The 72,089-nt window shown below is 37.9% G+C and overlaps 1 protein-coding gene across 1 annotated transcript; it reads left to right on the top strand.

The window, feature by feature from the left end:
• Window positions 1-37,095: 37,095 nt before the first annotated feature.
• On the top strand, window positions 37,096-63,469 carry LYPLAL1 (lysophospholipase like 1). The gene is made up of 5 exons (XM_031595906.2): window positions 37,096-37,307; window positions 40,744-40,843; window positions 50,521-50,690; window positions 60,717-60,832; window positions 61,454-63,469. The coding sequence occupies exons 1-5, from the start codon at window positions 37,190-37,192 to the stop codon at window positions 61,691-61,693; spliced, it is 744 nt and encodes a 247-aa protein (XP_031451766.2). The 5' UTR covers window positions 37,096-37,189; the 3' UTR covers window positions 61,694-63,469.
• The last annotated feature ends 8,620 nt before the right edge of the window (window positions 63,470-72,089 follow it).

Here is a 72,089-nt window from a genome sequence, read left to right as displayed (position 1 = left end):
AAAGTCATGTTAGTTTTATAGGGACTGCTCACTATACAGCAGGTATAGAATCAGACAGATTGCTTTTGACAGAAACAGTAAACCACTGTGGCCTTGTGAGAAAGGTGGAGTACATTTAAGCTGATGTATGAGCTCACTTAGAAAACCATTTGTGTTCTCTGTCCTTTAGATTTGTTAATGATAAAATACTAGCTCCTAACATATTATATGCATACGTTGACTAATAATAAAATATTGCTCTTTTAAATTCCAAATTAATACCATTTGCAAATATAAGACATTTGAATTACATGCAGTTTAAAATCCAACAAGAGAGAAAAACGGGGAATTAGAGATTGGCTTGCACTTATGAGGCTACAACCACACTGGGATCACAGAGACATAGTGGGACAGCTCTCATGACTGGAATGATGTACTGGACAGATGCAAGCTCTTTAGGAGGCACAGGTGGGATGGAGAGAAGAGGATGTCACCCTTTACACAGCAGAGCAATAGGGAAAGCATGGATATCTATCTAGAGAGGGATGGTATGTCAGATAAGGGTTTATGGGTCAAGATTAGCGGGCCAAACAAGGTGGGAAATGTGGTGGGTATCTTCTAAAGTCTGCCTGGACAGAAAGAAGTAGGCAAGGCTTTCTTCTAAAAAATGAAAGAAGCCAAGAAACCTCATGTTGACAGGCCCTGGTCCGTGTGGGGACTTCAATCACCCTGAAATCTGTTGGAAGAACAACACAGCAGGGCACAAGCAATCCAGGTTTCTGGGGTTCACTGGTGGCAACTTTCTCATACAGAGGATTAAGAAGCAGATGAGAGGAAGCACCCTTCTGGATCTCAGAATAGTCATGGATGTGAAGGCTGGGAACATTCTTGGCTGCAGTGACCTCGAGATGAAGGAATAAAGGATCAGAGAGGACAGAAAAAGAGCAAAGCCTAGGACAACCACTGTGTATTCAGGAGAGCAGACTGGCCTGTTCAGTGGCCTGACAGGAATAGCCCCATTGGATACAGTCCTGGAGTGAAGAGTTGTTCAGGAGAGCTAGCTGATATTGATGGATCACCTCCAGATTTCAGACTGGCCCATTCTGACGTAATAAATCAAGCAAAGGTGACAGGATACCTACTGAATGAATGACCTGCTCCTGACAAAACTCAAAGGTAAAAAGGAGGTGTACAGCAGGTGGAAAAAGAGGAGTAGGTGACTTTGGAGTAATAGAAAGAGGACTGGAGAATTGGAAAATATCAGGTTAGGAACAATTAAGCAAACTGAACATTAATAAGACTTGATGAAATACACCTATGAGTGCTGAGAGTTCTGTTCAGTGTCACTGCAAAGCTACTCTCAACAATCACTGTGACTGGAGAAGTTTACTGAGGACTGGGAGAAAGGAAATGCCATTTCTATGTTCAAGAAGAGCAAGAAGGAAGATCTGGGGAAGTACAGGCTGGTCAGCTTTACCTCTATCCCAAAGAAAGTGATGGAACTAATTCTTCCAGAAGCCACTTATAAACATATGAAGGACAAGAAGTCGATTTGCATACATGAATGTGAAATACTTACATGAATGTGAAAACATTCCATCACCAGTGGGTGAGGACAGTTGCACTGCTGTTCAGAGGGGGCTAAACAATCAGGAGAAATGAGCAAAAAATCCTAAGAGTGAAGGGAAACTCTTACACCTGGGGAGGAACAACCAGGAATAACCCCAGAGATGCATTCTGACGGCAGCCATTCTTTGAGTTAGTGATTCTTTTTTATTTTACTTTAGTTGAAACAACAACCATCACTTTACCAGCTTTCATTATGATTTCACTTTAGAACAATCATTTGAAGTAGATTTAGGACTATCCTATTAGTTTATCTGAGCTGGTTCTTGAACTAATGATTAATTAGAGGGCTCTGTGCTTGGGGGAGTGTCACGTTTTGAAAGCAACATAAATCTACATCCCAAACACTGAGATCATGAAACAGCCACTGACAATTTCTCAACAGTATTGCTGTTAACCCTACTGAGCTTGAAAAATGTCATTTTAAAAAATTATGTATTTGCTTCTATAAAAGTCCTTTGATTCTGGCTGGCTGTAATTTTTCTGATTCTCCAACCACTCTTAGAGTTTATAAGCTGTGATTCCATATAAGTCAATGCATTTGCACTTCTGCAAAACTGGTTTGAGAAAAAAGTCTGACGCAGAACTCTCCTAAATTGTGCTTGCCTGCACACCGTTAAACAGCTGACACACCTTGCTGTAAAAGTTTTCTGTTGGATATATGGAGCATTGGCACATTGAGTTACAACCAAGTTCTGAAGACAAATATGCGTATTCAGACTTGCGGTCACTGAAGATATTTCAGATTTGTACTACTGAACCTTAGATCAGAACCATTAACTTTTACACAGTAACTTTTACATGTTTGCTCAAGGCTTTCAAGGAGCTTTGAAAAATGTCCAGTTGCAATAGAGCTACCAGGAACTACATGTGTGCTCTTTCAATCTTTAGCTAAATGCAGAAAACAGGGAGAACACAATGCAGATTGCTTGTTTTGCAGGAGTTGTTTGAGTATCTATGGTAAACATGTCACTAGCACCGTGATACAATTCAGAGGGGATGTACGAGGAGTGCAGCATTCATATAGAAATGGTACGGGGTTAAGAAGGAATGTATTCACTGAACTAACTTTGGGAAACTGAAACTGATAGTTCAGAATGTAAATTTTTATGCAAACATAAATAATGCAAACAGGTTGGTCTAAAAACTCAGAGCTTGTAGCATTCTTTTTATTTGCAAAAAGGCATGCAGAACTAGCAAATTGACCTTAAACTATATTATTGTTCATTGTCATAAATTTAAAGCTGATTTTCACAACAACAAAAAACATTGGCATATATTTAGACCATGCATGACCTTGCTGAATCTACATCATACTCTCAACAACAACAAAATAAAACCAGATGACAGATTCTTGTCTTCAGACTCTATAGATGCATCTCACAGTATGCGAAGAACAATTGCAGTGGGTATAAGGGAACCAGTTTTATCCTGTGTAAGCTATGTAGGTGAGATTTGGCTCCATTCACAATACAAGCAACAACGAACTCTCTCAAGTAAGCCCTAAGTCCTTCAACACAGATACAAGTTTCATTTAGAGTTGATGGAAGAATAGTTTGTCCAATTACAAAATAAAATGTCCTCACACAAGCAAGCTCCCCAGAGGGGTATACGTATAGTTCAGCTAATTTTCTGAGAGTTTCTGGAATTGCTACAACATTAAACCCTCAGAGGCACTTTTGCAATAACATTTTTCGTCTCATCTTCCCACCATGTACAGTGGGAAGAACCGTGGAAAAATCCCATCCTATCTCTTGTGCCTCTCATTCTTCTGCACTTCTTTTTGGATAAAAGAAAACAACAAAGCCTTTTACTGGATTTTGTGATAGAAGCATCCAAGGTTGGATATGGGAAAATGAAATGCTGTGAAAAAGCTGATTAGAGCTATTTGCTGTTTTTTTCTGGTCTTTCCATGGGCACTGTGTACAGATACAGAATGCAATGTGGCAGCTCCCAGCTCCAGTGCCAAGTTCTGTCATGTCTCCATCTACTAGAGATACTGTGAATTTCATGCTAGAGTAACTGTGAACTTTTCAGAAGGTGACTGGATCCAAGGTAGGATCATGTCATTCCAGCTCTGCTGCAGAAGCCAGGGTCACCTGAACTACCAACTGCAGCCTGAAAGAGGATCTGCAGCACACTTCCCTTCTCTCTCACCTACAGAGGTACACAACACTGGGTTGGAATGCTATTGAGAAAGGTGAAAAATGACATGGCAAAATAACAAAACCACCACCCTGAATTTGATCTCTCTTAATTCTGTATGTAGTAAACAACCATAATACAAGTATATTTACGACACTTGTACTTATCCCTCTCTAAGTGCACTGCTGCAATACAATGCGCTGTATCTGTTTGCTACCTATGCTGCTTGTAAAGTAACAGGCATGTTTTTTTTTTTGTTTTTAATCAGAGTAGTGTTTCTATTAGTTGAAGTCCACACGTCATTATTGTTCCCCTGCCATCATACCACAAAACTAATGTTTAGCCCAACCCTGAACAAGATACTGGCTGCTGTTCTCCTGTCATTAGAATGTATTTCCTTAATTTCCCACTTTCATATGGTGTATATGATTAGAAAACTAAGACAGAAGCAGCATTTTCATATTTCACTTCAACACATTGTATTCTGGGAGCTGACATTTTGGCACAACACAGCACAGGCTGTAGCTCAGCACAAGTATGATTTCCTTCACAAGAATCTCATGTACAAGTTGTTAATTGAAAATCTTTGCTCTGTGGTTGGCTGTACTGGATGAAGTGTAAATGTGTATCCCTGACACTTTGCCTGAGGGAAGGAGAGGAAGGAAGAAGGTTTTTTAAGGTTTTGCTAGTATGATATCTAAGGCTTGAATAAAAACCTTACTCCAGTAATTCAGTAGGAAGCAGGACAGGTTTAGGAGAAATAAGGATACCACATGTTAAAAGAGTAATCTATTTTTTATAAAATCAAAGATGAAAAAGAATTTTCTGAGAGACTCTGAAATGCTTGCTTTTAATTTTTTTCTTTTGTTTTCCCCTTCTGTTTAGTTACAAAAGTGGGAAAACCTGTAGTGGCTGTGGAAGGTGAATTCACATTAACAAAACATGATCAGAATGGGTGTGTGAGAACCTGAGGGTCTCCCAGAGCTCAGTTTTGTAGAGGACTATGTTTTCTCCCAAGCTTTCTGCTGCTCTCATGCAGCCATCACCGCTCCCCCTTCCAAATAATTATTTCTGATTCATAGCACAGGCTATGAGAGAGGAACTGGCCTTGCATTTCCACTGCGGTTGTACTGGGGTGTATTTGACTCATGGATGTCAAGTAATCTAGGTCAGCATCAGCTGCACATGAGAGCTCTTGGGTGGTTTTACAGATTAAAACCATGCTACTAGCTCCTGGCATTTTTTCCTTCATGAACTGATAACTGAAAAATGTGCACAACTCTGGATGATAGAAATTACTGAAGAATGATGAATACTTAAAATATCATAAAAAGAAAAACTCCACTTTCTGCTGTGGTTGATTCTTGCAAAGATAGTGTTAACCCACAGGGATCTGATCCCATCTTTTAAAGTACTGCCATCTTTGTGCTGCCTATATGATGAGAGAGCTCATATACATGTGTACTTGTGTATTTATTCACCTATAATATCAGGTATTCCTCGCACTTTGAATTCAAATTTATACTCAGCCTCACAAAGCAGATGATATCTTATGAGGAGTAGAAGTTGTGGAGTCACAGACATCTACTAGACTATGAGACCAGCCTGTCTTGGAGATCAAAGGATGAATATAGTCGAAACATCTTCAGTGCCTGGTGAACAGATCTCCTTTTTTCTTTTTTTCTATAATGAAGCTCTAATGAGGTCAGATTCACACTGCTGCAACTGACAGATCCATTTGCCCTACAGGTCTTAAAGAAAGATGGTAAGGAGAAAGGCACATACTCAAAATGAAGAACATGTATAACCTCAGCTTTTTTGCTCCAAAAGTAATGCCTCCTTTTTATTTCCCCAGAAATTACAACAGATACAAAGAACACACTAACACTACTTTTTAGAGCAAATTCTCAGCTACAAAACCATACTTTTCAGTACAGTCATCCCATTAGCTATGCATCTTCACCAGTGATGAATAAGAGCATGCATGCTGCACACATCAAAATCTGCACCAGCAGAGGTGACCCACTGTCACTGTTGCCACTGCTGAAATGTACCACCCACCACTTCACTGCACTCACTTCCACTGTTTTGTCTCTATAAACATTCAGCAAGCATTGATAAATGCCAGTGGGTGCCATTTTTTCCACATAAAGAAATTCAGTGACACAACTTTACTTCATACGCTCTCCCATGTCAGACGCCATTTTATCAGACTGACCCTCTGCTGCCATCTGTCCCATGGCAACAACATGTAATGGGATATTGGTGGGAAGGCTCAACTTCTACTGCCATCCCACCAACATCCACCTCTGATGTTGAGGGCTAATGTAATAAAATAGGTGATATTATCTTCAGAGCAGCCCTTGCGTCTATTCCCTACGTGTCTTTTTGTATCTTGGTGGATTGAAACTTCCCCCTCTGGCCTTCATGGCCCAGTTAATTCCATCCTGAAGGAGACCAGTGTGGGTGCCTACCTCTCTGCACTGTCTCCTGACGAAGTCTAACTGAGCACCACTGAAGCCAGATGAGGCAGACCCAACTCTTAGAGATGGTGATTCACTGATGTGATTCATTGCAGCCCCTCAGATATTTCTGGGAGAACAGAACAATCTGGCACATACGTGGTTCTCAGTTAACTCATGATGCACCCTGTGGAACCAGTACAACCACAGGGACTCTGGACAGATGCAACCCTACTGATTCTACAGCATCCAGCGTTCAGAGGGCCTGCACTCACCACCAGAGAGAGAGATTACACTCACACAACCACACTGATTTCACTTACATGACACTGAAGATACTATCCAGCCCTTAATGTTTAATCTCAAAGAACGTATGTTAAGTAAAATTAAATGTAACCCTTCTATGATATGTTGCAGCTGCCATATTAACTGAAGCTCTGCTCAAACACCATTCTCCTTGTTGTCACTATAAGGTATTTAAAATCTTAGCAGAAAGGGATACAGACTAAATCTCTGAAATCCTCTCATGCCATCCCTAAAGCTCCGTAGCTTTTCACATATACTCCATGAATAGTTTTTAAAATATATTTTGGTGGCAGCACATGATAAATCCTTCTAAAGGAACATTGAATATTGTAGCGGAAATGCTAACTCACAGCTTGAAGCAGTGATTGAGCACCTGGTGGGAATGCAGGGCCAACCCAGGGGAGCTCAGGTGCATACAATACACCTGAGTGACTGCACCTGGTAGACTCATGATCCACCCCTTCCCAGATCTTATTTAAGGACTGGCAGTGGAGGCAAGAGTATCTGGCTGTAAATCCCTGCCTACCTCAGGTCTTCTTCTTACTCAGTGTAATTAAAGCTTAGGATAACTGTATTAGATCCCTACCAGAAACTACAGTGATCTAGGGTTATTCTATCGTCTTACTCTGCAAATTAATATGAACAATACTTAGCAATCATGTTTGGTTTTAACTCCTGGTGTCTTTGATTTGTTGATTAGCTCCAGTTCACAGGCAAGATGAAGTTGATATGGATTTTGGCTTTGTGATGGCAGCTTAGCCTTTGTAAACAGGCTGGTAAATCAGACTCCCAGAACCATCTCTAGCAGAACAACTATTTGAGTTATTTCTCTGTGTCTCTGAAAAATATAGTGCAGGATTTAGGTGACAAGATAAATATAAGAAAACTTTCTCCAGATTATACATTATTTGAGCATCGTCAGAACAGGATCCTGGACAGTTGATACTCTTCTTGATGAATAGTCCTATGGAAAAATTCTTAGAAGGTAATTCATAACAGGATTGCAATACAACAGGTATCCCTCTTTACTAACACATACAATCACCTCTTTCCTATCTCTTAGTTGCTTTCCTCACTGGGGAAAATCTTTGTCTTTAGTGTTTCTGTGGCCCTTTTTTACGTGATGAAAGGAAAATCTTTGAAGAGGCAGAAGTGGATTTTTGAATCTCTAATAGATGTAGGATGCTTACTTCTGATCTGCTGTCTTGGCTATATGCACCATTGCCCTCTACTGGTCAGGAGCAGATGGGTCCTATGACGGGTCCTTCCTGAGGCAAAGCAGCTCACCTTCCAGAAGATACTTCAGCTCTGTGAAAATAACAGCCACACCAAGATGCCTTCTTTACTCTCAGAAGGGAGCCAGGGATTTGCAGTAGCAGTAAGTTAAGGCAGCTGCCTCTCTACAAGTCTGTACTTTCCACTTGATAACCTCTTCATGGTGCCATTGTTTGTTTATTATCCCAAGTGTGCTTGAACTATATATTTTTTAAGAGCAGTTTTATGTTGCCATATTTCTAGGCAATTTTTCACTGTAAAAACAGTGAAATGCTTAATCTGCTGGAAAAAACAGCATGATGAGCTGTAGGCAATCCAGGAGATTCCTGGAAGGCATCAGGGGTAACTTCTTAAGCCAAATAATAGACAGCCCCACCAGAAGGGATGCAATACTGGACTTGTTGCTTATCAATACAAATGAGTTGATTAGTGACATCATTGGAGGTTGTCTGTGCTGTAGTGCCCATGCTGTGATGAAGCTCACACTCCCAAGGGATACAGGACAGTTAAAGAGTAAAATTAGAGTGCTAGCTTTTAGAAAAGTCAAGTTCCAGCTTTTCAGGGAGCTGATAACAGAACCCCCTGGGAAATAAGGACAAGGGAGTAGAGTGGAGATGGCTTAAGGAAGCTTTCCTCGGGGCACAAGAGGTCTCTATCGCCAGGTGCAGGAAGTCAAGGAACGAAAGACTGGCATGGCTGAACCAGAACCTGCTGGCCAAACTGGAGAGCAAGAAGAAAGTCCACAGTAGTGGACACAGGGGCAGGTAACCTGGGAGGAATGTATGAATGCTACTAAGCTGAGTAGGGATAGAGTCAGAAAAGCCAAGGCCCAGCTGAAACCAGGCTTGACAAGGGTGCAGAGAAGAACAGGAAAGGATTTTACAGGTACGTCAACCAGAAGAGTAAAGTTCAAGGTGTTTCTCCCCTACCTAGTGAGCAATACAGACAGGCTGGTAACAAAGGACAAGGAAAAGACTGAGGTACTCAACTCCTTTGCCTCTGTTCTTCATGCACCCTGTTGAGAGGATGTTCAGAAACTGAAGGCTGTGGGAGCATGTCCCTCCCACTGTATGTGAAGGCCAGGCTCACAATACCTGAGGAACCTGAACATTCATGAGTCCATAGGTCCCGACAAAATGTGTCCCAGAGTCCTGAGGGAAACAGCTACTGTAGTCACCAAGCCACACTCAATGATATTTGGAAGTCATGGCAGCAGGTGAAGTCCCCAGTGACTGGAAAAAAGGCAATGTCTCTTCAATTTTTAAGAAGGGTAAAAGGGATGACCCGGGGAACTATCAATCTATCAGCCTCACCTGTGTGCCAAGAGAGATTGTGGAACAGATCCTCCTGGAAGCTATGCTAAGGATGGGCTCTGAGTAACTTGATGTAGATGTTTATTGCAGGGGAGGTGGATTAGATAACATTCAAAGGTCCCTCCCAACTCAAACCATTCTTTGATTCTGTGCTTATACAATTACCTTCTGGCTGATGAATGGTAATACGCTCTTGCATTTGCTGTTTTGCTGCTTTCAGTGCTTCAGCAAATATCATCTTACCACTACAGCAATGGATTTTGAGAAATAGTCCTTTTGACTTTTCTGTTAGTATTTGACACTCCACCTAACATGCAACAAAATGAAAACAAGAAGAATAAGTTTGTCTCCTTTCCTACTTGCTCTGAGATCTTTCAATAAGCCTTCTGAAAGCCATTCAGGTGTATTTGTGTGTTTTGTGGATGCAGAAGTTGTTTCCAGATTGCTCATAGTTTGGTTCTATCACCTCCCTTTATTCTCTTATGTTTGCAGTGCGTTAAGGAAGAAATTGTGCTGATACAAAAAAAAAGGTTTTTTTTCCATGTTTTTCTTGCAGTGGATATTTTCCTAGATGAGTTAATTTCTACCTAGAGAATCTCTTGAGTCATCTAAATCAGAGGATACGAGCCTTTTCCTTGCTGAGGGCCAGGCAGACTTTTCACACACCTTTCACAGACCGCACAGATCAATGTTATTTTATAATTTGGGAGAAAAAAAATATTTATTCAGGACATATGAAATAAAGTTGCTGGCTAATCCTGCCAATGGCTTTTCACATCTTCTCTACGTGCCCTTTTTTGCATGGTGGACCTCCTTGATATACCACTGATACACCTCCTCGAAGAATAACTTCTCAACACTTTATTATGGGAAATACCACAAGTAAGCATTCCAGGTCTGGAACAAGGAATGTCTCTGAAATTACTTGTAAAGAGTAGCTCATCTCTGGCTAGGTCTTTGTTTAGCCTAAAAAGATACCTGCTGAAGCAAGAAGGGTTGCATGTATTTTCTTCTACCAGCACCTTCTGCTCCCTGCTGCATTCACTAAGGAGATGCTGGGCAGCAGCTCCCATGGACATCTGTCACTGGATGCAGTGCCACTCTTGCACAAAAGCAACCGTATTTGTGGAATCCATGTCAGCTGAGGGGATGTGAAGTCTTGGGCTTGTAGTCTGCAGGTCTTGCAGCAGGGGCCAACAGCCAGTGCAGATCTGGAGCATTCTGTACACACATCCCTGTATCATCTCGGAGTTCTCACCAGGAAGAGTATTCAGGATTGGGTGCATTTTCTAAAAGGTATCTTATGGGCAGCTAACTCTACCTCTATGCTTTTCAAACTCCTTCCCTGTACTCATGTTCTCTTCCATACACTGCAGGTTTTCTTTGTATTAGAGAAATCTTCCCACAGCTCGTGATATGCCTTTGATCTCTTGGCAGTATTTGTTGACAAGGATGGATTGGATACAGAGAACGATCGCAGTAAGCATGTGAAAACATACCTAAAACTTAACTTGATCCTACATTAATTGAGAGTAGATCTCAAGGCTTTTCTCTTGTGGATTTTAGGACTTCATATTCACTTGCATGCTGTCACTTAATGAGACTATAGCACAAACTTGCGAAAAGCTGTGCTTATCAAGTTGTGTCACTAGCCAGGGTTACTATATGGTTGGAGTTTCCCAGAATATATCCTCTTTTTCTGCCTGGAAATGTTCTCTGAGTAGTAAAAGATAATTTTCACCATTTGTCTGGATAAGTCAGCACAGAGAAAAGGTAGCTCTCTGGCTGCCAGATGTCCAGTCGCCCCAGGCAAGCATATGTGCAGATCAGTGGGTAGATGCATTACTTGGTGTAGTAAGCCAGATGGACCCCAAACCCATCACTGCTGTGCATTGTATCTGTGCCACTCCTTAGTTTTGGAAATCTGGAGGGGAAAAAAAAGGAGCCCCATTAGTTAAAATTCCTTGGTTCCACATCAAATAGCAGTACATAAGTAATAGCCCATAATTTCTTTTCTTAAAATACTTGCGCCTGATTTTCTGCCTTGCCAGCACCTCACCTCCACTTGAAACCATCAGGTTCTGCACTCCCTACTGCAACAATCTTTTCATCTAATCTGATGATAAGTGTTAGATTTAGGATATCTCACCGGTGGGAAAACTCCAGCCCATGTCTTGGGGAATAAGAGGGTTCTGGTAGTGCGTTGCTGCTGGGGTGGCTCCTATAACATCACCTAATCAAGAGCGTTAACTTTTGGCTATCTGAACAGCATCAAGTTGCCGGGAACTGGGCCAGTGGCTGAACCACTGAAGGTGAGGGGTGGACCAGCTACATGTGCTCTTGACCTCTCAGCTTAATAAGAAGCAGTTCAGATGTGATTCATGGTCTGTGTATCTATGGAGATGGAGCTGGTCTGTGGAATTCATGGCTCTAACTACGTATAGTGGTTCTCGTATATGTTTTACATATTGTCATAAAGTGACTTCACTTGTATCCCTAGTTTTGATCACAAACTCCCTAGTAAGAAATTAAAGATGCATGACTGTGATGGCTCATGGGATACATAAAAGGAGACAAACACAAAATGGGCAACAGTACTGCTGAAAAAGAGTACTAAGGTGTGATGTCAGAAGCAGACTGTTGTGCTTTACTGTGGCTCTAATTTCACCCACCAGAGTGAAAGGAGGGCAACTGGTTATCCTGTAACCAACCAAACACATTTGAGAGTTCTCATCTCACCCTATATGCTTTGTTCTTACTGCTTTATGCTTTTCCAGTGAAACAGAGTAAGAGTATTGCTGCTTCAAATCTACAGAATCTACTCTGCATTGTTACTGGATGACTTCTTGAAGATGTAGATCAGCCTCACAAATTTCCTTTGTGCACTGGGAGCTAAAATGAGCTAACCTTCTGTCAAGCAATGAATACTGGTACATTTTTTCCACTTTTGCAAACATTAGACTTCTTGAGTGAATAAAGTACTTAACATGGCATGATGAGGAGGAACTCTGGGGAAAAACTAGTGAGCTCATAGTCCAAAACTGATGCAGTCACAGTATTCAAAGAAAAAGAAAGAAAAAAGCCCTCAAATTTTCCACTACGATAAAAACAGAAGCAAGTGCTAGAATAAGTAAGTTTTGACATCCATTGTTCAGTGCCACAAGAGTGTTATTTCTTCTTATATAGCAAAACAGTGGTTAATTCATAGCTCCTGGGATTTTTTCAAGCATAAATCACTACAGGATTTTTTTCCCAATATCAATCAGTGGTTTGTAAAAATCTGCAGGGAGAAATAAACCATACAAGCTGGCAAGTAGTTTTAAATGCCACTAAAACAACTTTGGTAGTTACAAACAGTAAACAAAACATAGTAACCAATTTAAACACTAGAGATTGTTGTATCATAGGAGCATAAATCATTAACTTAATAATTTCAGCAGCAGTGACTCAAACACAAAATTAAGCCAACAGTACCCCCTGTGGCAATAATGAAGTACTGTATATTGTACAGAAAACAACTGACAAAACTGGTGATTGCAGCATGGAGATCTTCTGAAGGAGAACCTTGCAAGAGAAACCTCCAACTCATTTTTGCACAAATGGCTTCTCTATAAGGAATGATGTCCCAAAGTGTATTATTGTATGCAGAATCCTGAGCCAGTGAGCAATGGAGATGAGGCTAGAGGTATTTAAGGAAGAGATATATGCATGCAAATGTGATGGCAGATCACTGCTAAGATGCAGACCACTCGGTGTTCTTAGAAAACACTGCTGGTCCTTTTTCTGAAGAACCTAGTGACACATCAGTGTTACGCACTAGCTGATTAAAATATAGAAGGTCTGAAGATGCAGTGTTGACTCTGGCTAACCTCCTGTTATGGTAGGACTGAAGGGTTCAGATCCAAGTATCCCAGCTGGCCCTTTGCAAAACAATGAAGCACATCTGAAGTGAAACTGCATTCTCCTTCCCTCAGCCAAATCCATCCTACAGCTCTTCCTACTGACTGGAAATGAAGCTCAGAGGGAAGGCTTCTCTCTGGGCATTAGTCATGGAACTAAAGGGGATGAATCTTTGCTTTAACTCTCCTTGCAATTTTCTCAGAAAACTCAGAACTTATAGGATATGTGAACGCTGCTCAACCAAAATTTAATTTTAATTACCATCTCCAGATTTCGATACCTATTCAAAGAGATGAGAAGGCCCAAAAATGGCTGTCAGAGTTGGCAGGAAATGCAATTCACTTTCCCCTTCTTTCTTTCATGTCGCTACTTCTCTGCTGGTAGTCTTTCCAGTATAGCATTTTAGATGCAAGAACAAATCGGGTATTTCTGATAATGTTAGAGACTAGATGGGGAAAAAATCATGTCATAATACCTCACTTCAGAAGAAACATTTAATTAAGGCACTTCTTATACACAACCAGATCTTTTATTCTGTGAAAATATGTCATGACATACATTACTGCTCTCAAGAAGTATGAAGTCACTCCCTATACACCAGGGAAGATGCAGACTGAAAAGTATGTGAATGACTGCAAACATTCCTGAGTGTGAATACAGACTATTGATTCAAGCCTATGTATCATATATAAAATATACTTTAACAAATAGAGATGATGAAAGGAATTTGCAGAAATGACAGGCTGCCGTGCTATGTATTTTGGAACTTACCCCCAGTTTCTAAGATATAATCTTATGGAACTTATCTAAGAAATTATGATAATCTGCAAAAGTTTTAATGATATTACATTATCATCTTTAAGCATATCTGAAAGCCCTGGAACAGTATGAGGTCTTTTAATTCAGTGTGTGAGAGAAAAGGAGATGCAGAAGAACGTTGCTACTACTGTTAAGTAGTAATTAAGTAATTACTGATAAGTGATGCAAACAATACATCTGGGTAACCACCAGGAGCCAAGACAAGCCTCAGTTACAAGAAAGCCTTTCTTGTGAGAAGGCCTTCTGAAAATCAAAATACTGAATCAGGAAAAGAGAAGAGATCTAGAATTTATGCTGACCATTCCGAAGCTTGAAACCAGCACGGTGATCAGGTTATTAGGTAATGGAAAAGCTGAATTCCCAAAACCATGGCAAAGCCATCAGGAATGCGGGTAAAACTGCAGGGAGCCTGCACAGCAGAGGGGCCAACTGGGAGTCTAGGAGAAGATGGGACAACAGCAAAAGCAAATGGGATCTAGGGATCACACCAGCAAGCAGAGGTGATTGTAAAGGGATAAGGGGTCGTTACATCTCCCATTGAAATCTAGAAGGCAACATTCTCTATGTATTTACAGGTAGCCACATACAAAAGGGGAAGGGGTACTGTGGCATTCTGGGTAGCTTTAAGATGGTATCATTTATATGCTAATACACAACAGATTTAAATCCTTCAGCCTCAGCGCTCCAGAGTGAATTCTCAGATCACTTTCCAGAGTGATCACTCGTATTTATATCTATTTAATAACACTTAGACAGTAACTTGTTGCTATATACAATACCAGCATGTATGTATGTGCACTATGGCAGTGAGACGTGCCAGGCTTTGAAAGGGATGAATTCAGTTCATATACAAGCATTTATCCATCACATCTAGCAATAACACGCACAAAAAACATCAAGTACCTCACTTGGGTCGAGATTTTCTTCTTTCAGATGTGCCCCAGTGTTTGCTTTATTTCTGAAGCAGAGTTAGCCAAGAAAATCCTGACAATGGCCAGATATCATTGCTGCATAGCCAAACTGAGAAGTAATAACACATTTAGCCAAAAGCAGAAAGTTTAAGGATTCATTCTTAGCTGAAATGTTTTTAAGTATAAAATGCTGCTTCAGACCTTTGCATGCAGTAGTATTCTGCCTTATTCAATAAGAAAAAAAGTATTACCAAGGAGAATCTTCTGAGAAGGATAAAATTGGCCACTAAATAGATGGCCAATTGCTCAGCTCTAGCTATTAGTAAGAAGTTGTTTAAGAAGAAGAGGTGGTTTGTGGAGATTTGCATTGGACAATAGACCCCAGGTTTTGTTTCTTTTAGCTAAGAACACTGGAATCTTTGGTTAAAATCATTAACACTGCCCAGGACACCAACAGTAAACCCTCTGGGAGACTCTGAGGGATGAATGCCCACAGGTGAGTGCTCCATCATAGTCTATATCCTGGCTTTTTGGAATAAATGGGATCTCCTCATCAGTGAAAGCCAGACATTTCCCACAATGGAAACTAGTTCAGATTCCAATGCCATCACTAAACTGTGACCACCACTCAGGTCATCCACTACTTAAAACACTTTTAGAAAAACACTGTTCATAGGTTTGCAAAGTATTGCAAAATGGAGACTACTCCATTTTATTTTATTTTGGCTTATGTTTTTAACAATAGGAAACCAAAGAAGTCTCATTTTGCCGTACTTAAGCAGCAACTATCTTCCTGCTCTGGGTCTGGATTAATACACATCCTTGGAAGAAAATAATTAGGTTCTTATGTGTGAGTCAAATGTCACGTTATGAATAGTGCATGTCTGTGCAATGAAGAAATGCGACATATGAATTCAGTCTCTTAACTACATTCTCAGCCAAATCTTCTGAAAGTTACTTAATATGTGTGAACAACATAAACTGCAAGCAAATCTAGAGAGGGAATTTGGTCCCTGAAATACAGCTCATTAGGTCCTAGGGATTATCAAATCAGCCAGTTTGCTCTACCATTAGTCTCCCTTGAACAAAAGTAGTCTATTTGTGTCTTAAGTGTATGTCATAAATAATGGGATAATGTTCTGACAAAGTTGCAGGCTGGCAGGCAGCACAGCAAAGACATGATATAGGGCATAGTGCTGTTTTTGAGCTCCTATCAAGAAATATCAAACGACTTTAAAAAGATTTATTTTGCAAACAGCATATGAGATTTTTGTCAAAACAGAAAGCTAAATGAGATATTATAGTAGTTCTACTAGATAAGATGCCAATATATCTTCATCTATCCAATGCCTTATAAATTCCCATAAATCATGTCAATTTTTCTTAAGAAATTCTTGAATGTCCTCAATATGCCATAATGCTCATTCAGACTAGGGAAGAGGTTACTGTTTCCTAAACACCTATCTGAAAGCAAAACTATGTTTCTTTTCCAAATTTTCATCCAAAATGACATCTCACTGCATCTCTCTTCTCTGTTCCATGATCATTCTACTCTCCTGCATTTTCTCTGAAGAGTATGTAAACAAAATTTCATCTAAAATGGCAAGTCTACTTTATGATGATTCTTCCAGTGAACTACTAGAAAGGGCCTTTGCAAGCATTTAATCTTGACTGCCAAATTTGTCATCTGGAAACATAGCTCACCATAAGGAATGGCTAGAACAAACTTAACTGCAATCAGCATGCTGCCATTTTTTTGGTCATGTGAACATTCTGTTGCAAGACAGCCACTCTTATGCACACTGACCCATTAACTTGATTGGGTTGCTTTGACTGCTACTCCAAATATCTTACTAAAACTCATACAACCCCTACTGTATCTCTGTAATAGAGAAAATCTATTATTTTAACAGCACATACAGATTAAAACCCTAAAAGCCATGTATACTTAAAGTGATAAAGGAAAATGTGACTACTGATACCTCCAGGATAATTAGAAGTAAAAGAAAATTAGCTTGCCAAAATTACTTTATGAGGAGCCTTATACTTTCTTATATCTTTCAAAATAAGATTTTATTGTCTTTCTTTCTTGTTCCTGCAGCCTACAGCTAAAATTCTGAGATGGCAGCTTGATGAATTGTATTGTAAAGCATATTTAGGGACAGAAATCTAGTATACATAATGCGCTTGAACTCTGTAAGTAAGCGATAATGAAAAACATACAACCCTTCCAGGCAAAGAAAATCTATTTGTGATCCTTATTTACCACTCCAAAATCAAATGAAGGAATAAAATATGCCCATATAAAAGCACACTGACAAGCCATAACTACAGAAATCACTTCAGCATAATTTTTGAAGATTCTGCACGAGACCGGGATTATAAATAAGCATGTGTTTAATAGTCATTGGTATTTTTTTACGTTATTTTGAAATGTCAGATACACCCAATAGAAGCAGAATGGAAAAACATGATAACATCTGGTGGTGTTGGAAGCAATCATTTTCTTGAATACCACAATCAACATGCCTGAACACTCAGCATTTCTAACCTGTCTTCTCTGTTGAAACACTGAAATAATTCACAAATATGTAATGTAATTAGGTATTAGCAACATCCAAGTATGTTCACAATTGTATTTCCAACACTGACATGTATAGAAGCATCCATCAAACTCTGGCCCCATGCAAGGTTCTATTCAAAGAAAAGAGAAAAAAAATGTTATCAACTTAAGTGAGACAAGATGTAATATGGACATGAAGAGAATAGTGCAGCCAAATGAGAGAAGCACTATGATAAACAGCTTTTGTAGAGTCACAAAATGTCCACAGCTAAAGGGGACAATATATTCCATCCCTTGCTGCTGCACTTTTTTTCTGTAGCCTATGCCTACGAAGAGGCATAACTCAATTTTTTAAGTAAAAAGCAGTGAGTTCTGTATTCTACTAATTTTTTGTCTCTGAAAAAATAAGACATATTAATCATGCAAGAGTCCTGTGGATGCTTATGTTATGAATCACAGCTATAGCATACGTTTTGAGACAATCTAAAGAACAGGACAAGACCTGACAGTCCTTTAAGAATCTAAGATTGTGATTACATTGTTGATTCTCCCTTGCATAAATTTACTATTCCATAGCAAACTTATTCCTTGCAGTTAGAAGCCAAAAGCATGAACATTCCCAAATATTTACAGAAGTTCTTCAGTTTCTGTTGGACTTTCCAGTTTTCCTGAGAATATCATGATCCTTTGTGTTACAAAGACTAGGCAATCACGTTTGCATTGTCTTTACAAGACTGATGATTATTTCATGCTTGAAATGGTTGTTTTATGTAACTGAGAATTGTATTGTTCAGAACTCAAGGAAACTTATTCCCAGTACCTATCTAGTCACGGCAGATCCTGATCAATATCAGAAGCTTAAAACCAGTGGAGAGTATGACACGTAATCTTCAAAGAGCTGATAAAGGCAATGTTGATCACAAATGTAACACTGGCCACAAGATAGCCCTGCTCCTTCAGATGATCTTTTTCCATATTATCTGTGTCAAATTTCAAGTGATCAATCATGGGACACAGGGTTTGACAGCACTGCCAGGATTGGTGCCCCCACTGTGTTTCCCTGCATGGAGTGAGGATGTCTAGAGCTGTTTGAGAACATCAGTCAAATATCTCATGATGGGAAACAAGGAATAATTTTGAAATATCATAACAAAGTGAATATGTTTCTGCTATTTCTTCTCCACTATTTGGCTCTCGTCTTGATAGCAGGAAAGACATTGATAAACTGCAGTTGAGAGCAACCAAAATGGTTAGACTGGGGCACGTGAACTACGAGAAGAAACTGACCGGGTTCAGCTTTGTTCAGTGTGGTGAAAAAGAGGCTAAGGGGGAAAATCACTTGTGCAAAATGCTCCCTTATAAAAAGCTGATCGTGTAATTGGAACAGAACCAGACTCTTCTCAAGGTGCCCAACCACAGCAGAAAAACAGCTACACTTGATAGAAAGGAAACTTCCGGCTAGACATCCCAAAAAATCACTGAAGATGGTGCAGAGTGGCTGTGAAATCTCCAGCACTGAAGATATTTAAAATTCAAGGTACAAGGTCCCAAAAAATAGGATCTGACTTAGTGCTGCTTTGAGCAGGACTAAGAGGACTCAAGAAGAGAAAAAGCATACGCTTTCAGAATTGTGCCAGAAGCTCAGCCACATTACACCAGTGGAGACTTCGATGTGTAGGGCACAATTTCCTCAGGGGGAGTAAACATCAGCTGTGTCCACTGAAGTCAATGAGAAATGTCAATTTTTATTACTGTGAGGAAATTAAAGGTAGGTCACCACAATTCAAAGACCAGATTTTTAAATCTCCTGTAAGAAAGGTACTGAAGGATAATTGTAGACACTATCCACTTAGGTATCTGAAAACTGTTGTTAAAGCTCCATAGAAAATCAGGCCCTCGTTCTTTTATGTGTCTCCTTTGTTAGTTACAATGATCAGATTTCTTTTGCTATCCCACAGTGCTAATATGTGATGCTGTGTTTATTTTCCAGGTCAAGTAGTTTCATGCACTGGAAATTTAACTTTGAAGAAATAATATGAGAAAAAAAAAAAAAAAAAAAAAAGAAGATAATCTTAAATCTACCAAGTTTAAAGGGAAGAGAAAAAAGTTGTGTTCACATGATTAACTGTCATAAGCACAGTACATACCATCAGAGGTGCCAAAGCCCAACTTGAAAGGTTTTAAATGTTTCAAGCTGTGCAAGCATGCGTTTCTTCAAACAGGCAGAACTGATTATGATGATCACAGGCAGAACCTTAGTTAAACAGAGGATGTGCAATTTTTGTAAATCGTTATACAGTGATTACTAACTATTGAAGTAAATGGCTCAAATATTTATTAGCACTGGAGACTTTTCTTTTTCCTTCTGTAACCCCACAAATTAAAAAGAATGTTGCAGGTGATGAAGAAAATATTTGTCATCATGAAAAGATATGCAATGAGTTTGGAGATAATCAAACTTGATCTAGTCTTCTAGATTTCAATAAGCTTGGTAAGATTTGGGATAGTTTTAATTCATGAATCACTCTTTTCTAATATTGAAGAGGTTTTCTTTAGATTTCTTTACCACTTCATTACTTAAAACCCACACACATTCTGTTAGCAGCAAGAAGTTGAATGAACAGCTGCTCCCCACTGTTTCAGAAGATGCACATACTCCTGTGTTCTTGATATGTTATATGAATGGACACAAAGAAGCAAAGGAAATGTTGAAAGTAAGGTTAGGGTCGTGAAGTCTATATTATATCTTACAGCTTATGTTCTTTACTCTTAAAAAAATGTTACTGAACAATTCATGTTGCTCTCTCAGCTGGAGACACCTGAAAGAAGCCTGATTTTCAATAAATGGTGAGTTTTTACTCTTCTTTATAAAATGTTGCTACCATTATCCTTCCAGAATAAAGTGCACCATTCCAGCTGTGATTCACAAAACTGTCCATTTTACTATGTTTAAATACACTGAAATAATGACATGTTCACAATGTCCTCATCAATATGTGTTTCATGTTTTCCAGGCAGGGTTTTCCAACCAGTAAGATTCAGAGCACCTAGAATAAATCAAAACTATTTGCTACTTTTTATTGTTGTTGTTGTTTGGGGTGGGGTGGGGGGAAGAAGAAGAAATACGAGCAGATTTGATGCATTTACAGTGACAAAACATCTTGATTCCTATGCCTGGCTCTGTGTCACACAGTTTATTTTTTCTTCCATTTCATGATCCATTACATTAAATAGGATTGGTTACCAACAATAAAAGCATGGGGATTTTTACTTTAAATCAAGCATTTCATAGCAAACTGATGCACCCATTGGCAAGCATCTCTCTTCCTCTGTAAATACAGATACATACTCTTCTGTCTATTTGCACTCAGCTATTTCTCATATATACATAAACATTTCTACTCTTTATGAATATGTATCACTTTCTGCACACATTATGCAGAAGGATAATATACAATTTCTGGTATATTGAGGTTGTCATTCTACAAAATCTTTAAATTTGTAATGGAAAAAGCCAGATCCAATGGGAAATTTAAGAGGTTGATTAATACCAGAAGAAGAATAAAAAAGATTGGAAACAGAGTAGATGCCTGAAAATCTTACTTGTTTCTACCTAAGGTCACTAATTTAATTTTCTCCTACCGTCCATGTGGTTTTTGTTTTTTAATTTCCAAGAATTCCTGACTGTTTATTCTATAGCAAACCAATGGGATTCTAAGGCCATGGTATGCTGTGGGAAATGTCTCAGTAGTATGTGCTCTTTGTTAAAAGTTGCTGTGGAGTTGCCTTTATGTAATTGAATAAACACTAACTATCCCACTTTTAAAAGACAGCATAATCTGCACATCAATTAAAGCTAAATTTTTGCTTAATGGTTAAGACAGGACTACGTGTCATCCTCCCAATATTCAGCAAAGAAGTGTTCATATCAAATTGCCAGCATAAATATATATATATATATCTTCAAATAGATGTGTGAAGGCAGATGGCTTGTTTATACAAGATTTTAAAAAGAACAATGTTTTTCTAATAAAATCATGTGTGATTCATCCAACATGTCCAGCACAACAAAGGAAAGCAAGAAGTGGGCTTTAGGCGCATGCACACCAGCTCTGATTGTAGACAGAGCTCCAGCGCCTGCCCAACGATGTGCTGCCTCCCAGCAGCACAGCTGGCTCACGGTGGAAAGTTGGGTCTGCAGCCCAGCACTTGGGTAAATGATTGGAACCCTCCCCAGTCTTCCTCTCACCGCATCCTTCCCCACTTCTAACAAACCTTTCATGCTACACACAGATGTAAACATGAAAGACCGCTGTTATAACAGAGGTGCTGCCACTGGTAGATGTGTATCCCTGATCTCAGTCCAACTTCACTTGTCCTTCCTTGCCTCCTCCCATTGCTAATATTCCTCCCAGTCCTTTGCAGATGTTTTGTTATCATGCTACTGCATGGTTATTTTTCAAGTGGCTTCTTAGAGCAGATGTTCTACAGACATCTCCTTAGCCTTCTGTTGACACTATTTCTCTTACAAAAGGAGTGTATTGCTGCTCTACTCTTAAGAAAAATAAAAATAAAACCCAGGACTTCAAATAAACAAACAAATCATTGGGGATTTAAAATACCTACTGATAATATTATGACATCCTTAATCAGCTTGGATGTTGTTGTTATTATTGCATGCTTTACAAAGCAGCTCTTACAAAATATCTCTTACTCAGAAAGCTCTAGCCACCCTATTCAGTTGCAGAACAAATCCTTTAGCACTTAATAATAAAGGCTACATGACAAATAAAACACGGCATGCATACATTTAAACACACACACAACTCCACTAACAGATTTTGATTATTTGCTTTAGCAAAATAAAACAATCAACATTTGGTTTTATGCTAGCACGTGAATTAATGTGCAGTTCATACACTGGGGCATGCTCTTACTTGGGCTCAGCATCTTTCCAAGGGATGGAACACCCCCCCTTACAAAGACAGGCTGAGAGAACTGGGGCTGTTCACCCTGGAGAGGAGTTGGACTAGATGGTCTTTAAAGGTCCTTTCCAACGCAAACGATTCTATGTTTCTATGACCTTTCTGTTCCACCTTTAATACAGTGTTTCATTCTGGTTGCTACTATGGACAAGCAAGTGAGGAAAAATACATTACAGTTAAGTATCACTGGAGGTTGGATTTCAAAGAGAAATGTGCAGCAAAGTAGTCATCTGGAAATAAAACTGGGTTGGAGGCACCACCTGGGTGGAGAAAATAAACAAACATCACACAAATTTGGGAAACAGTGGCCAGGTTTCCCGGCGGGTATAACCTGAATTGTTCCATTAATTAAAACTTGGTTTCATAGGAGCTTTGCCAGTTAAAACCAGCTGAAGAGCTAAGCCCACAGCCCACAATTTTTGGCTTTGACCAAATTGCACAACCCAGTATGTACCCTTGATGTGGAAACAAGGCCTTGAAGAATGAGCACAAGAGTAGAAAATGTTGACTCAAGCCACCTCATGCCTCTGCTCCAGTTGGCCTTTCTATACAATCAGCTTATTAAACAATACTTAAAGTGCCTGATTCATCCTCTTTTATGCCAGTGAAATTGTTGGACCTAGACCAGTGTAAAACTGGAGCCACACACAGCTCAGCTAAGCCCAAGGATTTTGAAAGAGTTGAATTAGCGAACGCTTTTCCAATTCTTGTTAATGTAAAGCAGCAAATGTATTTCTCTCTCAGAGACTTACAGAAACATAGAAATGGGGCTGAGGGAGAGCTGCAGTGTGACAATGACAGGCAGTGAGGGATCAGGGTAGTCTTTCCACCAGGATGCCTTCTGTAACTCCGACTTCTGCTCTGACACCCAGCTTCAGTCTCCTGAACATCATCAGTTTAGGGAAAAAGAATCCAACTTTTTCTGTTTACAGTCTCTCTGTCCTCAGTCTAACATCACTCCTCTCTCACTGTCCTACATACCACCAAAACATCTGGGCTGGCGGCCTGTGCCAGAACTCACACCAAGAAGTCCAATTGGTCAGATGTCCCAAAGGACAGGACATATGCCTCCTATCAGATGTCTCCCCATCCCACTAATAGGTTTGCTACACTAAGAAGGTCTCAGTGCAATTGTTTAAAACCAAAAAGGAAAAAAAAAAAAAAAGAAAGAAAGAAAAAAAAAAAAAAAGAAAACCAGAAACATGAGGAGGAAAGAGTAGGATGTAAGCCGTTTGGAAGCCAGGGTGATGAGAGAGAGGAAAAAGGGCTAAATATAGTTCTGTGTGTGCATGGATATGTGCGTTTGCACACACATACACACATATATAAGCTTGCCTCAAAATATACAAGATGGATTAGAAATTTCAAGGGTGAGTACAAGATATTACCAGAAAGCATAAAAGAAATAAAGTAGCTGACTTTGACAAAAAAAAAAGTGGAAAGTATTTTTGATTGGATTTCTACTAACTGTGGGAAAGCTACTAGGGGAAAAGTGGGAAATGTTTAAGCAACTGTTGGAAAGAGTGCAATTGAAATTCTTCCCACTTCAATCTAAACCAGCAAAAGTGCAACATAGGCCATTGTGGTTAGGTATGGAATGAAATGTAAAGAGTTTTACAAGCAGAGAGCTGAAAGCTTTTAAAAAAGATAAACAAATCTGTGCAGAGGATTTGGAGGCACTGTATGTAAAAATAAGCAGAAGTAAGTTAAAGGATCAAATTAAAGGAGCAAATGAAATTACTGAATGCTAAACTACATAAATATTTCAACTGACAACAATGGGCTCTTTAGACATATTCACATTAAAGAAAAAGGAAAATATAATAGTGGTCTCCTAAAAACACACACACAAAAAAAAATGAGAAACAGAGACAAAGGAAATGGTCTAATAATAGTATAAAGAAGGAAGGGAAAAACAAGGATTAAGTTACTTCTCTTGATCTGGAGCCCAGAGCTACAGGAATTGAAATGCATCTTTTTTCTCCATTAGGGACAGACCTTCAGTTGTGCCAGGTAGAGGCAAAGACAGAAAAAGCAGCACAGTGCTGTCACTTGGTCCCTCTGCCCATAGCACTGGCTGTGGGGAGATATAGCTCAGGATGCTAAGAATGGAAGAGGAGGCACAAAGCTTCACTGGCTGCAGTGATGCTGGAGGCACCTCTCTGAGATTTGCAAGTCGCTGGGAGTCATCTATTTCTGACTTCTTAGTAAATACAGCCCTGAGCTGAGGCCAGAGGGTAAGGTGCTATAAAGTTATTCCAAAATACGCTTTGGCATCCTTTTCTCTAAAGAAAACCCAAGGTAGCTCAGCAACACTTACACTAACCTACCTAAAATGGGTAAATGGGTATTTTAAAACAATATCAAATCGCAGGATAATCTGTGCAAAGCTATCAGTGATAATCAGATAGCCAGTGACCTATGATTTTTGAACGTGGAAAACTTACTTGCTCTATATTGCTTCTTTTCATACAGGCTTTCAAAGCAAGGAACATACATGGAGGAGGATTTAGAGTGGGAGTGGGTTACTCCCCTCTGCACTACTGCATGGTTGTGCTGTTTGATGGCAAGAGGCCTTTGCACTGCTCTGCAGTAGATATACCGGTATTTTTTCTCCAAGTTCTGTCTCCCCATCTGGCTTCTCACTTGGTATGTGTTAAATTTATTTTCAATGATGATGAAAAACATTCAAGATGACCTAATAGTCGTGTATAAAATAATGAAGGAAGTGTTAATGATGTACATGATAAAACATCTTCTCCCATCCAAGTTGTTCAACAGCCACGAAATGTGGCAGAAATGCTCATAACATAAGAGGAATAAAACCCAGTAAGAACCCGTTTCAAGAAGAGATATAAGCACCTGGAATAAATGATCACACTGGGCAACAGGAAACAAATCGTAATAGTAATTTAAGTGATTTTGCACTGAAAAAAAAAAAAAAAAAGAAAGAAAGAAAAAGAAACACAGGAATGCAGGAATGAGATAAATAAAACAAGAGAATAGAAAAGACATTGAACACATCCTCATGCAAGTTGCACGGGGAACAAAATTGACTGTAAAAGAGCAACTGTTTATTATTAGCAATTATCATCATTTATTTGCATGAAGCCAAACGTAAATGAAGCCAAAGCCAGATACTTACAGTGAAATTGTAAGTACATGTTTGCTTACATGCTTTACAAGAACAAATCTTGCTTTCTTACCTTGAGCAATGACTGTTCAAGATGATGGCACTGACATATTATGCTTGACCACTCATGAGGTATGCCACACTTTCAGAGATTAAGGCCATTGATACTAAGAATATTTAAAAATATTCTGCTGCTTGAAAAAAAATCCTCCTGGCCTCTCAAACTGATTTCATAGAATCAGAATGGTTTGGCGTGTAAGAGACCTCAAGAATCATCAAGCTCCAACCCCCCTGCCACAGGCAGGGCCGCCAACCTCCATATCTAATATGGAGCTTCGCAGGGCCCCATCCAACCTGGCTTTGAACACTCTCAGGGAAGGGATTTATTCCTTTTAAACTCTGATTTGAACCTGAACTCCAAATCGAAAACTTTCTTTTCCCCTTAAATCTGAAACTTGGACTCTTCCCCGGTATTGACTCTTAATTTTGATGCCATAACAATTTACACTTGCTAAATTTGTGGGTCTCTGTTTATTTCCTATAGACCGAGCTGAAAAAAATAATTCATATAACCTATGCCTATGTGTGTTTTGAGACAGCTTTTGAAAGTAATATTAAATAAGTAATATTGTTAAAAGTATGGAAATACATTCAGTTTCCTCTTGAATAACTCCACTCTCAGTTCTGTTAATTGTTGCCCTGAGGCAAAATTCTCACGTGTACAGATAATACTACCCAAAACATATTGGATGACAACCCTCTGTTTATACACAGGACATCCCTCAGTCCAAGTTTCTCTTCTCAGTCCTCACAAGCTGCTTTTCATGTTCTTCTTGACAGATTGTGCCTCAGGGCAAGAAGTAAGGTTTCACTGCTGTGTTGCTTGGACAACTGCTGGTTACTGCCAACTATAGACATAGGCTTTTGTGATGTCACAGCCCCATTTCCCACAGCCAGATCAGCATTCTAATGGCTGTCACTCCTCATTGCCCTTGCACTATCTTAGGAACCAGCCACCAAGAAGCTGCATCTCATTACTGGATAGTGCTGAGCCATGATCACAGGCAATGATGAATTCAATGAATTTGGCATGCAGAAATATATTGAAATTGCATTATTCCAGTGAAAATACCCAGATGCCCTTAGGAAATAAATATAATGACACTAGTATTGAGAAAAAGAAGAAAAAAAGATTCACTAAGAATTTCAAAAGGAGGAAACAATTTGAAACCATAGCTTTTATATATCAGAACCAGCTTGGTAAATCAGAACCTTTTGTAGTTTTATCAAATGCTGACACATGGGTGATGTGCACAGTGCAGGTCTCCTGTCCTGCTAAAATATTACCTTGGGACTTCATTTCTGAAGCAAGAGAATCTGATTCAAAAATTAAAAGTTTGGTAGATGCTTTCTATGCCACCACCAAACAAAAATGTACCAAAAGGAGTTATACTTGTATGCCCCCTAAATAAGATGAAAATTTTGGCTCACTCCCTCATTTCCTGGCTTTTTGGTAAGGCATTGAAACATTCGGGCATAACTCAGTTTTCCTGCTTCTTCTTTAATAAAATATAGTAATACTGGAAGATGCAGTAAATTCACAAATCCTATCCTCATCTACCAAAAGAATGAAAGGTTTTCGTAGAACTCAGTGTCTAATCCCGTGATTCTACACCATTGTCAAAAAGACTCTACTATTAAACCACCGTTCAAAAGACTCAGTGTGGCCTTTTGCTGGAGTTTTGGCTCCTTCATAAAAATAAAATTCAGAACTACAAATGATAATTTGTTGCAAAAAAAAAAAAAAAAAAATCAGCAATAAAAGTTTTCCCGAGGAGTCCTGAATAGTAGGACATAGGCCATATAGAATAGCAGTGACCAGGACAGAGATAAAAAAGAATTTCACCGTTACATCCATTCAATAGGATCTTATTTGATGTTTTAATTAAAAAGAGTAAAACTCTGCATTCCTAAGCATTGGCAGCAGCTACAGAACAATTTCATGTGTTTTGAGATTCCAGCTATATATCTTTCAGAAATCCATCTGAATACAACACAATCTCACCTCAGTACTCTGAGATAATAAAATCTGCATGAGGGAAGTTAGTGCTTCCAGCACCTTTCTGCAGAAACCAGTAATGGTTCGTTCTATTTGCAAGAATGTGAGATTCCTTTTAAATCTATGATTTCTGTATTCAGTCAGTAGAACTGAGCTCATATATGATCTCATGGAACAAAAGAAAAGGAATGTGGTACTGTAACAAAGGTATTTATTTTCAATTTTGCATTGCTATGAAGTCCTACCTTCTCAAGTTCACTGCTGATAACATCAACTGAAGTCAGATAAAACAGGATAAGTCATTCTTTCCCTGCAACTTTGGCCTGGCTTACAAGATCTTTTCAACATATACAATTCCTTCCTAACCCTTCTGAGATAACTGTTCAGTTCAATTGTGTGATAAAAAAACATCTTACAGTTCAAGGATCACTTCTCTACACTTTTAAAGTAATTGGACTAATTATCTTTGATAAAAATATAAGGGCTCAAAACCTGCAGCATCTCTTTAAGTAAAACATGAGAACAATTTTCACTGTAAGAAAATAAACAAAGGCATTATTTGTACATATAAAATACAGCAGAAAATCAAGTTGCTCAAGTCTTGCCTACACAATTGTACCTACATGTATAGCTGACACATGCTTTCATCACGTTATGGACTTACTTCAGTACCTTTTCATTCTGTGTATCTGAATATTATAGCATGATACAAAAGCCACAGTGTCATTATTTTTAACCATTTTATCATCATTTTTGCAGATGGACCAGATTGTCGTTAAGGTCTTTTCCAACCTGAACGATTCTATGATTCTATGATTAGTAACAAGAGATTAACTCTTTAAACTGCTGTTTGAGCATTTCAAAATTCATATTTGCTTGTTCAAGATCTTACTGCAACAATTTCAGATGAGGATCTTCAGTATAAAATACTGATTTCATTCATTATAATACCAGACCATGACTTAAATCTGTGCTGAACTTTGGTTTACCTTGAACAGAATTTAAATAGCAATGTCTTTTGTTTCCAGAGTATCGCCAATTAATAAATGCATTCATTTGAAAAAACTTCACCTCAAGTTCCTCTAGGTCCACCTTTTAAATAAAGGCCTATTTTCTCTCCCTGACATAATTTGCAGCAAAGACAGATAGATTGTGTGCAGAGTTTATTACGAGATCGATCAAGATAATTGAGGTATAATTTTCTCAGTGATTTCTGTCATCATTTTTAAAGGCAGGGATGATTATGTTTCTCTTTCACCCATCTGGGAAAACACACAGTGTTCTCATGTAATTTGAACGTTTCAGCAAGGATGTGAGACCATCTTTTTGGATGTAACTAATAGCTCTGCCATTAGCCCATCCTCTCCCGAGACTTCATTTTTCTTATTAATAATCATCAACACTATCTCTTGTTCAGAAGAAAAAAACCAGCCACACCTAAGACTTTTCCTCACTGACATAACAGTCAATTTCACATTTAAAATGTGGCTTATGGTTATGACAATTCACAAGCTTCCTATGAAAATCTCCACAGAGAACCCCATTTTTTTTCTTCCCAGTTTTTTTAAGAATTAAGTTTAATTTAAGTTACTCTTTCAAGTTACTCTTTTGTGTTTTTTTTTAAGGCCATTTCAAAACTAAACTCCAAGTCCCCTAATTTTGCTCCAGCAACCACATGAAATGTTCTAATTTACACCAATTTTTTCATGCCATAATTTAAGTGAATTATTCTTAATTACATCTAACCTTTCAGTAGAACAAGATCTGGAATGTCTGCTTTGTTATTTTCCTCTTTTTTTTTTTTTTCCCCTGTGTACTAATCTGTTTGGTAACTGTTTGGTAACCTCTATCACAAAAAGCATTCATTTTCTGAAATAAAATTTCTTTGGTCCAATATTAGATAAACTTCTAGATCTGTGATGGTAATGCTCAGTTTTACTGTGATCACCTTTTCAGTCTACTGTAACCATCAGTACTCTACCCAATCACTTTCACCTGTTAACACCTGAAAAGGGGTAAGGCTTCAAGTTAAAGTTTTTGCCTCTGCTTATTATTATGATAAAACCAAGATATCAAATAGATTAACAACACATCCATGACTGTATATTATATATAAGACATGTGATCTCCAGGGATGTTTGTGACATAAACATATTTAAGATTCAAGGTCCATCTCTAAGCATCTATGTCCACATTAAACATTCTTTGTATTGTATATATATACAAATAATTTCTGATGTGTCTTCTGCACCAAATCCAGTCATTTTAAAAACATAATAAAATGCAGATACTTGCTCTGCATTTAACTTAGAGTAATAATAATAATAAACTTATTCCGTTACAGCTTAGTATTTGGCAAGATTTTTTCTCTGCTACCAATAATGCAGTGGACCTAACATCATTCCTGAAAATTATTACAAAACTTAAAAATAAAATAAATTGTAAACTTTGTAAATTTGTATCATAATGGTTAGTTAAGCAGGACTTTCTTCAGAACTGCAAAATCTATTTTAAAATGAACCATATATTATTTATTATCTATATGGAAAGTTCAAAGCTCTTTAGGATTTTACTCAAGAGTTTGCATGATCTGACTGGCAGCGAAATAAATATGATGGGTGGTCTGTTTAAGGCACCTATCCGAATCTAATCACATTACATTTCAATAGTATCAACATTTGAAAACACTATAGTTGTTGTATCAACAAAAGTGCATGGGAATATCTCCAAAGCAGATGGCAACTAGCACATCACAAAAACATGCAGATTCCCAAGCCAATTTGTAGAGCAAAACAGCATCTACCACAGAGCAAAGGGAGAGAATAATTAGCGTATTCAAAAGTTCAGAACACCCCAACATCACATGGTTTATGCTAGGGACCATGAAAAGTATTTGCCGTCACGTAATACTGTCTTTCATTTGGAAAGGACCCAATTCAAGCAGGGTTCAGTCAACTAAGTAATTCCTTTTGACTGTGAAGAAATAAAAGTCTGTTTGAAAATAGTGGCTAAGTTTTGCATAATGGGAAGTATAGGAACTCAGGCAAGGATCTTCTTAATCCAAACAGCTAAGTAGTTTGGCATCAATTCCTTCAAGGAGATACAGTTCTAATGTCAGAGATCCAATTCTAACGACTGAATTAGAGACCTGAGAGACACCATTTCCAATGATCCGCTAATTAATGGTGTTACAGTCGGAAAGACTAGTGAGGTGGAACAGTGATACAAGAGTGCAATGGCAAAAGGGGCAAACAGGGAAAAAATGCTCGCCCATCTCTGAAGATCTAGGCTTGCAGGGAAAAATTCCACAACATCTACCATTGGTAAAGAAGGATCAGTGTTCCTCTTGACCGCAGAAAAAGCCTAGTATTACTGACTCAGAAACAGATATCTACACCGTTAAATTCCAATTAAATAAACTAGTAAAGAGATACCACATTTTTTATTATCCTTAGCCAACAGAAAAAAACAGTACATCCAGAATTTATTTTCAGAGATTACACAACATACTACTGAGACGTAATTACTTGAAGAAAAATAAATAGGCTATAATTTAATAAATGTACATATGATGCTCGCTATCCACATTGCCTTTACATTCAATCACAAATTTCCACGTATGAAAAATGTATTGATGAATCATGTCACTTATACCATATCTGGTCTATGAAGAAAAAAATACACCTCTGTGCTTTATCTTCAATCATTACAAATGCTAACTTAAAAGCTCAGAGGATGATATTACACCTCTCAACATACCTCAGTGTTAATATTATACGTGTATGCATGTACATACATGTTGGGCACTCTTTTGAAAGAATGTGGTGAACTGACATTAAGATAATTTAAAATAAAAATACAACACATTCCATCTAAAGAAATGGGATATCCATCAATAACCTGTCTGAAAGTGGAACTATATATCTCTAGGATTCCTTCAGATTTCCAGTGTTCCAGGTATCTTGGATCAGATAGCACCAAATTGTACTGGAAATTTGAACAATATATTTGCTTTCCCAAATGAAACACCATGAATTTAGGCCAAAATAAACCTGACAGAATTATGCCTCTATAAGCTTCTCACCATGATGTGGTGCTGTACAGCTGAGAAACTGCGATAGTAAGTGTTGAAAAATGCAAAATGCTGCTTTATGGCATCACATAAATTGGCACAAAAAAACCTGCTTGCACTTACATCCTAGTTTTGACAAATACCTACCAAAATTTGGAAGCGGTAAGAACAAAATCCCACTGATACAAAAGCAGGAGGAAAGAAACAAATAGGTCCATTAGTGTCCTGAGTTAATAAAGATTTGTATATTTTACCTGCTGAGGTTCAGAAAGAGTAAATTAACAAAAAAAAAAAACAATGAAAATGTGAACACAGGTAGTTTCCACAGACACAGAAAGGTGATTTCTGCCATTTCCATATTCTAATGCCATGACAACATTGTGAGCCCAAAAGACTCTCTTGATTGGTCCAATTTAGCTTTGGGTCAACCAGAGGATTATTCCAGATTGACAGTAACGTAACCAAAACCAGACTTTAGCATTAAGAAAGCTAATTTAGATTTTGTCATGACTGTATAAAGACTTGCCAATATATTTATATGAGCAAAGCCCTCTTTCAGACTTCCAATTTATACTGGCAAATGTACTCCACATTGACATGAGATACTTTGGTTGGACAGATTGCATTTCTGTAGAGAAAATGAGAGGGACTGCTAGCACAGCTATGTTATTTGAGAGTGCAATATGTTTAACACTCCCAGTTCCCATATCCTTGAACCCAGAATGGGGAAGCATAGATCTGGGCACACTCATTTATGAAATCCCATGCAATAACCTTACTAGAATGCTCCATTAATAACCAGAATTCGCAATTCTAAGTCAGAACTCAAAAAAAAAAAAAAAAATTGAAATTATGAGAGATTAAAAACAAGAGTCTTGGGGACTTTTTCATATGTGTCTGGAGTTTAGATTCATGTTTTCAAAGCTTTTTCCTCTACTCGAGATAGTTTTTGTTCTTTTAAAGAAATAAGAACCTGCGGTTCACACTTATTAAAGTATATGTAAGAAATAGTTTTCAAAAGAAATACCAAAGCACACGATGAAATCACAAGGAGTAACAAAGGATCTTTCATTCTGAGATCAGAAATTTTTCTGAAGATTGGGATAATATTGTGCTCCCAAGACCTCCATTATTCCACACTGAAATCCAATGGATCCAAAGCATCTCAAATTACTCCAAAAAGCCCTCAACTCACATCTTGCTGCCAAGGTTAGTTCAGTACCCAGGGCAAGCATTTCTGGAGTACTGTCTGGCGCTTAACACAGATCTGCCAGCAGCAGTCAAGTCAATATAAAACCAGCCATACCAGTTAGTAGCTCTAATCAGTAACATATTAAAGAAAAGGCAGATACCACCAGTCCCTGCATTAATAGAAAGCAGCTTTGCTGTTTGCTGAGAATACTGTTAATGTGCTTTTGGTAAGCTCCGAGCATGTCTGCGAGATTCCTGGGGGAATTCTGCTTGTGGAACATCCCTCCAGGCTCCAGCAGGCTATAAGCTGAACAAGATGGATGAAGGCACTTGCCTGAGAGATGGCTCAGATGCAGCAGCTGTGTGAACATCCAAGTGACTAAGAAGCAGCAAACGCACTGCAAAGAACAAGCAGAAGAAACACACTGGCCCCAGTAACATAGCCAAGACTGGATTTGTTTTGGCAGAGTGTTGGCGAGCTGCAGACTCCAATCTCGAAAGAAGGGAACTGCCTCCTGTTGTCCCTGGGACTGTGCCCTCGTTTGTTTTTAACTAATTGGATGGCATGCAGTAAATATCTGGCTTCTGCTAGAAAAATTATCTCACAAGACCCCAAATGCTAATTATCCATTGGGCCAAAAAGAACAAGATTTGTTTATTTATTTGTTTACCTTGCTGTGGTAACTAGCAACATTGGATCAAGATCCCATTGTGCCAGAGAGCGTTCAGTTGCTGAACACAACTTGCTTTTCTCTTTGTGGACTGATTTTCCCCTCCTATCTGCATGGTAAATAGCATCTGTATTCACAAGAAAAGAGATATAGTTTAGACAAGGAAATTTTTTCCTAGTAAGAAATGGGAGAACAAGGTACCAAAATTCTCCAATTCTCATTAAACAAAAAAAAAAAAAAAAAAAAAAAAAAAAAACCACCTTTTAAAATCCATATGTTTTGAACGTTGAAAAATTGTCAAAGAATCAAACTTTTATTAAAAAATATCAGTATAAATACTTTTTTGTTTGTTTGTTTGACTTGATGAGGGCATGAATGTTTAAGCTTGATAAGTGGGGTACTAAATTGTGCACTTGAATAGCAAGCACTACAGCACTTCTTACCTCTGCAGTGGGTTACCAGAGAACTCTTGGAAGAGATTGTTAATATCACCTATGGAAAGGTGGAGACTTCAAGAGGAGACCTAAAAATAAAACATGCCACATAACTTTAGTGTAAAAATACTGCGAAGATCCAAATATTTGATGTACTTTATTTTCTGCTTCTTTGTAGCCATCTATGAAGTACCTCAATCCAACACACCTATTAAAAAAGCCTGCAGTGACCGCACAATACCTAAAAACTGTTTTTCCATGTGGGATTCAAGGGCATTAATTCTGCACTATAAGTAGTGTTTCTGGATATGTACATATGCTGTACATAAAAATAACTGCAACGTACTGTTTTCAGCTAAAGTCAATCTTGAAGTGCAAAACCATTTTAAATGAGAAAAATATCAAAACAGTTGCAAGTAAATTAAACTCTCACAGTTTCTTCTGAATACAGTCAGTATGAGAGAACAGTCTGAACAGAGAGCACTGTGAGCAACAGCCTATCATAAGGAAGAAAACAGCTCACACTTAACAGCTACTTTCTTTAGAAAACTTAAAAGTGTCTCACTCATATTTCAATTTTTATGTAGTATTTAAATCAAAAATTTAATCCATTTATTTCTCTGAGGCCAGGAAAATTTTAAAGAGAGAAGCAATTGCAACAGAATATGCTTTTAAGGGTGTGAGAAGACAGCTTACTGAGGTTGTGAAATATAATAAATTCCTTTTGGTGATGTTCTGTGTCAGCAGTGAAAGACTTGTAAAAAAAATATGAGCATCAGAAGTTTAGCAGATGCCAGTTTAAAAAAAATTGGCAAGCTATTTTCATATTGCCTGTAATTTTCTAAAGCTATTAACATATTGTTAATTCATTCACAACAGTACTTCCAGTTTTAGCAGCAGCTATGAGTTTCACGGTTATGTCCGTCTGCTTTTGTATGCTTTACATGATTAGCCCAGAAAAAGAGCTATAGTACTTTCCTAAACCATACTCCGAGCATATTCCCACCTTCTCCTCCTCTCCAGGGTGGAGGAAGGAACTGATGACAGAGATGACACTACCTAGCAACAGAAGACTCTCAGAATTAAAAAAAATCTCCTGACAATATTTGAGCATTTGATTCAGCTCTATCATATTTAGAAAGTGCTGTTTTGTTTTGTTTTTTTTTTTTTTAAAGTATCACTAAAGTATTTTCAAATATCCTTGAACTTTAATATCATTAATAAGATTTAAAAATCCCAAAGAATTGATTTTTCTCTGGTATAATCCATAATTCAGCCCTTCCCCATTCATGCCTTTGCACAGCACTCATTTTCTCTGTCTACACAGTTGGATACTTTGTCTTCAGTTTTTGAAAAACACTGGTCTTGTCCCTCCATAAAGAGAAAGACAAAGATCTCCCTGCCTGTTTTTTCAAAGAAAAGAAAGAATAAACTTTACAACTCGGTGTTTTCTCTTAAAAAAAAAAAAACAACAACAACAACAATAAACACAATTCTTAAATTCTAGAGACGTACTTTCACATGGTCTGATACTTTATCCTTTCTGTTTTTTCTGGCATCAAGCCTTGTTTACTGGCACTAAGAAACATTGTACCACCAAGCTTTCAACTTATCAGTGCTGAGAATGACAAGCCATAGCTTTAAAATAACTTGATGATGGCTTGCTGTCAAAAATGTGCAGAATAATTTGTCCAAAGCCACCCGTCACTGTTGTACATTTGTTCAGTCATCCTTTGCATAATTATATTGCTCATGAAAGATGACACATTGTCTTAAGTTATACAAATAAGTCTGATTAAAATAATAGATGTGTCCTATAATCATGATAAAACATTTTTGCTAAATCCTTTTAGCCTTGATGTCTCAGATAGCATAATCTCTTTGGTATACTGAAAGTCAAATGAAAAGTCACCCATGTCTTCGCTACCAGGCAGTGGCAATAGTGACTGACATGGAGAAATGGCTTTGCTGAGATTCTGTGTTCTTGAGTTGGACAAATGGGATTGCAGAAAATGTTGGATCTTTCATCCCTTCGCACCATGTAATGTTCTCATTTTCCACAAATATCAGATTTTATTTTTTCTCTATTTACTTCGCAAACCAGCTGCAGAATTCTTCTAGGTACATTTAAAAGACAGCTGCACACATTTTGAAGGCGTATCATAATGTGTTTTTTGTCACTTCAGTTTAATCAGCTCTCATAGCATAGATATATAGGAAAATAGTAGTCAGGACAGTAATTTGAACAGAAATACAAGCATAGCACACTCTTCATATTACACACACACCAATGCTTCATCTACTTAACCCACAAGCCATTCTTAAGGTAATAACATGCTACCTCAAGAGGCTAAGGTTTCATTACATTTTTAAGGACTAACAGGTGTGCCCTTAAAGCTTGCCAAAATACTTCATGATGAACTGCAAAGCTAATCTGTAAACTTGCTGCTCACCCCCTGGATCACAGTGCACCTGGCTAGTGAAATAGCAATAATGGAACTTATGCTTGGTCATCCTTATTCCAATACTGCAGACCTCAAAGCACTGAGGCAGATGGTTAATCTACACATTGCTAGAAATAAACCTTATGGCTCTGATGAAAGTGTGCACTAAGATGTTTTTAAAAAGTTAATATAAAAGTGAAAAGTATGCTCCTATTCTTTGATGCTATATAGCAACTCAATACAACCTACCAAGGGCCTCTATGTTCAGAAATTAATTAAGGTCAGATAATTTCTTTGGGGTATGTTTCACGCTGGCCCTTCCAGGCCCCTCACTTTCTGAAAGTGCAAAAGAGCCATCAAAGAGTCCCATGCCACCTGCTTCCCTTCTGCTCATTTGCCACTGGGGCCTTTACTCTTTAAAAAATGCACCTGGTGAGGCTGAAGCCTAATCACCTTTCCAAACATCTACGGCTACATAAAAGGGACAGCCCCCAGTCCTCTTGCTTTTTGATCCCTCATTTGTCCACCATATGGCATTTCTAAATATAGGGTCTGGTCTGTGCAGATATACTATTTTCTATAAATAGACTGCAGCAATACAGTATGGAATTAAAAGCGAGGACTTCAGAGTCAGTTCTAATCAGAACAGCGTGGTGAGAGTTTTACTCGCTCTACTGGAAAACAAAAACAAACAAAAAACAAACAAACAAGGAAGGTTTACAGCCACCTCTGGAAACCTCATTTTTAAACTGGCAGCGCTATTTGAGAAGATAAAGGAATACATGTAGGTGGACGTGAAGAACAGCAAATAAAACCACCCTAGCAGCGCTGCCGTTTCCCTCTTCGCGCTGGATAGACGAGCACAGCCCTGCCCGCCCGAGGCCGGCCCTGCGCCGGCGCGATGGATGCGCTGTGGGCTGGGCGAGGGCGGGCAGTGGCGGGCATGGCGGCGCTACAGAGAAGCGTGGTGTCCCCCGCGGGTCGGCACACCGCCTCCCTCATCTTTCTGCACGGCTCAGGTGGCTGCTCAGGGCCGGGGCGCGGGGCAGGGGCTCGCTGCCTGTTGGGAAGGGCGGGGAGAGCCGCCCTCTGCAGCGGGGCTCTGCTGGGAGTGTGGCGGCCGTTTCCGGCGGGGCAGCCGCCAGGCACGGCGGGGCTGAGAGGAAGGAAATCCGGCTTCGGGCGCCTCGTGCCTCGCCGCTTTAGCTTCTCCTTCCCGTCCCTGGAGCCAGCGTGGGGCTGACCACAGGTGGGGGGTGGGCTTCGTGTATGAGCTTTCCAAATTTCCCATTTGTCTGGGTCAACTTGTGGTGTGCGGTTCTGTCCTATAGCTGCTCAGCTCACTTTGCCTGGAAGCTGCGCTCCCGTTAGTTTGATACTCTGTTATTTCTGAGAGTAGCTACGTGTGAAGGATGATTTTCATAGTTAAAATGCTGCTTGGAGTTTCTAGAATCAGACTGGCAGAGTAGCGGTACCTTTCCCTGCAGAAAAGGACCTGGTGGTACCGGTGGATGGCAAGCTGGGCATATGAGCCAGCAGTGTGCCCTTGCAGCCCAGAGAGCCAACCTGGTGAGACCTCACCTGGTGTACCGAGCCCAGGTGTGCAGTTCTCAGTGCAGGAGAGACATGGATCTGTTGGAGCATGTCCAGGGAAGGGCCACAAGAATTATCCCAGGGGTGGGATGCCTCCCCTACGAGGACAGGCTGGGAGGGCTGGGGCTGTTCAGCCTGGAGAAGAGAAGGCTCCAGGAGAACTGAGAGCAGCCTTTCAGTGTCTAAAGGGGACCTGTAAAAAAGAAGGGGACAGACTCTTTAGCACAAGTCTGTTATGACAGGACAAGGGGAAATGGATTTTGAAAACGAAAAGAGGGGAAACTTAGACTGAATATAAGGAAGAAGTTTTTAACAGTCAGGATGGTAAGAGAATGGAATGGGATACCCAGTGCGGAGGTGGATACCTTGTCCCTGAAGACATCCAGGGTCAGGCTGTATGTGGCTCTGAACACCCTGATCGAGCTGTAAGTGTCCCTCTTCATTGTGGGGGTTTGGACTGGATGGCCTTTAAGGGTCCCTTCCAACACAAATGATTCTATGATTCTTTTAGAAGTGTGTTAATAGGCTGTGAAAGGCACCTGCTGGTAAGATTCCAGCCCGTGCAGGTGGACATCCTGGCCCTTACAGAAGGCCCTCAGCAAGTGGTCCAAGGGCAAGAGGGGAGAGTTCATTCCGAAGGTTAATATTAAATAACAGCTATGAAGTCCACATGACTTAAAAAAAAAAAAAAAAAAAAAAGAAGAAAAAGGATCATACATCTTCATTACATCGACTCACACTCTGTTCTGCTAAGTAATTTGCACATGATGGCATGCTTAACTCCTTCAGTCTTACTGTAGGCTTTGTTTTTTTAGGTGATATAGGTGCTTACTAGTTATTGGGGTATTTTTTGTTTTTGTTTTTTTAAAATAGTTTAATTACATTTTTCTAAAATCCTGGACGTTTAAAAACAAAAAACGAAGAAGTGTCGGTAAGGTGTGTTCAGCCCTCTTGTTAATGCTAATGTTTTAATGCTCAAGGAAATAATTTCCTCTCATGTTGGAGGAGGAAGGGAAGATTATGGTTAGAAGTTGGTTCCGCATGTGGTCAAAGCACTCCACAATTTTTCATTTTTAATATGATTTCAGTCATAATGTTTGCAAGGGGTAAGTGGGTGCTTTTATTTGGTTTTGTTTAGCAGTTCCGCAGGATAGAATTTAAAACAGAAGTAGCCACAGTGCCATTGCTGTGGGCTGATGTATAAAACTGAATTGGTACCTTCTATACAGCGCTTGTGATGGGAAGTGGCAGTTGGATGGCATGAATCCATTTTGTTAATAATACTTGCTGCAGCCAAAATGTGACTAGTGGAGAATGTAAGTACAAAATGGTATGGGGGGAAAACTAGAAAATTTCAGGTACTATACATCCAATTTTAAATGGGGGATCTGTTTGGTAGCTCAGCAAAGAAAGCAAATGGTTGTAAATCAAACTTAAGCTGATCAAATGTACAATAATTTTAAGTTTACAACTTTATATAACAAATACAAAAAGAAAATCTGAAAATGAAAGATATAATTTAAAGGAAAACAATTTGTTTTACTTCAAGACAGGAAGAAAGACAGTATTGCTGCCATCAGTTTATTTCAGGTTTGGAAACAGAGTTGATTGCCTCTTAGTAATGGTCAGAAGGATAAACGATGCTAAAATCTACGAACATCTTCAAAGTGAAACATTTTGGAATGCTGTTGTGTTTTGTTTGGTGTCACTGTGGTTTTCTCTACCTCTCCTCCTTTCTGTTCTTAGCAAATCAAAATTTTTCACCCCTGCATAGAAGTACTTGCAGGATGTATAGCATTTGGACCAGGGGAACTCTTAGTACAGTAAGCCATTGTCAAATTAATGAGTTTTGTATCAACTTTACATTGGCAAACCAGCTTCAAAAACTGTGGATGCTTCTACTGATGTTGGCAAAGACCTTACAACTCATGTAAAGAAAGTGCTGTGGAATGTGTTCTGAAGCATCGAGTTGAAGATGTAACTTTGACTTTTTACATTTAAAATAGCACAATAATGTGTTGGTTTTGGGACCCTATTGTTTATTAGCCAATTGGGATATTTAGCTCAGAACTTCATGGTTTTGCTATGTGCTCAACAAAAAAACAAAAAGCTGACTTTGGATCGTTCTTGTTTTCTATTGTTAATTTTAAAATGCACTGACTTTAAATACAGTGAAGTCTCTAAATTTTCTGTGAATGGTAAAACAAGAGAAAAACCTTGTCTATTGGTGAATTATAAGTAGTGTACCAGTAAGTTGTTATATTCATGTATCATTGTTCTGAAGAACTCATGTAAGAGGACAGAAAGTGTGGATTGGGACAGTTTTTCTTGTGGCTTGGTCACTACATGGAATAAAGCTAGTTTTAAAGTCAACCTGACCAATCTGAAATAAAGCAACAGAGAAGGCTCTTAATTCAGATTAGTGATCTGAGATGAGAATATGAGGGAATCTTTGACTTCAGCCAAGAATGAAATAATATGGCATGAGTGGCAGAAGTGAGATTCCAGTTTGCTGAATCCTGACTGAATTTTTAGGTTGGAAATTACAGATTATTACCGCCTCCTGGAAACCATATTCTTTGAGCTGGGTTATTCAGTCTTTAAACTTACTAGAGACCTCTGTGTGCATGCAATTTGAGGCAGGTGACAGGTTATATTTGAAGCTACTGGTACAGTAAAGATGAGAACTAGAAAGTGTCTCTATTTGTTTGAAAGGAACACATGCTGCATTTGAATTCATCCTGTTTATCTGTTCATAGACCTTCTATTTTGGGACTTTGGATATGAGTTTGGGTGGTTAATAGTAAACCATACAGTAGAGCTCAGCCAGTAATTCGTACTGTACCCTTCTGTGTGTTACAGGTGATACTGGCCGAGGAGTAAGAACATGGATAAAACAAATTTTGAATCAAGACATGGCTTTCCAGCATATAAAAGTAATTTATCCAACAGCTCCTGCCAGGTATTGCTTAGTGTGTTTTAACAGTACAATTAAATTATTCTAATCCACTACTGCAAATTATGCTTGTAGTATTGGTACAGATTGTTGTAATGCATCCTTAATGTTTATGCCTTTTGGCAAAATCAGAGCTGAACAGTGTATTGCTGCACTGCATCTGCAATGCTGAAGGATTAAGATTTCATGTAAGTCACAATTTCCAATTCACATTCAAGTATTGTCAAGTCTTTCAACCTCCTTGACGTCAGTAGAAGATACTCCACTGTGTGCTGTAATTGAATCATGGAGCTGTATTCTGTGTCTCTGTTCTACCTGTATTCATTTAAATATTAAAATACTTTGTTGTATCTAATGCTGGGCTTCAGTTCTTGGTAGATGGTCTTTGTGACCAATAAGATGTGAAAAATCTGCCACTCCTGGAGGAAGGACTGGGAATTTAAAGTTTATACTTTTCCTTAATTTTGCCACTGACCCAACTGTCGAAAAGGACTGTGTTCAGTGTTCACTGTAGGTAAGATCTTATTATTAAGTGACACTTGTGTATTTAGAGGTATGCCACAAAGAGATAAAAAAAATTTTTACCCCTGTGATTTTGAAAGTTAAGGAGATCAAAATAAAGGCCATAAGTTGGTTACCTATGCCTGTATTGAACTATTTAAAGATATAGTCTTAATTCAAAGATGCTTCATTTTTCATAACATCATTTTTAAAACATTTTCTTTAAAGGTAATGTTTTCTTTAAAGGTAATAGGGCTTAAGGCTTTTTATTGTTCTGTGCCAGCGTGTGGCTGAATGCTGAAGGAAAGAAGTTGTGATATTCTATATGAACTTTCAAGGTACAAAGTTCTGAAAATCAGAAAAAAGTATTCTTGGAGCAGATTAACAAGTATAATAACAGATCTTATCTGGCAATCACTAATATGTAAAAAACCTTTCCTTGACCTTGATCCACTTAAGCATGAAAAGCAATTGAGAGATGGTGCTGTGAATATGCTCACTGTTACAGAAAAATCAAGCCCATGACAAGTCTTTAAAGCAGTGTCTTTTGGGTTAGTAGGTATTGAATATGAGTGCCTGTAAATATTGTGACAATGACAGACTAAAGTGATTTACAGTGTCAGATCAAACATTCCGATGGGCTGTGTTTCTTCCCTTTCAAAAGCAAGTAGTACAGAAAGGCTGAGGCTTTGCTACCCTATGAAATATCAAGTGTTGGGTGTAGCCAGAGCGCTTCAGAGCATATCTGTGAGGCTGGTGCTTATCGTTTCCATCCCATTGCACTTCTAGGATACATTTTTCATTTACTTTGGGGGCTTTTTGGATAACTACAGATATAAGCTATGTATAAATTAATAATCAGCAAGATCAAAGCTAAATGAATGGCATTAATGTGGGCATTCATTGTTTTTATTCTAAGACTTTGGATTTCTTTACTTTTATGAAGAGATTGGGAGGAAGATGTGGTCATAATTAAAAGATCTGTATAACTTTTTTTCTTTAAAGCAAAGGCTATTTTTAGTCATTTCTAGAGTAGCTAGAGACCATGCATGATTCAGTTAAGTGTTTCTTATCAAAATCATGAGAAGTTTTATATTGAAAGAATTAAAAATACTCACACTATTTCTCTTTGCCAATGCCTTTAAATATATTTACAATGATTCCTCTCCTTGGAATCATAGAATCACCAGGGTTGGAAAAGACCTCCCAGATCATCCAGTCCAACTGTCTACCTACCACCAATATTTGCCCACTAAACCATATCCCTTAGTTTACAGCATCTACACATTATCCTTCCATCCACAGAAAATGAAAACAAGATCTAGAACATCCAAACTTAAATAGCAAATGAAAAATCTGCATTAGGCACTTGAATGTGCTACAATTTTGTGTATGTACCATAGATATATATGCATGTGTATAATTATATGTTTGTGTGTGCATCTTTTAGTAAGAATGCCAAATGTTTCCAGCACCAGCAAAGGAATTCAGTGTCCTTAATAATGATACCTGCAGGTGGGTAGTTGCATATGTGCAAGTATGTACATACGGTTCTGATCCAGCTTTTGAGTATCTGGAAACAGATGCTGATGAAAAGCTGCAGTGATGAGTGAAAGAATATGTCTGGATGGTACAATGTTGTCCACTACGTTGTTAGTTTTAGAAAGCAGAGCAGAAAGGTTTGTGAGCAGGTTTTTACACTTGTGATGAAATAAAAGAAAAGGCAAGACCATACTAGGGTTGGTTGGCTAATGGGCTCTTCTGGCAAGATATCACTAATGTGAATGTAGTTCGTAGTCTATAATAAACTCCTATCTTTGCCAGCCTGGCTTACCACGTACACATTGAAATTCTTAAAGCAGTTATGCCAGTAAAAGCAAATTTAATATAACTGCGATGCTAGAGGCTTTCATGGGGTAAACTGCATTTTACAGAATGCCTCCTCAAAACTTTGACTAATTGTGCTGATGGGTAAGCCTTTAGATTTGGCTCAACTCTTAAATAAAGTTCTGAACAGCAGCAGAGCTCAAACTTCTCAATAAGACATTAAATCTAATGTTCTTTGGATAACTTAGCTAGATTTTGTTTTCTAAATGTTATTTAGAATTTACCCTGAGCACTGATGCACATATGTTTCCTTTATTACTACAGCATCAGACGTGTTTTGATTCAAAAGTCAGGACACTTAAAATTTATTTTGGAAAACCAGCCCAACATGTAAGCTAGAAGAATTCTAAAACGTGTTTTGATTAGCATCAATTCCAGCGAGCACTAGTTAGGATTCTTCCTTTGTGTGGGTAAAAGCAACAGAACATTTCTGAACTATGTTTTATAAAAATTGTTTTGTACCTCTGAAGGTCTCTGTAAAATACTTCAGCCTTCTTTAAAGGCTTACTTTTCTTTAATCATTTTGTAATGTTCAAGGTTTTGTCTAGAGAATGATCCTCCACATGCCCCCCAAACAGATAAAGCGTGTGCAGCATTTTTGCACTTTCCCTATTACTTTGGAGTGTTTTGAAGTTTCTCAAATTTGCCTGTTTCCTGACTGGAAGTAACAGAAAGTAGTGAGAAGATACGTAGGTGTTCTAACAACAAATTACAGTTACAAACAATCTCTGTGGTTAAGAGCATACTTAATTTAAAAAATGGCTAAATACAGGGATTTGAAATCTCAGTGGGATGCAGTGAGAGCAGTGGTGGCTGGAAGTGGATTATGTTTGGAAGTAAAATGCCTGAATGTGGTACATGAAGATTTTGTTCAAGTGACTTGCTTTGCAAACTTGCACTTCCAGTTTTTTCTTCTTAGGGAATTCTTGCTTTCTGTCACATAGGCAACTGGGATACTAAAAATCCATAGATGTGTTTAATTTTAGTAGGTTGTTTTTTCAGCTTTAGCTTTCTTTCAAGACCAGTGCTAACATACATAGATATAACTTGCTGAAGACAAGAGAATTGTATTTCTTCTCTCTTGTAATGTTGATGTATAACTTCTAATTAAAATGTGGGATCTCAAACTGTAGCCCTTGAAGCTGATGCAATCCCTAAAGCCACGTCTACAGTAATAGTTTTAAAGGAAAGACTTTCCTTTTTTCCTTTTTTTATTTGGGTCAGGATGACTACAGCTTTAAATACTGTTTCATCTGCTATGGCTGTGACTTAAACATTAGGTTTCTATTGAGTTTCTAAATCAGAACTGAATGCTACCCAATTTAACCTTTTTTTTATAATAGAAAGTGATAGTTTAAATTGGCATTGCAGAAGCTAACGTGGTAAAGTTAAAACCATTTAGGCTCCACTTGTTTTAATAAGTATACCTTACCTTCTTTAATTCCGTTAAAAATCTAGGTCAAAGATTCTTTGCATTGTCTAGCATTCCATTCTGACAGTCTTCTTTTGCAAGTCAGAAAGTAAACTATAAATACCACTCAGGCTATTTTGTGGATCTTTTTTGACATTCACTCAACATACCTTTCTGAGGCCAACAATTCTTTGCAGAGTTTGTCTATTTTTTCACTATATTCTAATTTTTGTTGTCGCTAAGTTTGTGGCTGCTATGAGCTGCTCAGCGTTATCCGCACTGGTCTTCATCCTTTCACCTAGGTTTGCATCTCTGCTCACGGGTGGAAATTAGTTTCATCTCCTTGTAGTCCCCATTTGGCTATACTGCAAAACCACCAGACAGTTTGGCACCGTTTAGCACCATTGGCAGTCTCTGCTAGCAAGAGGCCTAGGATTGGAAAAGCAGCAGGGGTACTGCAGGTCAGACTTGAGATGGATTGGCAGAGTTGTGTAAGGGAGCGTGCATGGTGCCTATCATACGATGCTTGGCTCAAGCAAGCGTTATTAATCCCTCACTTTTGTGAGCCCTAACCTCATTCATAAATGTAACATAAAGTTGTATTTTAGAATGGGAATTTTAGAGGACAAGTGAAAGGTTTTGGTTGATATCTATGGTAACTATGGGGTAGTTCTTTCATTCTAAGCAGAAATTGACCGTATTCTGCATAATAATGATGAAAGCATATTGTGAGAAGCTTTGTGTCTTCCTTTTATTTCTCCCTTTCTGCTAAGTAGGAAAACGTGGATATGCATATATGTAATGCTTTCCCATGGGGTGGGAATGGTCATTTACAGTCTACTCATCCATAGTGTTATTGCTGTTTTTCTGCTTTTTGTGTTGTTTTTTTTGTTTTTGTTTTTGTTTTTACAAATCCTCACAAATAGCTTCCTTTCCCCTCTCCCTCCAAAGCAAAAAGGCAAAACAATTAATAAATAATCTGTCTGACCTGCTGAATTTGAGTTTTATGTCGGCTGCATTTGAAGCTTCCTTTGTTTTGAATGGGAAACATTTGTCATAAGTGAGGAAAATCATCAAAACATTGTTTCTTCAGGTAACTGTTATGTATTTGCTCAGTTGTTACAATTTCAGGCAGCAGAGATTCAGAACAACTGTTTTGAAAGCATTTGCGTTTACACTGATGTGGTTGAGTGAAGAGGCACAGGATGTTCTGCTGAACAGATGGAATTACTCCTTGTGGAGATTACTCTTTTTTGTGTGTGTGTACTTGTTGAAGCTGTTTGAATTTCTGGCACATTTCATGCTATTACCATACTGTAAAGCTTCATTGTTAAGCTGTGTTGAATCTCAGATTTAGCATAAGATATAACTTGGATCAGATCTCTGAATAATGCTTCTGCTTTGAGTATATAGATTCTCTGCCCTCTACGTCCTGTCTTTTTTTTTTTCCTCCAAATTCACTTTCAGCTTCAGGTTGACAGTGAGATTAAAAAGCAGAGTTAATAACCAGGTATTCTGTTGTTTATTAATGTCACCAGTGAGATTGCGCAAACAGAATTTGGGATTAGGGAGTAAGATTGAATGTTTTGTTTTGTTTTTTTTCAGTGAAAGCAGCTTTAGCAGAGTCGAGACTTGCTTCTACATCTTGGATAATCTGGCACGTGCTCTCTAGATTTTCTTGAAGGGATGTGTAGACTTCCAAAAGGCAACTTTACAGCGTCTTATGTGACTTAGTGCTTCCTAGCTTGGAAGGAGGTGAATTTGGGAAAGAAGCAAAAATAAGAATTTCAAAATTTTCAGAGTATCTTTCTTTGAATCTTAAAGCTTAACTTTGCTGTAGATTTTTAATTCTGTCACATACCTCCAGAAGTTCTGTCTGGAACTTAAGGCTTTTTTTTTTTTAATACATCACCAGAGGTCTGTATTTCATGTGATTATTAGCAGAGGGATCTGAGTGCTGAATGTGAAGACAGTGATAAAACTGTCCCTCAAGAGGAGGAGTTAGTGAAATGCATTTATTGTTTATCAGTGTGCTTGTCTGCTACTCTGCACTTCTTATTGGAAGTAGCTAGTAGTCTTGTTTTATCCTTTTATGTCTCGTAACTTAATGTTTGATGGACAGTGATTTACAGGTTAACAAACAAAGCACCTGTTCTTGTATTTGAATTGATATGCTAGTAACATTTTGGAGACAACTTTGCATGATTTTTAGACTTGAATTTGAACTTTGTGTGCCAGTGTTTGCTTCCTCTCTGCTCCTGTTGACTTAAGACCACTTCAAGCTACTTAGCACAAATCTATACAGGATTAAGGTATAGAATGTGTAATCCATGCTGCAGAAAGCTGGAAAAAGATGGAGACATTGCTATCTACTTTCATTCTACTTTCCTTGTTAGTACATAACCCACATTAGCAGATGCAAATCTATCTTTAGTTTGTGAAAACATGATTGATTGGAGTTACTTTGGAATTTTGCAATTAAATCAACAGCAAAGATTACCTCTGTTTTAGAGTATATGCTTAAAAGATTAAGAGGATGGCAGTTAGAGATACTAGAGCACAAATTGCTCATTTGAGACATTCAGATGGTAGGTGTGTAGAATATTCCTGAACTACGGTCTCATATGCTATCTTCTTCCAGAAGCATGTGCATGAGGTAAGTGTCAATACATACCCTTGAAGAAGACAACCTGTCAAGTACTAAGAAAAAATATCTAGAATGATGTGAGGAAACACTTTAAAGATTCTTTTCCTGAGAGTTCTTGCAGTTTCTTAAGTGCTATTAGCCATGTCTCCCTCCTATCCAGTCTCTTTACTGCAGAGTTCGTTTGACTTGTAGGAAGCTGTTTCACATGGATATACGTTTGAAAGTTGGATATATCTGGAAGGATATTTCTTGGTTCCGGTTTTCTGATATGGTTTTGAATCTCTTTTTTTTTTTTTATGCTCCAGAGGCTTAACAAGCAAAGCAAAAACACATCCTTTAAAAGATATATATATATATATATATATATATATATATATATATATATATATATACACCAGAACAAACAAGCTTTGGATTGTGGGCTGGGCTGTGTATTTTTATTCAGAATCTCCAAAGTTTGTGTTTTAGGGTCATGGAGTTGTTTTTACTACTATTCAAAAAGAGTAAGAGAAGTGAGGTACAGAAAAATGCATTGGGAATAATGGTGTACAAGATTAGTTTGAACTTAGGAAAGCAAAAAATGCAAACTTAGTGACTATTCAATTTGATACTGTCCTTAACTGACCATACTTAGCTTAATAGATGAAGATTTCACTCCAGTCTCTCTTTCTTTGTTTTTGTGTATTTTGGTCCAATCTCTTGGGTCCATGTAACATAGGAATTTTTTTCTTTTGTGGTTTAATTGTATGAAAAAATTTTATGCTGTATTCTTGGAGCTGTTCAGATGGTTCTATGCCAAGCATATTTGTTTACCGTGGTAATGTCTGAGTTGTAGTGTGCCAGCTAATAAAGAGATTTATATAAAGAACAAGGTGAATGACTAAAACAGATGTGCCAGTTGGGTGAACCATTAAAAGAACCTTACTTCCCAACTTTACGTAAAAGTTATTCTCAATGTATTTCTGAGAAATCAAGAGTGGTTGCATGGATGCTTTTGAGACAGCTGAAGGAATCTCATCTGTTTGCTTGGGGGTTCTTTGCCCTGGGATTAAGGCACATTAGTCTTTCATCTGTTTCATTGAAGAACTTGCAGAGTCATGAGTTTTGACTTCTGATCAAGCATTATAATTGCATCATGGATTTAGTATTGACTCTAAATTTAGTCTTTCAGTTAAGCAGAAATGTTTTAATTTTTTTGTGATACATATTTTCCATGAAATACAACACATCTTCTTTACATGGAAGCCCTTGATCAACCTATAGTAATACTACAACCTTACACATCTTTTCTCACATATGCATGTTACTCTGGTTTTACTAGAAAATAAAGCATTCTATCTCTGACTGCTAAGCATGTTTACTAGGACTGGTGTAAAAGTGAGAAATTAAAGCATTGAATTCTGTTTAAGAGCTTTGTCTGTACAGCACTTTGTCCAAGAGACTTCTGGAGAATCCATTGATTTCACTGATATTTGTGTTTCTGACTGGAGTGGATAATCTTATAAACTGATAAGCAATTTACTGCTTATAAACTGATTAACAATTTTGTAATCTTGTTTCTTGGTATCAAAGAATTCATTTGGGAAGGATCCTGGATACAGCCCTAATGCTGGGGAATTAAAAGAACATTTTTTCATTTATCTTCAGCTTGTTGGGTGTATGAAATATTTCTACTGTATTTCCTTAAACGTAGTGGTTACACATTTTTAAAGGCCAAGTAAGGGCTAATTTAAATATATACACATGTTAGTTCTGGTTGTTAAGTACAGGGTTAGTTTTGAATTAAGCAAATGAAGGACAGCCTAAACACACTCAACTGACGTTGACAGTCTTGAGTATTGGTGGATTGTTTTGTTTTTTACAGACAGAAGCTGTGCTCAAGTAGGTGAAACAGAGCAGTCTGTGTGTACCTGCCTGCTCTTTATTGCCTTTCTTTATATTTGGCTTATCAGCTTTTAAGTCATGGATCTTACGTACTTCATGTTCATAGCACCTGGTGGAAGAAAATCTGTCCTCTCATATTTTACTTGTATAACCAAGTAATGCAAGTAGTATTCAGATTTTTGTATACTTCAGCTTGTGGCAGTATTTGTGGTTTAGAGGTAGACAGTGTCATATGAAATGTATGAAACCTTTCTGGTATTAATAAAGGCAGAATTTGTTGTTTCATTAAGAGTAATTGAAGTAGTGCCTTTCTCATTTTAGGCTAGTTGTGTTTTTGTTTAATCTTAGTACGGAAAACATCAAGAGCACAGAAGTCAGCATTAGCTTTTCAGGGGGTTCTCATCCAGACAGATTTATCAAAAGCTGTCTGTTTGTAGGCAGTGATTGTAATCTGATCTGAGCTCACCTAAGCTTAAGTAAAAATGAAGTATTTGCCCCCAATTAGACATTGCAATTAAGGATTTTAGGGGGTTTGGTTTTGAGCTGAAGCATCGATCTCAAAGCAAGATTTTTGGTATTAAATTGTGAAACCATTGTAAGGCAGTTAGATCACCTTTCTTGGGGTTTCAGAACTCTGTTTATCTTCTCTACTTAAAAACAAAGAAAAGGCTGCTTTCAATTGGAGCTTTCATGATTGTGAAGTTTAGGCAGTACTTAAAAATATTAATCTGATAACATAGTATTAGGGTGGAGAAAAAAAAAAGATTGCTGTGCCTTTAATTTGTCTGTGCACCAACCAGTAAGCACATGGTACTTCTTTCAATTACTTCTGAGTAACCTACCTTAGTAAGCTGAAGATGGCTGTGTTTATTTAAGAAGAAAAAATTAATGGAATAAATGTCTTAGAAGTACTTGAAGGCTCATAATATGCATCTCCTGTTAATTTCAGCAAAAATAAGGCAACTGAATCATATAACACTAGTTCCTTCAAAGTCACCTTGCTGAGCAGTTACTTAAGTTTGTTTTATTCCCTGTGGGATTTCAATCCGAGCTTTGGGATTAAGAACCTCTTGACAGAGTTAGGATTAATGTTTAGCTGAACTGATCAACCTTGACATTAAAAGTTTCAGTCAGTTCATTTTATACAGCAGCCAAATGCCTTCTTCACTCTTGAAGAACAGTCTTTTAAATGCAAGAAAATGCAAAGTGATTGGGGCTGAAGTGAATTAGAGCTGAAAGACATTCTTTCCTTTGCTGGACAAATAACAAATTATTTTTATTTATCAATTATGTTGACAGCTTTTGATCTGATGCTTAATTAATCATTTATTTTCTTTCTTTCCATCGTTATAGGCCTTACACACCTATGAAGGGAGCCACTTCCACTGTGTGGTTTGACAGATATAAAATTTCTAATGACTGTCCAGAACACATTGAGAGTATTGACTCTATGTGCCAAGGACTTTCAGATTTGATCAATGATGAGATTAAAAATGGCATCACAAAGGACAGGATACTAATAGGTAAGACTTAATTTTTGATGTGTTTATTTTAATGCTTCTAATTGTTGAGATCATAGAGATCATCTACTTGGAAATTAATTCACTCTAAAAGCCAATGAGGCTGTCTTGCTGTGGCCAAATAACTCCTTCAGCAGCCAATCCTCAAGAACATTCAATCATTATTTAAATCTATATCACATGGTGAATGTGGCTAACTGCAAGCAGCGTCCTCAGAAATGTAATATATAACTATTTTTATTTGAAATGATCATTTGTAATCGTAATTTAAAGCATAGTGAGCAGTGCTTTACTGGAAGCAATGGAAAATGCAGCCTTTTGCTTCTAGCCATTTAAGTGGGTGAAAAGATGTACTTTTGGCATGCTTTGCCAAAGAGGCTTGTATTTTGGAGAGAGCAGAGGTAGCATAAATTGTCATGGACTTCTCCGTGCTGCTTTAAACATTCTGATTTAAGTTAATGCACAGGGAAACAAATAGCATGTTATACATTGCTAAAGGTTTACACTTGACAACAAATTATGTGCTAGTTGTCATATTTCATTCATATGTCTATCTCCTTGTCCCTCTTCATTTCCACAGATTTCCAGTTGCTTTCACAGTAGTTCTGTGAAATAGGGAGTGGGATATCGAGGCACAGAAGTTGAGGCCAAAGGAGTAGCCTACATGAGAGAGGGAGTGAGAATTCAAGAGTCCTTGGCTCCTTGTCCCATCCCTAGACCACAGACTATTTCAGGTTGGGGAAAAAACTCCTAATGTGGGAACTTTAAAATTTATGGCCAAGTGAATCATGCCATCAAGCTCCTGCGTGGTGAAGCCACTACCCTTCAGCCTACATGTTTTCTTGGTCCAGCCCAATGTTACTCTTTGAAGGCCTCTGTTTACTTTCCCTTTCTGGCTTATTGCCCTGGCTGCGGAATGCATTGTTTTGGATGGTTTTCAGCACAGTCTTTGATCTCTCTTTCCTGTGTTATACCTGCTGGCTTAGAAACAGCTGAAGAAGTGCAGGTGCTTTTTCATAGAATGAGCTGGGAGACATTCTGTTTACAGATTCAGTTTGCTACTAGGTTTTTCTCCTTGCTCTGTAGCCCTCAAAGTCAGTAGTGGACTGCAGTATAAGGTTTTTTTTCTTTCAACAAGTTTTAAACAGAGTAAAGTAGATGTGCGCCAATTCCTTCAGTTTGTATTTGGAAGTCTCTGTCTCTGTGAACTTGCATTCCTCATCTGTAAAATAAAAAAAGTGCACGTTTTCCTCACTCCGAAGAACTTTGTCTTCAGGTCTCTAGAGAAAGGTGCTGTTTGTTTGTAACAGATGCTTCATCCTAGTGAATCTAATTTTCATGTGACAAACAAAATAAGGCAGCCCTGAATCAGTTCCAGCCAGAGTACAGAGGTGAGGAGCCTGTGTAAATATATTAAAAAAAATTAACTAGTGGAAAAAGAATTGTCGCATATGGCTGTGCAAGCCTTTGTGTTCTTCCACAAGAACTCTGTGCCTTCTCTGTGCTGGTTTTAATGGTTAATGAGAATGGGATGCAGTGGAGACTGAAGCTCAGGAGATCTTGTGAGGATTCTATGAATAAAAGTTGATTTTAATATCAGTAGGAGTCTGTAATGGAACATAGTTGGTAGTTTTAGATAGGCCTTCTTGAAATAGTTTAACATATTCTGGCATTGTTTCTTACAGAAAAGCAGAACTCCTGCAAAGGCACTTGGTAGCTTTATAACGTTTTTCATCAAAAGAATGTCACACCAGTGGTTAATTATGAGGATATACTCAATCCATCTGCACAGATCTATAAAGCCTGTAATGGTAAGATCTGAAATATATGAGAAAGGGACTGGAGGATTGACAACAGTCTGAAGAGCAGCAGGGGTTCTTTTCAGGTTCATTACAGAAGCCAAGAACAGTTACATGAGCAGGGAGGGGAGTTACAGAGAATGAGATACTTATTAAAGGTTTATGGAAAACTGAGTTTTGGGACTTTATATTTTGCAATAAGTAGGTGTTTTAATGAGTGGAAAGAAAACAAAATAACTATGAGGATAGCAAGATTGAAGGTTATGGTTTTATATAGAATGGTGGACTAGAAATTACAGGCTGAGGATGAGTGTCAGATATTGTTAGATGATGGCAAGCTAGGTGTTAGGCAAGCAGGAAGGGGGAAGCAGGGTAGGTACTCAAACGGTGGAAATGAGCAGCCCATCATCAGGTGTTCTAGGGGATGATTTTCCTTCTGGAGCAATCAAACTTTCCACCAGGCTGAAGACTGTGGGTACAATAAGGTCATATGTTCTGAGAGAAATGACATCCTATGCTGTTACTTTGGGTAGCACGGTTAACTCTGAAATCCAAAAGCAGCTGCCAGTAAAGCTGAACCCTGAAACTAAGGATGAAGTCAGAATATGCTATATCAATAAAAACATTACAGCAACATTTTTTTAACAGCTGCACTGTGTATCTACTTCTAAAGAAAATAACTAAATTGCTTAATTCACTGGAGGTGAATAAATTGTTATTAAAATCAACCAGCATGCAGTGGTACGCAGCTCATCTCTCCATTCTTTTCCTGATAGTTTGCATTGCTTTTGTGTCAGTGCAGAAGTCTTTTAAAAGAAGTAAACTTATTCATTGAGGATTTTATTCTTCTGACTTTGTAAGGAGAAAGAAGGAAGACTCTGAAATATTCATTATTCTAAATAATTATATCATCCCTTGAATTTGATAATGGAAGACTTTCTAGCTAAACAGTCCTGTTGAGTTACTCTTCTTGTTTTCCTGGCTGAAGCACTTCTTGCAAATAACCTCAAAAGTTATTTGACTTTGGAGATAAGAGTGTGATAAGAATTAGTCAAATTCTGACTCTTAATTAGTACCCCTTCTTAAAAGCTGGTTGTGATCATTCATATGTATCTCTGAATTCATCATTAAATTAATTAAGCAGTAGCATTTTAAAATGTGGGACAATCATTTCATTTTCTACTTAAAACAGAGTTAATTTTCAGGTGATGGTGGGTCTTTTTGTGTGTGTTTTTTAACTTCCAAAACAACACACATCACTTCCAGAGTGATGGTGTACTATAAAATGACTCGTGCAAAATGCCAAATATTTAAGCAGTCTTACTCATCAATATTCTGATGCTTGGTAGAAATAGACACTTTTCCTTATACTACAAATTACTAGGGTTCACTTTAGTCAGCTGTTTCAGTGAAAGCCCATCTTTTTGTTCTCTATTGTTCTTGATTTAGTACTTCTTCCCTACTTTACAGGTCACTTTTTGTGTAGTACAGAAATGCTGATCCAAGCACACTGGGGCTCTGCCACCTGTAGTCACTTGTGTAAGCAGCCAGTGAAAATAAACTTTCAATAACAGTCCTGTAGATTTGACTCTGTGCCAAAACACACACACATGATTCCTGACCCCTTGTACTATAACAATAACAAGACACACAACCACTTTTGTTTATTGCTGGACTTCTTACACAGCTACTGAACCATGGTGGAAGTAACATGAAAGTTCTGTGCCTCTTGTAAATATTAGCATTTCCATTTCTCTGTGTGTGAGAATAGGATGGGGAGGAAAAACCTTTGCTTTGACATCCCAGAGAGAAGATTCTGTAAATATGAGAAGATAAAAAATCAACAATAATTCATTAAAACACAGCGTGAACTACTTTGAGACGTGCCACGGAGTGCACGTTGACACGCACTTACTTCACATCTGTGCCTATGGGGTCATAGAAGAGAGAGGCTTAACAAGGTCAAGTTCTCTAATCCATCTTCATATGTCAGTGCAGATTCAGTGCTACTTAAGCAAATCCTTACCGTTGCTTTTCTGTCTTTTTTTTTTTTACTAAAAGATCTTGAATTACAACTTTCCCACAGCAACCTAGAATCACTCTCATGGTTTTTCTGTTTTAAACCTTTCCCTAATGTAAGCCTTTCCTAGTAGACTGTGTTAATACCATCTCATTTATAATTCTTCTTAAGGTTCTCTGTATTACAGAAGATAAGTATTTTTACTGCAAGCAGCACAGTACATATTTGCTAGAGGTTTGGTATTTGAGTCATAGATAGTACTTTCTGCAGTGCAACAAAATACATGTTCCATTTTTTTAAGGAAAGAATTGAAAGGAGAGAAGGATTAGCATTCCAGATGAGTTCACAAGTATATACTAGGTTGCATGGAAGAAACAAAGGCATGAGGTAATAAAGATGTATAGATGGGAGTAGCAAGCAAAGCTGAGAGATAAATGACAGGAGTTGGAAAGCAAGTTTTATGAATTCATTTTTCTTGATGCATGTTTAATGATCTTTTTTCCCTAGTGCTCTTCCACCTAATTTTCTTCCCTTCTTTCATTCTGATTTGGCCTCAAAGGTACTCTTCTGCTTCTCGTGTAAAGCAAATTAAAGCTTTTCTTGGTTGGAGAAAAGATGATTTTGGAGTATTTTCTGTCATCGTGCATCTTTCCCATTACTGCTGGGAATTGTAGTCAGGAGGAGGGAGAAGAGGTACGTGTCTCTAAGCTAGGCACCTTAACACATGGGCTATGAGGTCTGCAGATACAGGTGTTTCAGAAATCAACCTCAATATTATGAGACTGAACTGAGTGTAAAAAATACAGCTATGTGTGGCAAGAGGGCTATGTTGTCATCATCAGAAACAACCACGAACACGTTTGAGATGTGGCCAGATCCTTAGCTTTGGTAGAGTAGCATCTGAATGAAAACTCATTTGAGACTTCATGGCTTTTACTTTTCTTTTAGTTCTGGAAGTTGACTGCTTTTGTTCTCTTCTACCACCTACTTCAGTTGAAAATACACAACGAGATTATTGTTTAACTAAGGTGATGCTTCAGAAACCGCTGTATACTTTTTACAAGAAAACAGTAAAACTTGTGTCACTTAAATACACATTCAAATATGCTGGTATTTTTATTGTGGGAAAGTTGAATAGCAAATTTATTCCAGAGAAGAGGAAGTGGCTGAGCCAGTCAAGGGAATTTGTCTTTATTCTTATAAAGACAGTGAGTAACAAACAGAATAGAAATGCTGTTAGGGGTTAAACTGTTCATTTCAGTTCTGCTAGTTTGTAAGTTTAATGATTAGTGAAGTTCCAAAAATAAAGGAGAAAAAGGCAGATATGAGGAAATTCACTTGAGACAAAGTACATGTTAAAGCACTTACACAGGAGCGGTGTTCTGGGACTTTTGTGGAGAAGGGAATTTGCTGTTTCACTGGTATATTTGTACTCTTCTCTGATATTCATATATGAGCACTGTTAAGTGCATATAATACTTGCATTCATGTATGGAAAAAGGAAAGTCAGAACAGAAAGTCAGCTTCTTTGCAGTTGATGTGTAGAACAAGGATTTGCTGTTACCATTAATAGAAGGTAAATCACAGAAAGTCCTTAGGGAGAGCAGAAAGTAAACTGAAATGTTGCTTTAGGAAAATTCATGATAATAAACTGATTAAAGCAACTGTAAGTTGAAATTTCAAAAAGGAGAAATGGAGAATGAAAAATGGTATGAAAACAAAAAGAAAACTAGGCAAGAGCGTGTAATATATTGTGATGATAACAGAATGGGCAAAGGCAGTTGCCAGCTGCTGGTGTAGCCCAACAGAACAGGAGGGTAATTGTCTCTGATTGCACAGTGCTGGTACAGATGCTGTGACATTCATCTCTTGCCACTTTGTTACCAAAGCTGCACTGACAAGTCTGAAGAAATACAGGTCAGATTAAAAGTAAACAGCATTTCTTCTTTTGTTTCTCTAATAGTTAAAATAAGCACTTCAAAACCCACTCCTACATCCAAATCTGTATCCTTATGTTAAAAGTCTGCGCTTAGCCAGTTTTCTTCTTGATGCTGTGCTATAATGAACTAGTTTCTAATTCTGCAACAGTAACTCATGAGAGAGGAGTTGATGTTTTGCCTTCGCAAATAGCAGATCTGCACTCCGTGTGCACATCAGAATTCATGCAATAAATGTGATTAATAATTAAAATTGTTTCCTGCCACTGTGATTTTTACTGGGGAAAAAACAGCTTTAATCATTTTTTAAGAATCATATGGGAAGGACTTAAAAATGACCTGGCTCACTGTTTCATAAATCACCATAATCAGTATGTGTAACAAAATGATTAAGGCTTCCTTTTCCAAGTAATAGGAGAGCAAAAGAGGAGAGGTGCTGTGCTGGACCTTGGTCTTGCTGAAGTGTGACTTGTGGACAGTGTGAAGCTCAAGGACAGCTTCGGTGGCCATGAATTAGTGAAGTTCAAGAATGAGGAGGCTCACAACAAGCTTGCAGTCTTGGACTTGAGAGCATAATTTGGCTTTTTCAGGTCAAGTCCCCTGTGATAAAGCCCTGGAGAGAGGGGGGGTACAAGAAATCTGGTTTACTATTCAAGGGTTACCTCCTCCAAACTCTGGAGTGTTGAATACTAAGAAAGAGGAAGACAGAAAGTCCAGGAAGACTGTATGGGTAAACAAGGAGCTCTTGGACAATCACAAACTCAAGAGGTTGGAACCAGATGGTGCTTTCCAACCCAAACTAGTCTGTAATTCCATATGATTCTATGGGTTTACAAGAAAGATGGGGAGAGACTGTATCGGAGTCTCTTTAGATAATACAAGGAATAATGACTTTAAACTAAAAGAGTAGATTTATATTAGATATTAGTAAAATATTCCTTATTATAAAGGTGGTGGGGCAGTGGACCAGGTTACCCAGAGAAGCTGTGGATGTCCCATCCCTGGAAGTGTTCCAGGGCAGGTTGGATGGGGCCATGTGGAATTCGATGCTGTGGGCAGAAAGTTGGAATTAGGTGGTAAAGGTCTCGTTCAATTAAAACCATTTTTATGATTTTACAGTCAGATTTATAAATCAAGAAGCAATCAACAATTTAAGTTTTTATTCCCTTAGGAAAATGTGAAGAGCTTCCTGAACTCAGGATTGAATCATTGCAGGTCCTAAGTGCAGCACAGGGGAGAAGACAGTTAACGTTCTCTCCTGTAAACAGAATGCTTGAGCAGGAGGGAGAAAAATAAATTCATGACAATCTTCTTAACAATGCTGTAGAATTTAGGTATTGGTTATATTGAGATGATAAGTGTACGTAAGCATCTTGTACTTCTCTGTGTTGCTTGTGTTTTGTCACTTCATACGTTATCCCTTGTAATATTTGTAATATTTTTCCTAATCTGAAATCTGAATTCCTGTAGTAGTTACTGACTGATCATATCTTTTTTTGGTGCTATGTCAAATTTACATTTACAGTGTCATGCTTCTTGTAGTTGAGATTTGCCTCCAACTGCAAATGCTTATTCAAACTGTTTAAAACTATTTACTACGTGGTGTGTGTTCACCGATTATTGTGGTGTTAAGTGATAAAATTCAGGTTTTCTCCTGGAAAACCAATTTCAAAGAGCTAGCTGTCCTTTGTATTACATTTTTCTTATAGTAGTATGAGCCACATGAAAGAACCATTACCTAATATTCTTCTAAACAGAAGGTGACTGCATTGTCAAAGACTGCTGGTGAGTAATTGTTGATAGAGTTGCCAGACTGTGACTAACTCAGTACAAAATTTTAGATTAAATCATTTATAAACTAGTAATGAGTTTTCAATGCAAACTTTTTTGTATTCAAAAACATTCAAAGTAGGCTTTATTTTCTAGGTGGACAAAGCAGATCTGCACTTTTTTTGTAAACTATTATAATATAAAAATGCTTCTTGCAGAGGATTGACATAATAGTGTCATTCAGACTGACCAAAAGAAAAAAGAGGAAATGATGAGGTTTCACAGAAGAGAATACAGAAAAACTCAGCTCCATACATGATGTTGTTTGTGTGATAGCTGTGTAACTTACTGTATTTGTAGGTACTTCCACAGGCTTTATTTTTCTCTGTGTATGTGGGGTTAGTGGGGTTGAAATCTTTTGTGGCATGATTTTTTTCATTGTTGAATCCTCATACATATGAAAGAACATGTCTGGTGGGGAGTGATGATGCAGGTGAAAGGCTTGCAGTGATGTTTTCAATATCTTTGTGAGGAAAAGTTTCTTCAGAACTTCAGATGATGTGAACTGTGTGAAGTTTGTGTTTTGGATTTACTTACTCATGCATCCTTCAACTACTTGTGTTTCTGAACTGCCACAGAGTACTTAGGCATATTACTTTTAACATTACCCTTGAAATCAACAAACCTTTAGTTTAAACAGCATATCCTGTCTTTATTTCCCAGAGATAAGCATCAGGGTATTATCAGCTCCCTTGCATATTGTTATGGGATTCCAGCTGTATCTCCTAGTTTGAAGATACAACTCTCCTGCTTCAGCTGAGGGTCATGTTTGCAAAGGAAGGCCAGACTCATCTTCCAGACTGTGTTCTTTTTCCCTGACATTCATGTTAAATTGAGATACTTCAGTTACAGTTTTGGTCATATTCACCTCAAGACTACGAGATGACAGTAACTAGAAAGAATAAACAGGAATTCAATAGAAATTCTGATCACAAATTGATGAGAAATTAAAAATACTGTTGTATGAGAGAAGCTGAACACATTGATGGGATTAGTCTAGCGCTTGTAGGAAAATTTCTACACAAGTCAAGCCAGATCTTCAAGATACAATACAAGTTCTATGAGCTAGAAGGGTCTTAGACCTTGTGGGACCTACAATTATATTTACTGAAGGACGCTTCCCTGTTCAAGGCTGTCTCTCTATGACCAAATAATAATTATAGAGTGCAGCATTTTCTGCCTCTGAGCTTGTGCGCCCCCAGGATATTGTGTGTGGTTGCAGCAGCCAATGAAGTATCAAAGTTGAAATCACTGGGCTCAATTTCAGTACTGCAGAGGCACTGCACTTGTTGAGCTTTGTACAGTAACCTGTATGAATATGAAACTTATGTGTGCAACAGAACAAACTCAAAACAGAGGGCTCACATAGTCCTTACAGAGGAGCCCTGTTCATTTTCACGTCTCCGGTTGATCACTTCAGAAGGCTATGCTAAAATGGCTGCATGTTTTGTTAACTTTTATTTTTCCTTCAAGCTGTATCTCCAGGTCTTTTGCATTAGAAGGTCTGGATACAGAATTTTGCTACTAATTAACATTTGGATACAGAATTTTGCTACTAATTAACACTAGTTAACAGCTTGGTACAAACTAATGATCTCATTAGTACACGTGTACTTGTGCTGCTCTGAGCATGGCTGCTGTCACAGTCTTTCTGCCAGTGTGCTAGAGATGTTTTAGCCAGCCAGTCATTCTTCATGCTAGTCATTATCTGGATGCAGTCAGTGTAGTATCTGACGTACTGCATCCTTGTGAAGTAATGCAGTGGTCTGGATTTCTTTCCTAATGAGTATTTGTCATGTAAAAATCATCCCTGAGGAATTCTTGCATAAGAAATTAGTGCAGTTTAAGATACGTACTTAACAGAAGGCTGTTAGATTAGAGATCTTGTTAGAACTCAGTTGCCCCTGTTCATTGACAGGGGTGTCGTAAGTCCCTTACGACAGAAATGATTCTATGAACTGAGGTGGGCTACCTCACTGTTTTTTTCCTATTTGTTGTCTATTTTAAGAGTAACAACAACAACAAAAAACCTCAAACTGCCTAATGTGAGTGTTTATTGGTTATATACAACAGCAAAACAGATCTTTTATGCTTAAATTGTGTTAACCTTAAAAACAGGAGAATTTTGTTAATAGGATTTTGCTTTATTCATATACAAATATATATACATAGTGTTCAAATACCTGAAATAGAGCATATGCAAACAGCTTCTAAAGTCACAGTGTTTTGGTTTGTTTTTTCTTTCCTAGCGATGAATGTTTAGTGTTTCTTTAGCTGTCCAACTTCTGAATTGAATCAACTTTTGATTTAAGATATTTGAGTAACAAGATAACAATATAGTTTTCTGTTGCATTGTGCATAAAAGGTCTGAAGATAAAAATAATCAAACTGGATTACAAATGTATAGTAAAATCCTGTATTTGTTTATTTTATTCCATCACAGGAGGCTTTTCTATGGGAGGTGGAATGGCAATGCATTTAGCATATAGGTTTCATCAAGATCTGGCAGGAGTCTTTGCACTGTCTAGTTTTCTCAATAAAGATTCTGCTGTATATGAGGTGAGTGTGAAAAGTTTTCACAGTAATGTTGCTTGGCTTAAAGTAAAGCATGATAATTAAAATCAAATATAGCATGTTTCTTCATCTGATATATTAGATTAACATTCTAAACTTTTATTTACCTTTAAACAGGTAAGCAGAGCGTTAGAGAAATAAACTTTAGAACTGTCCTTACATAATGTTTTGTTGCTTTTTGAACAGATAGTACAACTACTTTTTTCAGGCTAAATCAATGTAGAAGGAGAATTAACAAACTAAATGCTTTGTAAGTTGTCAATAGTTTTTAGAGTCCATGTTGATGTAACTGCTCTTTGGAAATTTATAGTGAATTATAGTACTCATTGGCTCCATCTGCTGCCATGAATTTATTTCCTTTCTCTTGTTTGGAAAGGGATGTAGTCTTAAATTTAAGCCTTATCATTTTCAAGACTTACCACTGGAACTTGAAATGCAGTTTTTTTCCAGCAATATTTCTTAGTTTGTTTTTATAGAGACAATACAATATCTGCACTAATAGGCAGATTAGTAAATTGAACTGTTACGTAAATTGTCAGCATGTAATTGTAAATATTCTTTGAAAATGTATGGTGATGTGTTACACAGTGTTTCTTCTCCATCTAGGCTTTGAAAAAAAATGAAAGTGTTCTTCCAGAATTATTTCAGTGTCATGGAACTGCTGATGACCTAGTTCTGTATTCTTGGGGTGAAGAAACGAACAAGATGTTAAAGTCACTGGGAGTATCAACTTCTCTTCATACTTTTCCAAACCTCAATCATGAGTTAAACAGAAATGAAATAGAAGAACTTAAAACCTGGATTCTAAAGAAGTTGCCTATTGAAGCTGAAAGGTCAAATGAATAAAAGATGTAGTATTCATATATTTTCTGTTGTTTGTGGGTTTATATAAGCACATTTCAGGTAGATGCTGTTATATTCCATAGAGTTCAATAATGACGTGATGGTGCTGGCTACTAACACTCACTTTATCATATGGATTTCTTTGTTTGTTTTCTTGTACAGTTTTTTAAATACACATCCTTGTCAATCTATGGGATTTAATGACTGTTAGTATTAAAAACTGTCTTAAATTGTCCAAACAATATTCAGGAAGTAAAGTTGTGTTTTTCTGAGATACTTATTTCTTTTCAACCTCAGAACACAATGCTATGGTTGCATCCACTGGCTTAAAAGTAGAGTAGAGAGCAGTGGTTAAATAATGGACTTTTACCTTTCCATATACAATTCAAGTTAGTTAACTTAGAGTGACTGTATTGGCTTCATGAGAAATTTCAGTATGTGGGAATTAATATGTGTCAAAGCAGAGTTGTATGTTACTTCAGAAAAGTAACTGATCTTTGTGCTACAGTTTTCAAATGAGTCAGAAGTAGCAAATGTCTGTCTATACCACAGACCCTTGGTATTACTTAGTGTCATTATGGTGTTTCTTAGAGATCTACTTCTGATCTCTAAGTTCCTTGAGCCCCATGTCTCTCACTCTGTAGGTTTAAAAAAAAAAAAAAAAAAAAGTGCCATGATCCCTGGTAAGATATCCTGTTTTTGAAGAAATCATTCCTTGGGCACTATTCCTGTAGAAACTTAGTTTTGCCAACAGTTCTATTTTGGCTTGCAAGATCACATTTTAAATTAAAAGATGAGGATATTTGACTCCTCCATGAACATTTAGAAGAGTTGTAAATAATAATTGTGATATAAAGAAACCTTGTGTCCATTTTAATGGTGGATGATTCATCTTTGTGTCAGCTTGATAAATTAACTCAGAGTATAAATATTCTTATGTAATTTTTATGCTTTTTCTTATTTCTCCCCCTCTGCCCCAATTTCTCCTCCCCCAAATTCAGTAATTTTATTAGCATGACAAGGTATTCAGCCTTTTGCCAAAGTCAATAGATCCAAGTCTCTTGCTTAATCTTCTCCTTTCCCCTTTTCTGAAGAGTGGATCTAGGACACCGTTGTTTGCTCTGTCACAGCAGATTGTTGCCAGTATTGGCTATGACTCCAAAAGTGTCGGCCAGCTCCAGGGGACTAAGGGTTTTTTTCAAATTCTCATGCACAGAGACCTAAGCCAGTTTTTACCTATCTTGAGAAATAAGCAAAGGGGGAAAAATGTCACTGTTCAAGTACAAGGCATGTAATTGGCAGTAGCAAGTAACAACTTCCTGCTGCTAAAAATATTTTCCTTTATTTCATTCTGCTAGCGTTAGCAAGTCAGCAGTCTGTTCTGAAAAACAGGATTTTAAATGGCACATGAAATCTCTGCTGTTTGAAATAGTAACTGGAAAGCTTTTTTTTTTTCCTGGTGCCCTAGGCTTCTTAATTACAAATTAAATTGAAACAGGTGTGTTCAGAAGCAGCTGAGCTAACTTTGCCCTGGCCCAACTCTAATTGCAGTTGTTCACAAGTACAGTTTTAACATTTGAGTGATGGTACATCGTTTAGAGATTTGCACCATTTTCTGTTCCTCCTGCAGTTCCTACCAGGAAGCTGTTTGAACCACTGGTAATGCAAGGTGGTAATTTGTTCTGGTGACAACTGTGGCCGGATGGGAGATATGCAAGTTTTTTGCGAGGGGGATTTCAACAATATCAGAGTTCATTTCAGAAATTATTACCACATCAAACTAAGTTTGTGGCTGTTTATTTTTTTTTCGGGGGGGGGGGAGGGAAGGATGGGGGGCAGGGAGGGCAGTCTTGACAGCTGTAAATACAGTTTGGGCTTGTTCTGCTGATGTAATCTGAGAAGCAATAATTAAGGTCAATGTTTCATGACATTCTTAGAAAGCAGTGAGGTCCCCAGTTTGTCTGTTTTCTTCCATCTTCCTCAGCCTGCCAGTGAAATGCCAAGTAAAAGATGCACCACGGCATAAGATTGGAAATCTGTTAGGTCTATGCTCTAAAGGGATCCAAATCTCAGAGTATGAGTGACCTCAAAACTAAGAACATTTTGGAGGGCAGAGAACAACAGTGTTTTCATTTGGTTTGGATGAAGCTACAGTGAGGGCAGTGTGATGTTTAGCCCATTGGTTGAGAATGGCGTGGTGCCGTGCCTCAGATGGTGCCTTGCTAAGACTGGACAAACAGATTGAAACTTTGCCTAGAAAAAGTTGGACTGCTGTTGGAATTGAGAACCAGCCAGAGGCAATATTGGTCCTTGAAGACCACGGGCCTGCTATTAAATCTCTAGTCAAAAGAAAATTTTAATAGCTGAAGTTATCCCAGCTGCTTGACAGAATGTTACAGGAGGAATCCAGATAGATTTTTGGCTGTCTGGGCTTACCTTTTTGACCTGGCCAGTTTTTACAACAGTTTTAAAATTTCACTTTTAAATGGATACTAGGGCTCAGAGCAGTGGTTCATTATCCAAAAGGGCATCTCAGTAAAGCATAAGGCACTACAGCTGCAGGGTGTACTTTTTAATTGCTGGGTGGAGTTTTAAGTGCTTGGTAGAATGCTTAAAGATTGGAAAGAGTTCTCTTTTAACTAATGGGTTGCATGTCGCTTATTCAAAATTGTTGAGTGTTACTTCCATTTTTATTAATGATCTGATTGCAGGAGTTAAATAGATCCCTAGAAATGCTTAGAGCTGCAGCTGAGATCCAAACTAGGGGGTGCTGTTGACTCTCTGGAGCCTTGCAGAGGGATCTAGATAGATTAAAGCATCCAGTGCAGGGCAACAAAGCTGTAACAGGCATGTCCTGTGAAGAAATTTGGACTGTCCAGTCTGGTAATTTTTTATGAAAATCAACTTAGTGAGCAAAAGAGAACCAGTTTAAATGAAACAACTCTTCGGTGCTCAGTGAATGTGTTCTGCACCGCTTCAGAAACAAAGCACTACCATTTGGACTCTTTAATTTTCTCACATTACACATTTGTATTTCAGATGTCTGAAATGTGTGACTAGATCCTTGCTGTGAACTTGTATGCCTTCTGAGTAATCAGTGTTTTAGAACAAGCATGCAGAGAACAAATGTAAATAAAAAGCAAAAAGCAGAAATCAGCTGATCAGTGCAAGAAGCCCAAAATCATTGATAATTTAATTTTGACATTAAAGTAAGACGTTTTCTACTTAATCTCTTCTCCTGTTAAATCTTTAGCTTTCATTTTTTTAGTAAATAATTTTCAAAGCCATTTAACAAGTCTCTACAGATTAAGTGAGCCAAGTAAGTGGGTGAATGTAACTTGTATTCATAAAGATGAGATCCAGATGGCAATACATGGAAATGGGAACCTAGTGGACTATGATATAGTGAAATTTGTTAAGGCATAGGTGGAAGAAAGCAATACCATTTTATTGTCCTAGAACATGTGTCAACAGAAAGAAAAGCTAAGTACATTGTTTGAGAGATCTCAGGAGGAAAAAAAAAAAAAAAGCATCTTTTCCATGACTTTTCTTTCTGGAGTCAACCTGTATTTGTGATGCATCTAGTTAAAGTACTCTAGAAAAAGGAAGTAACGCAATTACCAATTCATGTGTTTTCTTAACTTTTTTTTTAATCCCCTTATACTGGGGGAATGTGATATCACTACTCAGAAGAAACAGCTGGCAGTTCTATTTTCAATATCAAATTACGTGCTCAGATGTTTCTCTGTATGCTGCCATGGGACTTTACTGCATCCTGTTCATGTCTTAGTTACTGAGTGATCAGTAGCATTGGCCCAGAATGTGGGAGACAAGTGTTTTTCCTATACAGAGCTGTGAGTGAGAATATTTGTCTTTATAAATGAGCACCAGAAGGAAAAGGCAGTGATTCCCCCATCACCATTCTGTACTGCAATAGTTAATGTTAGCTAAAGATGTGAGACACCTGGTTTTAATTCCTCTACCCATCTGTGTGTGTTCACCTGTGTACCTATATAGGCAATTTATCAGATGCCTGTTTAGTATTGAGTGTATCATCATTCACTGTAAGAAAATCTCAGCTGATTTCTTTCTTTTGCTTAGGTGAGTAGGAGTGAGTTATGCTCATTCTCCTTGTCTCTCATAAGAGACTAGTTAACTATTACAGTTGAAGTAGTGAAGACAGAGCATCCTGCACGAGTCTACTGACCACTAGTTTGAGTAATGTCGTGCAGGTGTGGAATGCTGACTGGCACTTTCTTGGGGAGAGGTGGGAAGTGAGTTTGTACCCTGTGTCTTTTGTGACCACTGTGTTCCTGAATTGCTGGATTAAAAAAAAAGAAGTCAGCATTGCAAGTGATGTGGACCTAGTAGGGCCTCTTACTCCCCAAGGCACAGCAGTTGGCCTGGCAACCTAGCATATTGAGGTAGTTGCTGTAGTGGGATTTGAAGTACAGAAATCCTATTCTTCTGTTATGCATGTGAGGCCTGTAGATGCTGCCTTGGTGAGGAGACACCTGAAATATTTTGTGGGTTCATTGTGTAAAATCATAGGCTCCTCTGAAAAAGCAAGCAAATTTTAATTGCTCCTTATTAACTCAAGTTTTCAAAAAGACTTGTGTAATGAGTGTTGAACATTACTCTAGGGTTGTAAATTACTAGTGACAAGGAAGTTAGATTCCTTAGAACAAAGCGAATGAGACTTCATAGCCTGGGTCTTAAAACATAGTGAAGACAGTCAGAATAGAACAGAGTACGCTTACAGTTTTTCCAGTACTTCATGGGGCTGGTATTTTGTGGTTGGAGGATACAGTGCACAGAGTTTTGCAAAGTGCTTATTGTTGTCAATTAACTGCAGCACAAAGTAGTTATAATCTAATGACCTGATATTCAGAATAAAACTACAGAAGAGTTATTAATTGGTTCTCTGTGCTCTCTTGGTGTAGTTGAAGGTGTTTGTCAGAATATGTACTGGTAGACATCTAACATAAAATCATAGCTTGAATTAAAAAAGCCATCAAGAGATGTTACTATCATGTATACAATAGGGAATTTATACATATGACTTCTGCTGGTTCTTAGCCTTTGAATCGTGCAGAACTAAATCAGACTGCAAAGCTTGCATGTCGTCATTGTTGTTTTAGATTAAAAAATCCTCTCTGGAGCACGTTTCAGCCAAATACTAATTGATACTCAAGCATATGAACAACCTCTACTGCCTTAAAGCCTATGGTTTCCACTGATGAATATGTCTGACTTCAAAGATGGAGTTTATTTTCTTTTAGATTGGAGGGTTTGGGGTGAAGTACTTAATGTAGCCAAGGTCTTGTGGAACGGAGCCAAAATAGCAATGAACCTTGGTCACTGCAGTATGCCAAAAATTCTAAGGGAGTGATATAGAACTTCCAGAGTAGGAAGAATGGTTAAATGTTTGACCATCCTTCTCTTTCATAGCTGTGATTTTTAATTACTGATCTTCAGCCCAGTTAATGTAGACCCTGAGGAAGATATCTGGTTTAGGCTTACTTTCTCCTGAAATTTAAGATAGAATAATTTGCATGCTAAAATGATGCATCATTCTGGCAGCAAACTTCATTTATAATTAAAATGAAATTTCCCTTCATTGTATTTGCTGTGCAGAAGTAGTAATGACTGGTGACTTTCTGGTGAGAATAACTGCATTGTCATCAGTAGAATTTTTTCAAGTATGCAGAAGCTTAAATCAGGTTTTATCCACAGATCTGTCTTTATTTAGGTGTTGGTCCTGCACCTTTGAGAGAAATTAGTGCTTTCCAGGACTTCCATCAAACAGTTCCCAGTCTAAATTAAATAAATTAAACACCCAGTGAGGAACTCAGGGTTTGGAAATTGGAGAATTCCTTTATTTGTTATGTATCAGACTTTTTTTTTTAGTTAGAATCTGCAAGTGACTGTCATCTTCCCTTCTCCACTGGTTTGGGAAAGGAGAAGTTTGTTCAGTATTAGATTCCTTCTCCTGTTGAACAATCAGCCTGCTGAGGTGTAACTGGTTCCATGACAAAATACATGAGCTTTACATTTAGGAGACTGTAGATTTTTCTTTACAAGTAAAGATTTTCATGCTGAGATGTCACTTGTAGCACATGCTAAGGTGATATGGAGTGTCATGTGCTGATTTAAAATAATTTTATAAATAATGAACCAGAACAAAAATGAAGGATGGGGCTGTCTATTTTTAATAATATGTCGGCATATTATTTGAAAGCAATGTGATCCATGCTTCTGTTTGTATTTATAATTTAGCATGACTCATAACCAGAAGTCAGAACTGTCCTGGTGGAAAAAAAAAGAATGTGATATTAAGATTACAAGTGCCAGGGCAGATTTTGTATATTGAAAGCTGACAAAAAAAAAAAAAAAAAAAAAAAAGGACAATTTGCAGAGGTTTCAGTAAGTGCATCATTAAATCATCCTTGGCTCCTTCTCAATTGTTGTTTTAAAATGATGCTTCTCTAAGCAAAAATATAAACATGTGAAATACTGAAGGTGACTTTCTTGGAAGAGCTGTATTTTCCCCACTAAGAAAACATATTTTTTCTGAAGATGTCCAATTGATTAATGCCAGACCACATGGAATTATTAAGTGAAATCCTCAAGATGTTCTATTGTTTTTATAGCACAACTCAGTCACCAATGTTTTTCTGTATATGAAAATATTTGGCAACTTTGTCGACCAGATAGGAAACAGTTTGTGAATTCTGTGTTTGTATAGAAAGGCCCTTGTTTCACATCTAAAATTTGAGCTGTTGGTGCTCAGCTGAAGCAGCAAGCATCTTCATAATTTCTGTAGATCACCATGAGTAAGGAGGGCCTTGTATTGTGTTCTACCAGTCCACTCTACCAGGACTGGATGCAGTTCTTTGGTTTTTCTGAAAGTATTTGCAGAAAGCTCTTGAGCTTGAAATCATCTGCTGACCTCAGCAGTTCTCCCCGTTACCAGCTCTACTCTACTGGTGTTACAAGAACATTCCCTCTTTGTAACAGAGCCCCTTACGTGTGGCGTGAGCAGCACTGAGAAACATACGTATTGTATAAAATCCCTTTTTGAAGCATTACCAGTACTTTGGTAAAGCCACTGTAAAACTACTGGTATGCATTTGTTCATAGTTTGGAAAATATTGTTTTCATTACAGTAAACCAATATAAACATCAGCAATATTCCTATCAAACAAATTAGTTCTCATGTGAAATGTATGGTAAGTAAATTTGTTGTGTAGCTGAATACTGTGTTATTTAATGGAACTTGATTTGATGCCAGCCAAACATATGGATCTTTAAATGCATTCCCCTTGTGGCTATGTTGAAATCATCCACCAATAACATGTGCTGAATTCCCTTCCAGACTTGGAGGCTGGCTGCCCTTATTGTATGAGGTTTTGAAATGCAACAAATTGTATTGATGGGAGGGAAAGAGAAAAAAAAAAAAAATCAGTGTGAATTTGTTTTGTTAAAATTATTGCAAAAATTTTACTTGAGTGAAGTTTTCATTCTCTAATTTCTGCAGACTTTCCATGTAGAAAAGAGTTTTGTTTTATCTTCAAAAGCTACAAAGGCTTTCCATTTCTTTGAGGATTTTGTCTCCATTTCTACTTTCCTTTTTCCCACTGGAAACTGATAGAAGATAAAATTGCGAAGAAAAGGAAAGGCAAAAAAAAAAAAAAAACCAAGGAAAAAAACCAAACAAACCCTTTTCTTGGCTTTTTCCATCATTTAAATTATTGCTGTAGGAGTAAGCATTTCTGGAAAACTATTTACTCAGAAAATGCTGCATTTTTTTTTTCTTAGTTTGTAGCAATCTGTGTTGTTTGACAGGAAGCAATATTGGGAAAATTGCTTCAGCCATCACGCTTTTAACCACAGAACTTTAATGGGATAACACTGTAGATCACATTACACATGCAACCGAAGTAATAGCTTTGGTTAGCAACAGATAACAACAGATCCTTGCCTACCAAACACTTCTCTGCATACGTACATTTATGGCTGTGTGTAATAGTATTGGAAACCAGCATAATTCCTTTCTTGTAATGAAACGGGTATGCAGGTGTCAAAGTTTTTAACACATTGTTCCTCAATAGCACTTTAAGAAACACTGTTCTGTAATTACCTTTAGTCACTTAAATTTAATGTACCTCACTGGCGTTGTTTTAAAACCTTTGTAGTTAATCAAATGGTGCAGTGCTGCTAACTGTGATGGGCCTGATTTTACTATGCCAAATTCCCTTTGGTGCCATAACCAGAAGTGAATATGTTATCATGATTTATACATATAACATCTGCGTACACTGATGTCTTTTGTAGACAAAATTGTATTTTGACTTACTGAGGCTATTAAATAGCACAAGTCATGTTCCTGCATTTGTGCCCAGTGTCCTATTCAGACCTTCAGATGTGTTTAATTTCTGGCCTATTGGTCAAACCTGGTAAGATTACCTGAGTGTGGCACCCCAAACCTACCAGCATTCAGAACAGGCTCAGCATCTAGCTCCAGATATTTGACTGTAACCACCTTAGAGGAACTTTAGAGCACAGCAGGAAAGTAAAATGTTCTTTCAGTAAACAATTAGGACCTGTTAATGCTATATGGAGTAGTGCGGCATTTATCTTTCTCTCCCAAAAATGAAATTAGGGACTAATTATAGAGCCATTCATGTAATGGGAATTCTGACCCATCGCTATTGTCATAAACACAGTTGTAAGACCAGTAAATTAAAAGGTCTGTTGTCCTTGCTTTCTGCATACAAGTTCTGTTTCATAGCATTTTGGGCTATTTTAGGGTAGTTACTGCTCTCCGTAGGTGATGAAACTTAGTCATTGACAGCCTGACCTGTGACACACCCTAGCACTGCTTAGAATATTGCTGCTTCATTTTGTTATTTCTCCTGAAAACCTCATTGTTAAATGTGAAGTGTGGTTTTAGGAACCTCCAGTGCCTGACTGAAAAATTGGAGTTCTGTGCAGATAAAGCAACCTACTCTTTCATTAAAATCTTGAGGTGGGGATGGAAATGAAGAGGTAAAACCATCTGTGGGGATTGAGTCATGTGTTGTACTTCTATTGTTGCAGCACAGAGCAGTGTTTTGGTAGTATGCACAGTTTATTTTTCCTAGTAGGGCACCATCCACAGCAGTCCCTAGAACAGGAGATTTCATTGCCAGTGAAAGGCTCTGTTATGGAGCCGTTTGTGGATATCTTGGAGGCTGCATGCTCCTGGTAGTGTTGTGTAGAAGCACAGTTACTTCTGACCTCCAAGAACCAACAGGTCATATTGATAATACATATTTGTGCCATTCTGCAATATCAGTGTATGAATCCAAACTACATCCTCACCTCTTTGATGACACATGCATAAATTTAGTGTATGCTTTTGGCAGATGAGTGCACCAGGGTGCAATACCAAGGTTTGGTATGGAAAGAGATACCTGGTCCCCTTCCCAGAGTTGTTTCCAGATCAGCTACTCTCCAGATCTACTTGGTGAGAGTAGCGAATTCACTTTGGTGTGGAAATGGCAGGAGCCTACTGCTCAAGAATTTTCTTCTCCTACAGAGATGTGTTAGGCTATGAATGGCTTCAGAATGACAAATCCAGCCAGCATCAGAGCAATGTGAGCCTGCCACATACTGCAAGCTTGGGTTATTTTGAGTAGTTTTTGATTTTGCTTCTCCATCAATGACAAGTAGGGCTTAATTTACACAAGCTAGACAGAGAGACAAAACATTGCAGTCCTGAGGGTGTTTGGATCTGATATTGCAACCTGAAGTGTACTGGGTAATGTGTTGTTATAGCAGCATGCATTGGAAGGAAGAAAAATGATGTTATCCTTCTTTAATTGTCATTAGTGAATATGTAGTGTCTAATGTTTTTGTTGTTGTTGTTGTTTGCTTGTTTTTTTTCTTGTATTTGCTATTTCTATTGCTTTTTTTTTTTTTTGTAATATTTTGAGTCAGGATAGTGTTTTGTGTTAGCAGTTGGTACTTGGGAAGCAAATATTAGAGGTACAAGTATGACTCAGTTTGGGGGAACACAATTGGAGAGGGTGAGGTAGGATAGCAGGGACAGTGAATAATGTGCAGAGGAAAGACTCTGGGGCCTATAAACTCATTTCAGAGAAGACTTAATGCTTACAGGGACCAAAGAGGAAGTAGGAAATATCAGAAGCTTTTGAGAAGGGCAGAATGTAATGATATGTTTCCCAAGCACTCCTTAGGAAAGAATCAGTGATATTTAATATTCATGTGTGTAAAATAACATGCAATATAAAACCTAGTCAGAAGCTTTTCAGACCTTCATAATCATTTAAATTATAGATCAATGTTTTTACACTGCATCCAGATTACCATTACCTCCCCAGCCTTTTTGATA

This window comes from Phasianus colchicus, chromosome 2, assembly GCF_987193195.1.
Source record: "Phasianus colchicus chromosome 2, bPhaCol1.hap1.1, whole genome shotgun sequence".
NCBI lineage: Eukaryota > Metazoa > Chordata > Aves > Galliformes > Phasianidae > Phasianus > Phasianus colchicus.
This window is presented reverse-complemented; position numbering and strand designations above follow the sequence as displayed.

Coding starts and splice junctions, on each gene's coding strand:
- LYPLAL1 (XM_031595906.2), top strand. CDS start 37,190: ATGGATGCGCTGTGGGCTGGGCGAGGGCGGGCAGTGGCGGGCATGGCG. Junction 40,844..50,520: donor TATCCAACAGCTCCTGCCAG/GTATTGCTTAGT, acceptor CCATCGTTATAG/GCCTTACACACCTATGAAGG. Junction 60,833..61,453: donor AAGATTCTGCTGTATATGAG/GTGAGTGTGAAA, acceptor TTCTCCATCTAG/GCTTTGAAAAAAAATGAAAG.